This window comes from Pinus tabuliformis, chromosome 1_2 (genome assembly GCF_031772625.1).
Source record: "Pinus tabuliformis cultivar Carrire ecotype Pingquan chromosome 1_2, CPIR1, whole genome shotgun sequence".
Classification (NCBI taxonomy): domain Eukaryota; kingdom Viridiplantae; phylum Streptophyta; class Pinopsida; order Pinales; family Pinaceae; genus Pinus; species Pinus tabuliformis.
In genome coordinates, this window is record NC_142298.1 from 1,277,202,564 (window position 1) to 1,277,274,652 (window position 72,089).

Below are 72,089 nucleotides of genomic sequence, written 5' to 3' on the forward strand. Positions count from 1 at the left end.
CATCTTAATTTCGTGTTCAACGATACTCGAGTCGATGCCTGGCATTTCACTGTATGACCAAGCAAAGACATCTCTGAATTCGCAAAAAAGAGCGTTATATATTTCCAGTTCTGAAGGAGAACAACATTTGCCAACATAAATATTTTCTACAACATCTGTTTTAGTCGATATATTTATGGCTATAGTCTCTTCAATGTTGGATAAGTTTCGCTCGGAATCCACCGTATTTACAGTATTTGATAGGAATTCAAAAACTGAAGGATGATAAAGGTCATCTTGAGTATCTTCTTCATAATCCGGAAGAAGGGAACGATGGTGGCAATCACTCCATGGTGCCCCTTCAATCAACATTGATTGTACAATTGCTTTGTCGGTTCCATGCGCTCGCGACCAAGGATCTGAAGGGGTACCATATTCTCTAGACCTATCTACCCAAACGCTTGATGAGCGTTGATTCGGGTTTGCCTCCCATGCTAGAAACATTGATTGCTATAATATTTCTATTCGGCTTGGGGGCAAAACCATTGCATGATCCATGTTGATATCGTTTTCTGAGATCTTTGTGGAAGATATCATATTGCAGGTTCCTATCGACGCTACTTCCGCCAGATTGATTGGAGGTGGAAGAGCGAAAGTTCCCATTAGTATAGGATCTTTTAGTAGGCCTACTTCGATATTCTGAAGCGAATGGGGGCTTCCATGGATCATGGGAATGCTTCCTGTAACTTGAGAACCATTGGGGAGGAAGTTTTGTTGATCGACGATTGTAATCCCTCCTTGAAAGGGAAATGCAATCTTTCTAAAATAGGTCGACACAACAGCTGCCATGGCATATATCCATGGTCTTCCTAGTAGGATGTTGTAATCAAGATTCCCATCGATGACTTCAACATCTATTTCTACCATTTTTCCCCCTAGTTCAACTTTCAAGTTATTTAGGATACCATATGGGGTATATGTCCTTCCGTTGAATGCTTTTAATGTTGTCGAGGACCGCGACAAGGTTGGAGATCCTAAAGTTTTCCAGCAACTCATCAACATAATACATGTAGATGCCCCCTCATCAATAATTGTTCGATGAACAATTTTGTTGAGGGCTTTCACTTGAACAAGGAAAGCTAGTTGAGCTGGTAACTGAGGATCGTATCCTTTGTGGTCGAAGGATACAAGATTGGAATCCTTAGGATCTATCCCACCAATGGCTGATAACAAAGCCTGCCTTTGGGATGGGCAATTTTGCAGTACTTCAAGAGTCAACATAGCGGATGGCGATTGGGCCAAATCTTCCACTATATTATAATGTTGCGCTGCTCTAGCGCGGGGATTAAATGTCGACTTGTGTACTACTCCCTTCGGCGGTTTTATTGTTAATTCAGGAATGATGGGTGGTACAACTTCTGTTGAAGTTGTTGTCGAACTACTTGGTTGATCTTTATCCTTGTCGTTCGACAGCTGCGGATTCCCGTAATATTTGTTTCTTGTCGAAATCAAAGCATCATTCTGCTGTTTCGAAACCGACAAATTTAGCATTTGAGACGGGGAAGCATTTCCACTATCAACCAGATTTGTTCCTGGATTTGGAAACGGATCAGTTAGCACTGCCGAGGTTTTCGAACTTTTAAAGAATTTCTTAATCTCAGCTTTGTATGGACATTCTTTTGTCCAGTGATCCTCATCACATATTTGACACCCTGAAGGGGGTTTCCTATTTCTAGGAGGGTTTGAAGAAGGTTTTTCAGGAGATGACTCATCTTGTTTCTTCTTCTTCCCTTTTCCTTGTTTCTTCTTGCTTCCTGGTTGTTTGGTTTCTTTGCCCTTATCTGTTGATACGACATTTACTTCCGAAGCAAGAAGTTCGTCTTTTGCATTTTGATCTGAAATCTTACAGGCCTTCTTAGATGTAGCCTTTGTCGATTTCGTGTCTATTTTTCCAATCACGCCATCGCTGGCGTGAGAGTCATTGTTCGATTTAGGAGGAGGAGGAATTGAGAATTCCGGTCTAGGGGCGTCAGGTATTTTGTCGTAGAGTGTGCCGGACTGAGTATAGATCAAGTCCAGATATTGCGCACGAGCTATAACTTGCTCTTCCGTTACGACTCCCCCCTTTGCCACATCTTCCGTGATGGAAGGTAATAACGACTTGATAAACCATTCAGCTAATAGCTGACCGGGAACGTACATTTTTACTATCCTGCGACGACGTCGCCACTCATGTATATGATCAGATATGTGAGTGGCCGTTGTATGTTTGAAGTTGGTAAGGAGTTCTGTTCCCGTTTCATACCTTATCGGTAATTGAAAATGGGTTAAAAAGGTTGTGGCTAAGGTACTGAAGTTGTCGAACGAAGCTCTAGGCAATTCAATATACCATTTTGCCGCTGGACCTGTTAACGTCCTCTGAAAGAGGCGAAGTCTTATCGAATCATCATTTAGGGTGTTTGATGAACACCATAGATGAAATGTCATCACGTGATTCGATGGATCTTCGCCCAGATTTCCATTAAATTTAGGAATATCTGATGGAAGTTTATGCGGAATTGCTGGCCACCAAGGGGCGTAAGCAATTGGATCGTTTGTTAACCGGTGTAAATCAGGTAACTCTAAAGTTGCCACAAATGGTAACTGTTGATTCAGGTTAGGTGAAGCATACCCAGGATACGATGGAATCGCCTGAGCAGTTGGCCTTTGCATACTAGCATAATGCAGTTGATGCTGGTATGACTGATAAGGTTGGTGGACATGACCATTGTAAAATGGTTGATTTTGACCGTTTTGAATGTACGGCTGTCCACTGTTCGCAAAGATCTGCTACTCAGAACCTTGGTATACTTGTTGGAATTGTGGTTGTTGGTATTGCACCAGCCACGGTTGTGAAGCCATGTGCTGTTGTGCTATACTAACCGTTGGACCAAGGTGTGGGGTAATTGTACCCGTCTGGACCTGTGTCGCCCCACTAGTTGGCGATTGTGGTTGAGTCACAGGGTCAAGGGGCTGTTGCATTACAACCTGAGAAATCTGAGGTTGGCATACAACAGGCAGCGTTTGAACTTGTGACACTGTCACAATAGCTGGTGTAGTTGGGATGTTCGACATAGGTACACATTGTTGCATTGAATACACAACTCTTGGTTGTTGAGGTAGCATAGGTACCCAACCACTTGAGGTGATTCCAGTGTAACCTGAATATTGTTGTGAACTCCCGTATGGATATCCTCGAGGAGGTGGTAATGAAAGGGCATACTGCCCCCCATACGATGGTAATCCGGAACTCAAGGGTATTGTCTGCCCTTGGGGACTGGATTGCCCAAATTGACCTCCAAATGGATCAATTTGTTGAGACTCACCATAAGAGTTACCAGATATTATTCCGGTTGAACAAACAGGAATGGACCAGACTGTCGAAATAGCCCCTGAGTGGGCTCCTTCTAGCGATTGAGAGCTAGTTGGGACAGATGGTATGCCGGCGAACATTGTCGGAGTGACGGCAGGGAGTTCTGCTGTCACCGTGTCAGTCGACACAGTCCTAGATGTTGACGGTTGTTCAGACATTTGGAGTCTATCCAAAAGATTACCTAGCGATTCTACAGGAACTTCCACTGGTGGTAGACTAACTTCTGATGAAGAAGGATATAGAGTGACCCCAACTCCAAAGTGCGTTGGAGTACTTGTTTGAGGATCTTCTACAATTTCTTCAATCGCAATCAAACCAGGTGGAAGGGGAAGACCGTCAGGTTCGTAAAATATTTCTGGTGCCGAAGAAGGGGTGGAATCGACAGCGACAGATGTTTGAAGAGCAAGACTCTCCGAACCGGTTGTAGATGGAACTGGTTCAGTAACACAAGTGTTTACTCTCAGACTAGGATCAGTATCATTGTCCCTCTGTGGCTGTTGAACTTCTTTTGTAGAGGCAGGGTTTCCAGAAATGTTTGGAGTAACCGGAATCTCGGATGTTGTTGGAACACTTGTTCTAACTTTAATAGGAGATTTGGAACCGGTTAAACGAGTTCGCTTTGTCCGTACTGGTTTCGATTCCGGAGACAAAGAAGGTTGACTCGTAAGCCTCCGCGAATGACGGGGTTTCAATTGACTTTCTTCCACGATTGCGGATTAATCGATCAAAAAAAATACAAAAGGGGAAGTATGTTTCCGAATTAAATGAATTTTAGACGCTTTAGACACAACTTGTTTTTTCAATTTTAAAGAGTCGAGAAAAAACAAAAGATGACTCTAGTCTCCTTCGATTTTTAATGAGCCTAAAGTGACAAGTGCTCAGATGGACCTTTTCCGTTAAGGAGTCTGAAAAGGAACGAAAGGGACTGCTCTGGAGATCTAGGTAGAGGGTGTGCGAAACCAATCACAAAACTGCAGAATACGTTTTACGGTACGGCAGTCAATCTTCCCGAATGCTGTGTTTGGTGCATTGCGATCAGTAGGGCGGCCGACATGGCTTCCTATGAATAAAAGGTTTTAAGCCTATAGGGGTCTCCCAATATATACTCGACGGTACGTGGGAGCACAATCCGTACTGGCACTTATCGTCTCACAGCGGAGGAATCACCCAACCATCAATGAGGACAACAGTTACCAGGCTTTACGACGCCGGAACACGTCTCTAGCCTAGACCTCTATGTTGTGCGTTAAGTTCCAATGCGTTGTTAGATTCATTCAATTTATTTTAAGTTGATCTTTCTTAGAAGTTTGCCTTTTTGTATCACCACGAGATGTAGATGTAATTCCTAAATGCAATCTAAAGATGATAAGCAAGCTTTTATCTCTTTTCAACAATGAAAATCCTAGCTACAAGGGGAAAAGAAAGACACAATCTTTTCTCAAAGAGCAAAGAGCACACTGTAAATGCACTTTTCCTAAATCAAGCCATACAAACTATCAATATGCAAATGCACATATGCATGTATTTGTTTTCACTTTCTTAATATTGATGCCTAAAAAGAAAGTTGATGTACAAATCTGAATTTGCTTTTAAGTGAAAAACACAAACAAGCTTCTTTTCGAAATCAAAAGGTAGAGAAGATTACGACACTTTATGATTTTGAAATAACTACTCGTTTCGACACTAGAAAGAGACAAATTCAAACCAAAGGTGAAAGTAAAAGGTATAATCAACTGTCAACAGCAAACAACCTTTCTCCTAAGACCAAAATCGACACTTACGACAGATCTAAATCCAAGGACCACAGTATGACTATTCTACTTTTCAATGGAAAACTGTAAATGATGTAACGAACACACAAAGAACATCTACAGTATTTTTGTACAAAGGAGGCGGAATTAAGGCAAAGAAAAGGAGTTTTCAGACAGGTACACACACTGATAACAGGCTGCAAAAATCAGAGATAATTTGGACAAAATGAAGCAAAGAACCTCAGCTGCACAGGGCAAAGGCTGATCAGCGCACCTGTTGCACAGAGAAAATGAATTGTAGCGCAGGTAGCCCTCTCGGGACCTGCGTTGAAATGTAGAACCTCTTCACAGAGCCTGCGCTGGGGCAGAAATGAGACTTCTATCCGGGTTCTGGGTCACGGTTTGCAGTTTAATCTATGGATTTTGGCCGAGTAAAAGCAATCAGTAAGGTACAATCAGAGGGATGATTTAAAGGAGGACTAAGAGCTATCACAAAGGGTAATTAGAGCATTTGTGGATCAGCTGTTCAAATCATAAACAAATCCAGTGAGTGGATTGAAGTAGCAGCTACTTTGCATTTGATAATGGCAAATGCAGTTCAATTGCTACTTCTGTGTTTATGAAACAAACAACAAGAGAAACACAAATAAACTAACTAGACACGATCCCCAGTGGAGTCACCATTTTGTTGTTGGGAAAAGTATCTACTCAGAATGCCCCTATCCCACTCTAAGGTGTGACAGTGCCTTAGCAACAAACAAGGAAAACTACTTTCGTATTCTTCTTTATGAAATGTAAACGAAGAGGAATAGGATGAACTAACCTGTGTCTTGCGCTAGTCCGTTGATCCAATCTCTCTCCTCTTGACAGCTTCCAGCTACCTGCTCCCTTACTCGCCCAGCTTCACCAAGTTCCTGCAAGATCACATAAGAGGAAAACTACACAAAGGCATAGCTTTACATTCATAACTAGCTTAGGATCAGATTTAAGCTAAACATGCAAATATAACAAAAACATCATTGATACACAAGCATGTAGGAGAAACTCAAATAGTTTTATTGATATAACAAGAAGATCCAGGAGGAGATACAACCAAGCGAGTCCCGATCCAGCATCTACCTCCCAGCAAAGGAATCCCTTCTTCATCTCCAACAAAGCATAAATCACCCAATGCACTAATCTCAATCTCAAAACCAACAGCAATTCTGTGCAAAGTACAAAATTCCAGCCTCTGGATCTCTGGGATGAGGGATCCATATGATGTAAGCAGAGAGGATGAGTCAGCTTATGTTTTGACTTGTGGCTTCTCTCTGTCAGTTCTTGCTTCCACTTGGAGGCTGAGAGCCTCTTACTCATCCTTGGTCGAACTCAGTGAGGCAAGTGTCATTGAGGAAGATTCTGGAAGCTTCCATTGTCTGTCCACCTCGCGGAATGACACTGCCATTTGGCATTTCCCGCTCAGCGCACCCTGGTAGTGCATTTAGGTGCGTTGCAATGCACCTAGCTAGTGTACTTGGGTGCTATGCAACGCAGGTAGCTAGTGGAGCAGCTGAAATGATCCTGATTTGACTGATTCTGAGCAGTTTCTGGTGGAGAACTTCTGGGAGAAGCTGTAATTGGTTGACCTTGTTCCTCTAGGGGTAGGAACAACACTTTTAGGGACTTAGGATCCCTTGGTTTATGGACATTTCATGCTTAGAGCTGTAAGGCACAAAAATGTCTATAACAAATATGTCATTGGGTGGTTAGTTACAATCTTTCCCAGATCTACCCTTAGGCTTCGTCCATCAATCATGTGTCCAAGATATATTAACGATGTCCTCCCAAATTGGCGATCAATTAATTCTTTGTTAAGGTATTTAGTACTTGGGTCACATGTGAGAAGTCCATGTATCACTAAAAATTAGTATCTTATCTAGATATACTATTAGAAATGAGCTATGAAAGGGTCTAACACATCATTCATTAATATCATGAAAGTTGCAAGTGTATCACATAAACCAAAAGGCATTACTAACCAGTGGTACAAACCTTGTCTTGAACATTGTCTTCCACATGTCTTCAACTTTGATTATCACTTGAAGGTAACCTTATTTAAGGACCATTTCACTAAATAATTTAGCTTGTTATAATTTATCTAATAATTTATCATTCCAAAGTAGAGGATATTTATTTTTTATGGTCATTTTATTCAAGGCATGGTAGTTAATGAACATTATCCAACTGTCATCTTTCTTTGGCACCATAATGATGGGTGAACCACATGGTGATGTACTAGGGCTAATGAATCCCTACTCCAACAATGGGTGTAACTAATTTTTTTACTTCCTTTACTTCAATGATGGAATTCTTATACAGTCAAATGTTAGGAAATGATTACTTCGAAAACAACTAAATATTGTGCTCAACCCCTCCCTTGGGTGGTAGTCCTTGAGGTTCTTGAAACATTTCCTTATATATTTCAACCAATTGTTGTAATTTTTAGTTCTACTTGCCACTACATCCTTTCAAGAATGCCTTCATCTCTAGCTTGTTTCCTTCTCCTTGTTGCTTTCCTTTTCTCTGGAAATAATGAGACAAACTTCTTCATGATACCCATGTTTATTCTAATTTGATGATTAATGATTAAATATATTTTTTGTTCATCCTTGTGTGCATTTATGGCATATGCCTCTCCATCCTTGACTAGCCTATACTGATTTTATCTCCTCTTGAAGATGACAACAAAAGTTGGAATTCAATCTTGGGATTACTTTTCATTCTTCATGTTATGTCCCTATAATACTAGTGATTCCCCCATTACTATTGTCATAGAAGCCCACTATTGTTATTGTTGTGCCCCTATTGTCCCTATATCATTATTATTGTGCCCCATAGAAGCCCACTATTGTTATTGTTGTGCCCTTATATTATTATTAATAGGTCGACTTTGATTATATTGTGACCCCTTAGACTCCTATATATAGAAATAAGGGTTTTTCATTTGTATCATCCAAGAATTGTTCATTTTTGTAATGTAAAGGAGGTTTACCCCTTGAAGAGGCTGAACTCTAAGGTGTTTATCTCTCTTTTCTATCTTTTTGTGAGATGGTTTCATAACATTTGGTATCACAACTTTGGATTCTAGGGTTTTGCTGCTCCAAATAGGTCATCATGGAATTTTTAGTATAACTTTTTTTCTACGACATTTAAGAAGCTAAAAACAAAACCCATTTGAGCCAAAATCGTTCTGAACCTTGGATACGAATTTCAGGTTTTGTCTCGCTACATTTTTGGGGATATGATCTGAGGAAGTTAGGGCTTTTGTAGACTCCCGAATTACATTCCAAATAGGTGACCTTGGGGAAAATTGTCATAAATTTCTCTCTGAGCATCAGATTGAAATTTCGTTAGAAGCTACAGAAATATGACAAGCTTTAGTTTTCTGTGTATAATTTTCAGATTCGAAGGTCAAAACAGTGACACGTGTCACGTAGTAGAAGTTTGCTCTATTGAACAATTATATAATCATATCATCGTGGGATATTGGACATAACTCTTTCTCGGAGAATCCAATTTGATAAGGCTGGTGGCAATGGAAAGAGGACTTAGAGGGCTAACACAGAAATAAACTTTAGACCTTGGATATTCGTAATTACAAATATACAATAGATTCAATATCAAGCTTCTACAAAGCGAAAAAAATGTGTGTAGTATTTTTAAAATTTTGCATAAGTTTGGGTTGAAAAATTAGGTTGAAGTTCAAAGGGCATAGTGAAGCATAATTATCATTAATTGATGCCCCGACGAAAGAAAATGGAAACACGTAGTAAACAACTTGAAAACTCTAGCATGACTCATGAAGAAGAGGAAGAAATGCAACATGATATATCAAAATTACGAGACCAAGTGCAACAAATTTCATTATCACAAAAGGTAACCGAAGCTAAGATGAATGGCATGGAAGCCAATATGAAGGGCGTGCAAGTTAAGATGAATGGCGTGGAAGCTAAGATGAATGCCATGGATGCTAATATGGAAGATTTGAAGATATATTTGAATAAGTTGCTACAAGAAATGCTTACTAAGGTGAAAGGGTAGTAAAGGAAACTCATGATGAGAACAAAAGAAATGTTAATCATGATTTCATATACTATAATGTTGGATTGAAGACCCACCATGTTCCAAAGATCGATATGATTAAGTTTGATGGAAAGGATCCTGTAACATGGATACTACAGATGGAGCATTTTTTTGATCTCCATAATGTGCAAAACACACAAAAGGTACACATTGCAACTTTGTATTTGGAACCAAATCAGTTTGTATGGTCTCGATGGATTTGCTATCGTAAACAAATTGTCACTTGGGTAATGTTTATGGAACAAATGATAGCGCATTATGAGGATACAAAAAACAACACTTTTTTTAGCCAATTGATAAGCCTCAAGAAAAAGGGTTCAATGATGGAGCACATTGAGGACTTCCAAAAATTGAATATAAGGGTAAAAGATATTCTAGAGGAGCATAGGATTGATGTGTTCATAGGGACTTTAAAGGATAACATCCAACATGAGGTTTGCCTTTGGGAACCTGACTCATTGGAGAAGGCATTCAGGTTGGCAAGAAAAATGGAAAGAAAAATTATGGAAACAAGGAAGCCTACCACTCACAACTATAAGGATGGAAGTGTTGTTTCCCCTAGCCTTCCACAACCTACAAGGTTGACACCCCAACAATTGGAAGAAAAAAGAGAAAAAGGGCTTTGTTACAGTTGTGATAGCAAATACACTAAAGGTCATAAGTGTGTTGAGAAGAAATTATTTTACATAGATTGTGAAGAGGAGGAAGAAAATGAACAAGAAACGTCAAAAGAAGAGGATATACACCAGGAACAAACCCTAGAGAAAGAAGAAATGAATCCAACCATATCTTGTAATGCATTGGCTGGAATTACTACTCCTCAAACTATCAAGATAGAAGGACATATCAAGAAGAAAGAGGTAATAGTGTTGATTGAATCGGGCAGTAATCATAATTTTATTCACTGTAAAATAGCCAAGGAATTGAATTGCTTCCTATATCCATCACCAGAGTGTCAAGTGATGGTTGCAAGTGGAGGAACCATAAATTGCTCTGGAAAGTGCCATAATATCAAGCTATCCATGGGAATATGTATTGAATAGCCCAATGATTTCCATTCCAATGGGTGGTGGTTATGTTGTGCTAGGAGTCCAATGGCTACGATCCTTGGGTACAATAGCTTTTAATTTTCAAAAAATTTTCATGAAATTTTCTTTGGAAGGAAGGGAAGTTGAATTAAGAGGCATTGCAGGGAAATCAGGAAAGATAATTAGCTCTAATGGAATGAAAAAGCTTCTAAAGAAAGAACAACAAGGCGTAATTGCACAATTATGTTCGCTAGAGGTTCCCACATCAAAATCATCTATTTCTCCAGATCTCCAAAAAGTATTGGACAATCATTCCAAGGTATTTGAGACTACCAAAGGTCTCCCACCTATTCGTGATCATTATAATTCTATTCATTTGATTCCAGGAAGTGTTCCAAACATCAGGCCTTACAGATATCCCTATGCCAAAAAGAGTGAAATTGAACGTAAGGTTGCAGAAATGCTAGAGGCTAGTATAGTTCAACCTAGTCAAAGTTCTTTCTTTGCTCCAGTAGTATTGGTGCACAAGAAGGATGGATCATGGCGCATGTGTGAGGATTATAGGGAGCTCAACAAGCTCACTATTAAAGATAAATTTCTCATTCCCATCATTGATGAACTATTGGATGAATTGCATGGATCAATTTACTTCACCAAGTTGGATCTTTGTTCAAGATATCATCAAATCAGAATGAAGACTGAAGACATTCCGAAAACAACATTTAGAACTCATGAGGGTCATTATGAATTTTTGGTCATGCCTTTTGGCCTTACCAGTGCACCTTCTACATTTCAAGGTTTGATGAATTCCATTTTCAAACCCTTCCTTAGAAAATTTGTGTTAGTATTTTTTGATGATATACTAATCTACAACAAGTCTTGGAAGGATCATGTTGAACATGTTGACAGGGTACTACAACTATTGGAGGAGAAACAATTATATGCAAAAAGATCCAAATTTTTCTTTGGAGTACAAGAGGTGGAATATCTGGGTCATATTGTATCTCATGAAAGTGTTAAGGTAGACCCTAGAAAAATTAAAACCATTGAGGAATGGAAAATCCCCACATCCATAAAGCATCTGTGAGGATTTCTCGGGTTGACAGGGTATTATCGTAAGTTTGTTAAGAATTATAGAAGAATAGAAGAACCTTTAACAACATTATTGAAGAAAGATGCATTTTATGGACTCCAGAAGCAATGAAGGCCTTTGAACATATTGAAGAGGCAATGTCCCAAGCACCAGTCTTAGCTATGCTAGAGTTCACAAAAAACTTTATTGTGGAATGTGATGCCTCAGGAAATGGAATTGGTGCTGTTTTAATGCAAGAAGAAAGACCCATTGATTTCTAAAGTCGCCTAATCAAAGGAAAGTATTTACACAAAGTTATTTATGAGAAGGAAATGTTGGAAATACTACATGCACTTAAGAAATGGCAACCCTACCTAATGGGAAGACACTTCAAGGTAAAAAAGGATCATGACAGTCTTAAATACTCTTTAGGACAAAGATTATCTTCAGAAGAGAAACAAAAATGGGTCACAAAGATGTTGGGTTATGACTTTGAAATCATATACAAAAAAGGGAAGCAAAATGTTGTGGCACATGCACTCTCAATAAAGGATGAGGATGTGGAAGCATTTCTTTGTGCCATTTCTATTATCCAACCAGATTGGATAAACAAAGCAAGGGATGAATGGAAGAATGATGAAGAAATGTGGGCACTTATTCAAAAGCTACAACAAGATCCTAGTACGTCTGATACATTTAGCTGGAAAAATGATTCGTTATGGTACAAAGATCGCTTATACCTATGTCAGAATTCCCAACTCAAACACAATATTCTTATGGAAGTGCACACCTGTCCCCTAGGAGGGCACTCAAGATTTTTAAAAACTTACCACAGGGTTAAGAAGGAGTTTTATTGGGAGGGCATTAAATCTAATATTCAAAAGTTTGTGGCGGAATGTTTGGTTTTCCAACAAAATAAAGTTGAAACAATCAAGATCATAGGTCTATTACAACCTTTATCCATTCCAAGTCAACGTTGGGAGGAGGTTTCAATGGATTTCATCACAGGTTTACCCAAGTCCAAAGGAAAGAGTGTCATCATGGTGGTAGTTGACAAACTTACCAAGTATGCACACTTTTGTGCATTATCTCATCCATTTAAAGTCAATACAATTTCTATTGCATTTATGGAAACAATTCAAAAGCTACATGGAAACCCAAAGATTATTGTAAGTGATAGAGATCCCATTTTTACTGGAAATATTTGGACATAATTATTTTCTTGTCTTGGTACTTAGTTAGCTCATAGCTCATCTTATCATCCTCAATCTGATGGGAAAACTGAGAAAGTAAACAAATGCTTGGAAGGATATCTTCGTTGCTTTGTATGTGATAAACAGACACAATGGTTTAAATGTTTGCCTTTGGCTGAATGGTGGTATAACACTTCCTTCCATACTGCAGCAAAAATGACCCCATTTATGGCACTTTATGGATATCACCCACCATCCATCACATCATATTTAAGAGAAAATTCTAAGGTTCAAGTAGTGGAAGATCACATCGAGCATCAACAACAAGTTCTCCAACTCTTAAAGGATAACCTAACTTTGGCACAAAATAGAATGAAACAACATGCATATCAACATCACAATGAAAGAAGTTTTGATATAGGTGAATGGGTATTTCTACGACTACAACCATATAAAAAAATATCCCTCAAGCAAGCTAAGAAGGACAATAAATTATCACCAAAGTATTGTGGTCCGTACAAGGTGTTGCAAAATAATGGTACTATGGCATACAAATTGGAGCTTCCTACAGCTTCCCAAGTGCACCCAGTTTTCCATGTTTCATGCTTAAAGAAGGCTATTGGTGAAAAGCTCCTAGATCAAACAATATTGCCAAAAATTGACGAGGAAGGAAAAATCATATTGGAACCTAAAGCAGTCACAGAAACAAAAACTCGACAACTGCGAAATCGATCAATTTCAGAGTATCTTGTCAAGTGGAAGAACTTACCCGTTGAAGATTCCACATGGAACAATGAGAATTTTATACAAAAGCATCCAAAGCTACTCAAGCATTGAGGACAACATTGTAGAAATTTCTCTATAGATCAACTAGCTTTGATACCATGTAGAATTTCCTGCAAATTCTATACAAATATCGCTCTGAGACCTATGTATAAAATATGACTGTAGATTAACCTAATAATGCAATATAAACAAAGCAAAATACTATAATCTAATTTTACTATCAAACTTGCGGAAGCTTAAAGATTGAGCAAGATCGAGCTGAACACATATAACTAGAAGAAGAAGAATCAATGCACATGAAACACATAAAATACTCAGGGGAAAGCCTCAACTAAAATCCCCACTATCTATATTATCATACAAGGTGGAAATACATCAAAATTATACAAATCCTTAGCTCTCATAGCTAGCCAGCTCTAAGTACAATCCTCCTGGATACTCATAGGCAAACCTAGTTTCTCACAAGCCTTCTCCTCTACCCTCCAAGCTCCTATTTCCTTGCGCAGTTTCTCCTGGGTGATCCTCTGTAGAATTTCTCACTGTAGATCAACAGATTATGCAATATACTAAAGCAAAATACAATAACTACTTATACAACAAACTTTGCGGAAGCTTAATCGAATATGAGCAAGATCAAATAGAACACATATAACTGAGAATGAGAAAGCAATCACACATGAACACAAAAGAATACTCTGGGGAAAGCCTCAGCTAAAAACCTTGATCTCTGTATTATCATACAAGTGGAAATATGTCCGGATTACGCAAAGCATTAGCTCACAAGCTATCCTGCTCTCAGTACAATCCCTCTGCTGCTCATAGACAACCAAACGCTTCTCACAAACCTTCTCCTCTGCCCTCCAAACCTCCTATTTCCTTGCGCAGTTTTTCCTGGGTCCTCAAGCTACACCTGTGTGTAATTACCTCACACACTTCTCACTAACCTCTGAAATAACTGCGCAATCCTGGAGGAGTTAATTCCTTCTGCATGGATGAGTTTCCTTTATAGGAAAATTCCTCCAACTGATAGTAAACTGTCCCTTCCTTTGATCTCAACTGGGTCTTTGTTTGACTTGACATGCATGAGTTATTTATGAGAGAATATTCAGTTATCTGAAGTGTAGCAGTTACATGCACGCATGTATTAACTAACTAAACTCACAATTAGTTCAACAAACTATTTGAACTAATCTAACTAGACTTAACTTAGTTAACTAAGCTTACTAATTACAACTCAAATTACAACTCATCCTTATCTCTTTAACTAAGGGATAAATTCCTCAATCAATGGGATAATTGTTGCATGTCCTCACATAGACTTCATGTTTGATTTTCTCCAACTAATTAACTCAAGATGAATTAATTAATTATTAATCAAACAACTGCTAAGATCAAATTCAAATTTTACTTCTCAATTTTAGTTCAGGGACTAACTAAAAATGGAATCCATCCCGAAATTCTATTTATAGCAATGCTATTTTTAGCACTTCCATTTTTCATTCCTTGTTGCCATGTCCAACACTGGTACCCAAACTGCTATTTATATAAATGCCATTTTTAGCATTTCTTGTTGCCATTTTCAACACTCCCTCTCAACAAGAAAGGCATTCAACTCGAACCCGATCCTAAACCTTTGGAATGTTCTGCATGCAACACTTCTCCCAAGTGTTGTTGCTCCAGCAACTATAGAAACAAAAAAATCTCCCAACTGACCTCCCTGTTGGGCTAGAAACACCCTCTGATGCTGAAGCTCCCTCTGCCGCTGACAAGTGCTCCCTCTGTGACCTTTGAGCTGCTACAACACTCCATGAATCTCGCACCGTTGCACACCTCTCTGTGCCATCCTGCACTGATGCAACACTCCTGTGCCACTCGCATTGTTGCTAGCTACTAGCTCTGCACTGTCTTGGGATTCATGCACTGTAGCTCTCTTTGCTGCTCCATCTGCATTTGTCTCTACCCACTTAGCTAGTCTTGCTACTCCTCGTCGGGGCTCCCGTAGCAAGGTCTAATCAAAGAGGTTGGGTACCTCAATGATCCTTCCCCTATTACAACCTTCTTAGGACTGTCACTCCACATCGCCCCACCTTTGACTTGGAGGTATGGATGCATGTGATCCTTCTGCCCACTTGGCTGGAAATTTCCCCCTATTGGAGGTCTTTGCATGAGTGGATGCCTCCACTCAATCTCCTCTTGGCTTCTCTAGTTGTGGTTGCTCCACAACCTCCTGAAGCTGCTTCACCAATTGTGGCTCCTCCACAATTGTTTGAGACTTCTTCTGGCACTGCATGTTGAGAGGTAATGTACCCTCCCTCTCAACCACCAAGTCTCCATCAGTTGCCTTGCTCCTCAAGGATTTGCATGCATCTTGAACCTTAAAAGCATACAGGTTCTTGACTCGCGAACCGATCTGCGTCACCTGTCTAGTGGTGATGTGTTGAAGGAAAACCTTTCCCTTACTAAAGACTGCATCATAGCCTTTGTCTTCCAGCATTGCAATCGACACCAAATTTTTCCTCAGTCTTGGTACATACTTGACATCGGTCAAGGTAATGCGAGCTCCATTCTCCCTCTAAAAAAAAACCATGCCTACACCTGAGACATTATAATTTTCATCATTACCCATCGCTATGAGTATCTGGAGATATTTATCCTCCAAGGTACTGGATAAACTCTTGTCACCGGTCTTGTGGAATGAAGCTCCACTGTCTAGAAACCAACCACATCCCACCATGGATGAAACCATGCATGCGAAGAGGGTGAAATCCAACTCGAACTATGAGGCCAATGCCTCACCTTCAGATCCTTCCTTGGATCCCATCTTGGATTTCTTCAGTGGACAATTTATAGCAAAATGGCCCACCTCATGGCAATGAAAGCATCACACTTTAGATTTGTCAAAATTCTTCCCACCATGGGAAGAACTCGATTTGGGATGAGAATCCTTCTCCTTCCCTTTATTCACCTTACTTGCTAAGGCGCAATTTTCTTCATCCTCCTTGGATGAAGAAACATCTCTGGCGCTTCTTCTTATCTCCTCCTGCATCAGATCCGACCAAAGTCGTTCCCAATCTAGAAGTTTGTCTCTTCCATTTACCAATTCTTGGTAGCTATTCCAGCTCTTAGGAAGACCATGGAGAGCAAGACTCACCATGTCATCATTGGTTGTCATGAACCCTACACTTCCAAGCTCATCCCTACAGGTGGTGAGCTTTTTCAGATATGTAGAGATCGTGTCTCCCTTTTCACACTTGATTTTCTGAAGCTTGTCTTTCAGTGCCAGCTTCCTCTGATCGCTGCTATTCTGATATAGACCTTTCAATGTTTTCCACATCAAAAATGGTGTCTCCTTCCCATGGAGACTTGAGACTATGTGGTCTCGAACTCCCTCCAAAAGGATTCTCCTTGCTCTAGCCACACATTTCATCCATTCTGTCAATTCTGTAGTGTTAGCCACTGTTGGCTTGGGGACTTCTTGATCAATGAATTCCTTTAGACCGTTATCCTCTAATACTACTTCCATGCGATCCTTCCAGGCTATATAAGTCGAGCTTCCATCAAGGTCATACTCGAGTCTTAAACTGTTGAACGCCATTAGTGAAATTGAGATGTGATAAGAACTCGATTTCTATATTTAGGAACCTCAAACTTCGAACTTCTCCCTTCTTGTATACTGTTCTTCGCTTTGATCACCTTTGCTCTGATACCATGTAGAATTTCTCACTGTAGATCAACAGATTATGCAATATACTAAAGCAAAATACAAGATCTACTTCTACAACAAACTTTGCGGAAGCTTAATCGAATATGAGCAAGATCAAATAGAACACATATAACTGAGAATGAGAAAGCAATCACACATGAACACAGAAGAATACTTTGGGGAAAGCCTCAGCTAAAAACCCCGATCTCTGTATTATCATACAAGTGGAAATATCTTCGTTTTACACAGAGAATTAGCTCACAAGCTATCCTGCTCTTAGTACAATCCCTCTGCTGCTCAAAGATAGTCAAAGGCTTCTCACAAACCTTCTCCTCTACCCTGCAAGCCTCCTATTTCCTTGCGCAGTTTCTCTTGGGTCCTCAAGCTGCCACTTGTGTGTAATTACCTCACACATTACTCACTAACCTCTAAAATAACTATGCAATCCTAAAGAATTTAATTCCGTCTGCATGGAGGAGTTTCCTTTATAGGAAAATTCCTCCAATTGATAGTACATTGTCCCTTCCTTTGATCTCAACTGGGTCTTCGTCTGAAAAGACATGCATGAGTTATTTATAAGAGAATATTTAGTTATCTGAAGTGCAGTAGTTGCATGCATGTATTAACTAACTGAATTCACAATTAATTCAACAAACTATTTGAACTAATCTAACTGGACTTAACTCACTTAACTAAGCTAACTAATTACAACTCAAATTACAACTCATCCTTATCTCTTTAACTAAGGGATAAATTCCTCAATCAATGGAATAACTATTGCATGTCCTCACATAGACTTCATGTTTGATTTTCTCCAACTAATTAACTCAACGTGAATTAATTAATTATTAATCAAACAACTGCTAAGATCAAATTTGAATTTTACTTCTCAATTTTAGTTTAGGGACTAACTAAAACTGGAATCCATCCTGAAATGCTATTTATAGCAATGCTATTTTTAGCACTTCCATTTTTCATTCCTTGTTGCTATGTCCAACACTAGTACCCGAACTGCTATTTATAGAAATTCTATTTTTAGCATTTCTTGTTGCCATTTTCAACACTTGTTACCAAGTGGAACACTGATCTCTCACACTGATCTCACACCCTGTAAAATTGCGCAATCCTCAAGGAACCTTCCCTTGACTGTATGCATGAGTTTCCTTTATAGGAAATCACATGCAACTGATAGTACATTGTCCTTGACATTTAGCTCAATAGGGTCTTTCTCAGAATAGACATGCATGAGTTACTGATGAGGGAATCTTCAGTTATCTGGAGTACACTGGTTGAGTGCATGCATGCATCAACTGACTGATAACTCAACATTAGTTCCTCAAATAGTTTGGAACTAATTTAACAAGACTTAACTTAGTAAACTGAGCTAACTAATTACATCTCAAATATAACTCAATCTTATCTCCTTAATTAAGGGATAATCTCCTTAATTTAAGGGATAACTCTTGCATGACTTCAGAAATACTTCTAACTTGAATTTCTCCAACTAGTTAATCCATAATGAATGAATTAATTAATTCCAAGCAGCTGGTGAGACTAAATTCGAATTTTAATTCACAATTTTAATTCAAGGGAAAATTAAAATTGGAATTTCTGGATTCTATTTTTATCATTTCTTGTTTCTATTTTCAACACTCCCTCTCAACAAGAAAGGAATTCAACTCGATCCTGATCATGAACCTTTGGAATGTTATCCATGCAACACTTCTATCTAGTGTTGTTGCTCCAGCGACTCTAGAAACAAAAAAAATCCTACCTGAATCAGTATGATGCATCTGTCATCAAAGTCTCTGACTGCTATTGCCTTTGTCAACTAAAAACTTTGCGCTTCAGCTGACTCAGAATTTCTGCACTGTTTTTAATCCTTCTCTGCACTCTTCAATATCTGGCTACTCTAGCCTTTTTCATTTTTATCTCTGACTGCATCAATCCCACTGATTCCTCCTGCTATTATGTACTTTGGGATCTCGTAGCAAGGTACGATCCATGAGATAAAACCTCTCAATGGACCCTACCCAATTTCAGCCTTCTTGGGACTATCACTTCACATTGCCCCACCTCACACCTAGAGGTATGGCTTCATGTGATCCCTCTGCCCACTTCTCCAATTGTGGCTCCTCCACAATTGTCTTAGACTTCTTCTGGGACTACATGTTGAGAGGTAATTTACTTTCCCTCTCAACCACCAAGTCTCTAACATTTTCCTTGCTCCTCAAGGATTTGCATGCATCTTGAACCTCAAGAGCATACAGGTTCTTAACTCGTGAAGTGATCTACTTCACCTATCTCGTGGCGATGTGTCTAAGGAAAACCTTCCTTAATAAAAACAACATCGTAGCCTTTGTCCTCCAACATCACGACCGATACCAAGTTCTTCTTCAGTCTAGACACATACTTCAGATCGGTCAGGGTGATAGAGGCTCCATGCTCCCTCTGAAAAGCAACCGTGCCCACTCCTGAAACACTAAAATTTTCGTCGTCACCCATCTTTATGTGAATCTTGAGGTCTTTCTCCTCCAAGGTACTGAATAAACTTTTATTGTCGGTCATGTGGAATGAGGCTCCACTATCAAGATACCAACCACAACCCATCATCGATGACACCATGCATGTGATGAGGGTGAAGTCCATTTCGAACTAAGAGGCTAATGCTTCACCTTCTGATCCATCTGAGGATCCCTTCTGGGACTTCTTCAATGGGAAATTAGTCACATAATGACCCATCTCATGACAATTAAAGCATATCACTTTAGACTTGTCACCCTTCTTCCCTCCATGAGAAGAATTCGATTCAGAATGGGACGCCTTCCCCTTCTCTTTCCTTGCCTTACTCGCTAAGGCAATATTTTCTTCATCATCATCATTGGTTGAAGAACCATCTCGTGTGCTCCTCTTGATCTCCTCCTACATGAGATCTGACCACAGTCGTTCCCAATCCAACAGTTTCTCCCTTCCATTCACAGAGTCCTGGTAGCTATTCCAGCTCTTTGGAAGGCCAAGGAGAGCAAGGCTCACCATATCATCATCGACAATAGTTATTCCCACACTTCCAAGCTCATCTCTACAGGTGGTGAGCTTGTTTAGATATGTGGAAATAGTATCACCGTTCTCCATCTTGATTCTTTGAAGCTTATCCTTGAGCACCAATTTCCTCTGGTCGCTACTGTTCTGGTAGAGGTCCTTGAATGTCTTCCATATTGAATATGGAGTATCCTTCCCATGGAGACTCAAGACAATATGGTCTCGAACTCCCTCAAGGATGATCCATCTTTCCCTTGCCACACACTTCTTCCACTCAGCCAACTCTTGTGCATTAGTTGAACCTGGCTTTGGGATTTCTTGATCAATGAAATCCTTCAAGCCGTTGTCTTCTAATACAGCCTCCATGCGATCTTTCCATGCTTTGTAATTCGAGCTGCCTTCCAACGCATACTCGAGTCTCAAGCCATAAAACGCCATTGGCCAACCTTAAAGTATGATAAGAATTCAATTTGCACTTGCAACCCCGAACTTCAAACTTCAAATTCTCTTCTCCATATATTGTTCACAGCTCTGATAAACTTGGCTCCGATACCATGTAGAAATTTCTCTATAGATCAGCTAGCTTCGATACCATGTAGAATTTCCTACAAATTCTCTACAAATCTCGCTCTGAGACCTATGTAGAAAATATGACTATAGATTAACCTGATAATGAAATATAACCAAAGCAAAATATTATAATCTACTTCTACTATCAAACTTGTGGAAGCTTAAAGATTGAGCAAGATCGAGCTAAACACATATAACTAGAAGAAGAAGAATCAATGCACATGAAACACATAAAATACTTAGGGGAAAGTCTCAACTAAAAACCCCACTATCTGTATTATAATACAAGTTGGAAATACATCAGAATTATACAAAGCCTTAGCTCTCACAGCTAGCCATCTCTCAGTACAATCCTCCTAGATACTCACAGGCAAACCTGGCTTCTCACAAGCCTTCTCCTCTGCCCTCCAAGCTCCTATTTCCTTGCACAGTTTGTCCTGGGTGATCCTCTTGTTAGTAAGTGGAACAGTGATCTCTCACATTGATCTCACACCCTGTAAAACTGCAAAATCCTCAAGGAACCTTCCCTTGACTGCATGCATGAGTTTACTTTATAGGAAATCACATGTAACTGATAGTACACTGTCCTTGACATTTAGCTCAACTGGATATTTCTCAGAATAGACATGCACGAGTTACTGATGAGGGAATCTTCAGTTATATGGAGTACACTGGTTGAGTGCATGCATGCATCAACTGACTGATAATTCATAATTAGTTCCTCACAGAGTTTGGAACTAATTTAACTAGACTCAACTCAGTAAACTGAGCTAACTAATTACAACTCAAATATAACTCAATCTTATCTCCTTAATTAAGGGATAACTCTTGCATGAATTCAAAAAGACTTCTAACTTGAATTTCTCCAACTAGTTAATCCATAATGAATTAATTAATTAATTCCAAGTAGCTGGTGAGACTAAGTTTGAATTTTAATTCACATTTTTAATTCAAGGACAAATTAAAATTGGAATTTCTGGATTCTATTTTTATCATTTCTTGTTGCTATTTTCAACAAAGACTTTTTTGAAGGAGAGGGGCATGTTAGGTCCCTATAATACTAGTGATTCCCCATTACTATTGTCATTGCAGCCCTTATTGTTATTGTTTTTCCCCTATTGTCCCCATATTGTTATTATTGTGCCCCATAGAAGCCCACTATTGTTATTGTTGTGCCCTTATATTATTATTGTTAGGTCGACTTTGATTATATTGTGAGCCCTTAGACTCCTATACATAGAAAGGACGTTTTTACATTTGTATCATCCAAGAATTGTTCATTTGTGTATTGTAAAGGAGGTTGCCCCCTCGAAGAGGCTGAATTCTAAGGCATTTATCTCTCTCTTTTCTATCTTTTTGTGAGTTGGTTTCATAACACTTCACCTTTCGAAAGGTTATTTTGTACCATGTTGGTCTTTACTAGAGAATTATCCTCGATTATGAAGATTATGAAGAGTTTTGAATCATGTTGGATCATTATGGAACAAGTTGTATTAGTATTTTTTTAGATTATTCTTAGAGAAAAGATGTTAAGTTAATCTTGAATCGGTAAAATAGTTATAGTTGTTAAGTCAACAATGATGGTTTTGGGAACATGGTTTTGGTGATCCATGGAATTGAGCCTATGGATTACATGTAATGAAGCCTTTAAAAGGCTTGAGGATACTTCATTGTAATGTTCCAAGAGGTGAGTAGTGAAGGGTCACTTGGTTAGCTTGACTAGGTTTGGTCAAGGGAATAATAGATCTATTGCCTATTTTTTCTCATAAGGGTTTTCCAAGATAAATCACATGTGATTTATGTGTGCATGTTGCTATGATTTTTTATAATTATCTTTCTGTTAGATTTTCAATTCTTTCATTCTATACTATATAAATTTTTAGCTTCAGGGGACACCTTTATTCCTAAGGGTTTGGTTTCTTTGAGGCCTATGACAAGGTATGAACTGAGAGATAACAATGATAAAGGGTAGATTGTGGAAAGGAAATAAGAAATATGATGTGAAAGTGATAACTTGTGCTATTGAGCTCATGGGTTACATTTAATGAACCCTTTAAAATTGTCTAGGATACTCCATTGTAATGTGCTATGAAGTGAGTAGTAAAGCCTTATTTTTCCATATTTGGTCAAAGGAACAATAGATCTATTATTTGGTTTTTCCAATAAAGGTTTTCCATGACAAATCACATTGATCCAGGTGGATATTGGTGGCCACTCACCTATTCCACTTGGACCTCCACCATTGTTTCTTTCAGTTTTTTAGTTTCCTTATTTGTAGCACAATTTACTATTTTTGGAAGTTTTTTGGGTCCCAAGCTTCCAGAGCCGTTTTGAGGCCCTAAACGACATTTTTTGGGAAAACTAGGGCCAACATGGGTTATATACCAATTTTGACCATTCGAAAGTTGTAGTCCTTGGATAAATATTTCTAACGAGGTATTGTGTGCATCAAACGAAGATCGTTTGCCAAAGTTACGACCCCAAGAAGTAGATGTACCAATTTACCCAAATGGGGCCCATAGTTTGGCGCTTCATCTCTTAGTGTTAGGTTTTTGGATGTTTAGGGTTTTCCATTGTTTCTCAATAATTAATAGTCCTTTGAACCTCATTATAACATAGTTCAGAGGCATGTAGCTGTCACATCTCTTCTCAGAGATAAGCTACCATCGCCATAGCTAGTCTTATTTCCATTCTATTTGTAAGCATATTCCAGTATTTGTTATTAATGAAATGAAGTGTTATTTTTGCTGCATCTTTGTATTTATGGTTATATCTGTAATTTTTTGCATTCATGTTTAAATTCGGATCAGTGGTATCAGAGAGGTCTGCTCTTTCTCTGTTTTTCTTTGCATGTACCCAACGAGGTCGGCATATAAGGAGTTGGGGCTTGATCTGGTTGAACCTTTGCAAGGTCAATCTCGCAAACCCCGATGGCCACCCATGGGGGAAGAAAAGAAAGACAAGGGAGCAAGAGATCCTATCAAAATATTGCTTGAGGAGGTCCTCGAGAAACAAAGGAATACGATGATGGATAACTTTGCCCAGATCCTTCAATGGTTGCCCACCGATGGCGCATCCACATCTAACAGCCACTCTGGAGGCTACACTCATTTTAAGGTACAATTAAACTTTGACGTTCCCATATTTGAGGGCCAAATAGATGTAGACACCATAGATAAATGGTTAAGTTTTCTAGAATTATATTTTTCTGTTCATGATTTTTCTAGCCAGGAAAAGATTAATTTTGCTCTTCTCAAAGCTGCCCCCCCCATCAAGGATTGGTTGGAAATCTACTGTGAGCAGAAGGATGAAAGTACGACCTCACTGTTTTCAGCCGAACCCACTTGGAATTCATTTCGAGACGCCATCAAGGAGCAATACTACCTTGTTGGGAGCTATGAGGATAAATACATAAAGTGGACCACGCTACAGTAGGGAAGGGACCAAGATGTGCTAGAGTTTACCAATGTTTTTCATACCCTTTGCTCAAAGTTGGGTATCAAGGATTTTTAGAAACATTTGGTACTCAAGTACCACAGTTGCCTACATAGGTACATCCAGGACAAGATGGAGTTCCTAGATATCTCCTCGCGTGGCATGGTGTTCTGATACATTGTTAAGATCGAGAAAAACTTTAAATAGAAGAAGCGAGACTTTGGATCTATGAATATGAAGCAAGGGAAAGGTGACCTCAAACCATAAAACAAAGGACAAAGCCAAGGCGGGGTGGCCTAGGACAACCCACCAAAGCCACAAGCAAAGAACAACATTGCGAAGCTGAAGAAGGACACGAGAAAGTGGTGTGAGTTCCATAAGAGCTCCACTCACAACACAAGTGAGTGTCAGGCCAAGAAGTCACTGGTGGCTGAGCTGAAGGCTTCGGAATCAGATTCACCTTCTGAATCTGAGTCAGAACCCAACAAGGGGAATGACAAAGGGACGCAGATTATCAATGCAGATCCCAACACCACCATTGCCACAATGAAGATCCAGAAGGAGGAACCCGAAGATCCAGAGGAGGAGTGCCTCTTCCACTCCCATATGTGGGTAAAGGGTTCCATGCTTCAGTTCCTTGTCGACATCAGGATCCAAAAAAATCTCATTTCAACAGAGCTCATGAAGCGGCTAGGCTTACTGACCACAACACATCCACAACCGTACACCAAGGATGAGATCTTCGTGTGAGCTAGCAGTGGCGCCTTCCATACAGTATCAAGCCCTTCAGGGATGAGGTATTATGTGATGTTGCTCCCCTTGATGTTTGTGATGTATTATTAGGCCAACCATAATTGTGGAAGTGACATGTTGTGTATGAGTCAAGGCCTCATGCTATTAATATTACCTTGGGAAATAAGTTGTACATGATACCGGTGGTAGCACTTCCTACAGCCATCTCTTTGGTTACTGCAAACCAATGCAGTAAGCTCATTTCCAAAACTAGGAAATTTGTTTCCTGATGATACGCCCTCAGGGAAAGAAGAAGACGGTGGCCACGACCTCCAGACAGGGCCCCTCCGCATGACAAAAAATGGACAAGGTCGTGGAGGAGTATGAGGACATCTTTACCTCTCCTGCAGGGGTGCCTCTGCACCGTCAGGTCAAGCACTCCATCGATATGACCCCAGGTGTGCCATTTCCCAATGGACCAATCTATCGATGCTCCATTATGGAGAATGATGAAATCAAGAGGAAGATTCAGGAGTTGCTACATAAAGGTCACATCTAGTTGAGTTCATTGTCCTATGGGAGTGCGATCGTGTTGGTAGAGAAGAAGGATGGGACTTGGAGACTCTATATTAACTATCAGACGCTAAACAAGATCACTGTCCGGAATAGGTACCCGATCCCACGAATTGATGACCTTTTGGACCAACTCAAGGGGGAAAAATATTTCAGCAAGATCGACTTGAAGTCTGAATATCACTAGGTACCAATCAAACCCTTCGATGTGTGGAAGAATTCCTTCAAAGCCAAGGAGGGCCTTTTCGAATGGTTGGTTATGTATTTTGGGTTGACGAATGCTCCTGCAACCTTCATGAGGCTGATAGATGACATCTTGCGGCCATTCACCAACTCATTTGTAGTGGTATATATGGATGAAATCCTGATCTTCAGCCAAAGTTGGGAAGAGCGCTTCCACCACATCTGACAGGTTCTCCAAACATTGCGACAACACAAGCTGTGTGCCAATTTGGAGAAATGCACTTTTGGCATGAACTGAGTTTAGTATTTGGGATACATTATTGATGAACGGGGGGTGCATGTGGATTTAACCAAGATCCAGGTCATTCAGGATTGGCCAGCCCCAACCACTTTGGTAAAGCTCTTCAACTTTTTGGGTCTTACCAATTTCTACTGCAGGTTAGTGTTGGGGTTCTCTAATATCACTTAACCCTTGAGTCAAGTCACAAAGGGAGGAGTGAAAGTACAAATATTTTGGTATGAATCTCAACAAAAGGAATTCGCAGAGTTGAAACATCACCTCTACTCTGCACTAGAGATCACATTACCAGACTTCCAACAACCATTTGAGATCGAGACAGATGCCTCATTTGAGATTGAGACATATGCCTCTGACTATGCTATTGGGGCAGTCCTTACTCAACAGGGGCATCTAGCAGCATATCACAGTGAGACACTTTCAGACACAGTCCGGAAGTATCCCAATTATGAAAAAGAGATGTATTCCATTGTGTAGGCCTGCTGACAATGGAAGAATTACATTTTTGGGAAGGAAACGATCATCCACACAGACCACCGACCCCTATAGTTCATACATATGCAAGGGAAGTTGTAGAATGATCACCATCAGAAGTGGTCCACATACCTGCAACAGTTCCATTTGAATATCAAGTGTAAGAAGGGTAGCACCAATAATGTTGCACACTGCCTCAGTCGAACACTGATTATGGCATTAACCACCATGCTCAACTCTTGTGGGCACAAGAATATTGATTGGCCACTTCTCTACAAAAGCGACCAAGAATTCGACCACACATACTAGATGCTCTTGGAGGGTCAACAAGTTCTAGATTTTCACCTCCAGGATGCCCTGTTATGCCACCTAGAACTCCTTTGTGTTCCTTCAAGCAATCATGCCAAGATGATTTTGGAAGCGCACTACAGTAGGGTTGCTGGGCATTTTAGGGTTGAGAAAATGGTGACAGTACTGCAAAAGTATTTCTATTGGCCAAATATTCGATAGGATGTCAGGAAGTACATCATATCCTACATTGCCGCACCATTGCCAAACCAACCATCAAGACGCAAGGCTTATATACTCCGCTGCCTACCCCTAGTCAACCTTGGGAATCCATCTCCATGGATGACATGTTGGGCCTTCCTTCTACTAAGCATGGAAATGAATATGTTTTTGTGGTCATTGATAGATTCTCGAAGATGGCCATTATGGCAGCCTGCAAGAAGAATATCACAGCAGAAGCTAGTGCTAAACTCTTCTTTGAATGAGTGTGGGTACACTTTGGCATCCCAAAATCTATCATCTCAAATTGGGACAACATGTTCCTCAATACATTTTGGTCGAGTCTCTGGTCGATGCTGGACACCAAGCTCCCTAAGTCCACAGGATGATCATACACATTTTACACATGTAAAACTCAAAAAATCCATGCACATAGGATGAGAGCCTCCCCTATGTCCAACACAACAATAACTGGGCTCTCCATAAATCAAATAGCCACAACCCTTTTTAGGTGGGCATGGGATTCCAACCACTATGTCCCATTGATGTGGCCATGCCATTTGCATCTACTCAGGCAGATTCAGCTCATGTCCATTCTAAATTCGATAAGGCAAACAACTTCATTGAGCACGTCCAACACATCCATGAGTAGGTCCACGACATTTTGGAGCAATCAAATTCCAAGTACAAGCAGCGACATGATCAACATCGGGTGCCACACAAGTTTAAGGTGGGTGATAAAGTCTGGTTGCATTTGTAGAAGGAATGCCTTACCAAAGCTTATCGGAAACTCAAACCACTCCGATATGGTCCTTACACCATTACCAAGGCTATGGGAGATAATTCATTTGAGCTCAACATTCCCCCATTTTTTGGCCTGCACCCAGTGTTCAATGTGGACCTCCTTCGACCATACTTCCCCCCATTGTTGGGAACATTAGACATTGTAGAACAACTCACACCTACAGAGTTAAATCCAGACTATATGGAACAAGCCACAACTAATCAGATCATGGACACGCAAATCAAGAACACCCAACAACAAAGGATCCAACTATATTGAGTTGTCAAGGCAGGACAACTCCTTCACCAGCGCAAGTGGCTCACCAGGGACCAAGTTCAACAAAAGTTTCCTCATCTCATGGAGGAACTCAACGCAACGGGGAACATTGCTTCCGAAGGGAGGAGGAATGATCCAGTTGGATATTGGTGGCCACACTCCTATTCCACTTGCACCCCCACCATTGTTTCTTTCAGTTTCTTTATTTGTAGCAAAATTTACTATTTTTGGTAGTTTTTCAGGTCTTGAACTTCCAAAGCTGTCTTGAGGCCCTAAATGACGTTTTTTTGGGGAAAACCAGGGCCAACATGGGTGATAGACCTATGTTGGCCATTCAAAATTTGTAGTCCTTAGATAGATCTTTCTAACGAGGTATTGTGCACGTCAAACGAAGATCATATGCCAAAGTTACAACTCGAGAAGAGTATGTACCAATTTACCCAAACAGGGCCCATAGTTTGGCGCTTAATCTCCTAGGCTTAGGTTTTTGGATGTTTATGGTTTTCCATTGTTTCTCAATAATAAATAGGCCTTTGAGCCTCATTATAACACAGTTCAAAGGTATGTAGTCGCCACATATCTTCTCAAAGATAAGCTACCATCGTCCAAGCTAGTCTTATTTCCATTATGTTTGTAAGCATATTTCAATATTTTTTATTAATGAAATGAAGTGTTATTTCTGCTACATATCTGTATTTATGGTTATATTTGTAATTTGTTGTGTTCCTATTTAAACCTGAATCACACATATGATTTATGTGTAAATTATTAGACCTCTAGTTATAGGATAGGAAATAAAATCCTATTTGATACTCTCATTCATAATTGTTATATTATACGAACATGAAGTTTAGGGATGAAATATATCTAAACAATATTTAAGAATTATAGATCAAATCCAAAATAAATTTATAAATTATGATCTTAATATTAGAAGTGTACACCATAACCTATCCTCATATAATAAACCCTCACCCCCATTGAGTGCATGGGCTAATATTCTTGAATTTATTATTTGAGGTTGATGACACATTGTCTTTATGAAGATTCAATGTCAAATTTCTACCATGTTTTCAACTTCCAATAAACCAATCCTTTGATTCTATTGAATCAACAAATTCATAATGTTGACATGCTACTTGATATAATGGTTCTCTAATTCATTGATCTTAGAGGAGGCTCACAAAAGAGTCTTCTTATTAAAATGAATTAGCTCTTTGCAACTTCTCAAAATTATTTTGGATTCATTGATATCCATTTTATCCATGTTGGGATGATTTTCTATCCAATAGAAATGATCTCAATCCCTAATGAGGAAAACCTTTTGATTATGGTTTCTAAAGAGAAACCTTTTTGGGATATGTAGAGTAGGAAAGAACTTGAAACAGGGTTATGAACTACAAACTTATATACTTCTATGAAATTTCATTAAAATTTTTAGCCTAAGGATGAATTCCAAATAGAAATGAACGAAGGATAGATACAATTATTTGAATACAAGAAATAGTAAGGGAAACATAAACTAGAGAAGCCTCAAGATAGACCCATGTCTCATTCTCTACATTTATCCACAAGCTTGTTGAAGTGGCCTTCCCCAATTGTTGCCTAATGATTCTAGGCTTAAGAAGATACAAAATAAAGGAAAACAAAAATAGAAGGGATAAAATAAAAGAGATCCCATAAATGAAAATAAGTGACTTAAATGAGGGAAGGAGCTAGTATAATATGGCTAGACTCCATATAAAATTTATCAAACCAATAGAGTGATGTTCCTACCCCAAAAGGACAAATCTAGGTTTATGAAAGGAAAGGGAGAGTCAAGAATCATCAAATTGAGAAATGCATTATATAAGTTGGTGTTGATTCCCCAGAAGCTAGGAAATTTCCCTTATACCAAATCTTTATAGAGGTAGTTGAGCCCTGAACTTGCATAGACAATGTTGGTGGGATGTCAAAAGAGAATTAACATGGATACCAAGGTTGTTATCCCCACCAAAAAAAGGATGTGCTACTACCCAATTCTAACACCTACACACTCCATTATCCCATTAATGAAACACATAATATAATGGGATCCTTCAATAGCCACAACCAAAATTAATGAACACATGCTTAAGGTACTACAAAGGATCCTTCAATCTCCCAAACTAATGCAAATGAAATGATGAATTATCTTCTCACTCATGAGAGAATAAATTGATGTGGAACCATCAATTTGGACTTAGAGTTATAGGATATAACATGTAGTGCTAACCCCATTTTTTTAATAGTATTCCAATCTCAAGGTTTGAAGCTATGTTAGCTCACTTGTATCCCACATTGTTGAGGTGTCTTTTGACATGGAAATAGGAGGAATGTGGAAGGAAATTGGAATCCTTTTTAATCTGAATGATAATGTTTGTCAAGTTCTTGTGACATCTATGGAATCTCTAACAATTTTAAACAAGTTGACCCTTTCCTCCTTTGCGATCAATATCCCTTACATGGTGAGTAAGTTTTTTCCTAGTTATAGTAACTTATCATAATTCTAATGCAAAAGTGGAACTATTTTTCTCCCAAGATCAAGAATTACTCCCCTCACTCTTGCCACCCTAACATATTTAAAGAAATTTAAAATGTATATAGTAAGTATTTTAAAAGTAGCATTACATATTTTATTAGTTTATGTTAATGTCATATATATATGTGTTTGTGTGTTTTGCATTTTTTTATTGGGTTTTGGTAATGAAATTGTAAAATGTATAGCCCTTTAAAATATAATAAATCATGGGGCATTAGGGTTGCATGAGAAGATAATAGATAACTAGAAAGGGAAGTAGGTGCATGTACATGGGAAAGAAAGGAGACAAAAAGAGGATACAAGCCATCTTAGTTTCATCCCAACACATCATGGTTCTCCATCACTTGATTCCAAAGCTATTATCATTGCAAGAAGTCAAGAATCACACATTAAATTAGGCAATTATGGAAGTAATAAGGTTCAAATTTTGGTTTATTATAGATTAAGAATGTAGAATGAAGCTTAGAAGTTATAATAGCAATGTGGTAACCATTGGTTATTTAAATGGATGCTAGTATTTACAACCAACTAGAAAGGTATGCCAAAGAGGGGAGGGGTTGTAGTTGTTATTGATAATATAATGTTTCAATAATAGAGTTCAGGCTTCTGTAATCCATATCAAGTTAGGAGAGATTTTTCGGCGAAAATCACAAGGAATACCATTTGTCGACGCGTTTCGAACCAACTAGTGTGGTTCAACTTGTCCTGACGATGAACCACACTAGTTGGTTCAAAACGCGTCGACAAATGGTATTCCTTGTGATTTTCACCGAAAAATCTCTCCTAATATAATGTTTCATCTAACTTTGTACTTTTTAAGTGGAAAAATTGAAGGAATTCATTTTCAAGGCCCATTTTAAGGGTGAATTCTAGTCTGTTGACTCAGGATAAGAAACATGCAAGGATGATTTTAGGCATACATTGACACCTTTTGTAATAAAAACCCAGAATAATAGATATCAACTCCTTGAAGACATTCTACATATTAAAAGAATTCCAACACTAAGGAAATCACCTCAATCAATTATCCCCCCTACAAGCTGACCTATCCTATTGACCATCATGGCACTAAGTGGATGACACATCACCCATTACTCACATGTGGGGCTAGTCTTGTGTTTATTTTCAGGATATTCTATAGGATCCAAAACCATAATATTGATTAAGGATTGAAGCATGCAAAACCCCAACCCTAACTATAGATGGTTATGAGGCTATGTTAAATAATGCACCACTTATCAATAGTACATTGCATAGATCTTGGGCTAGACTGTATGATGCACAGACCGACATACTACTCTTTCATTTAGTGTTATGACTACAAGTAAGGATTTTTTCATTGTTTGGCTGCTTGATAAAGTAAACTAGTGAGAAATTGTCTTAGACTTTTTGGAGCCTACAATGATTGGCATATACATTAGAATGACATTGTCTAGAACCACTTGAAATGTTTTTATGATAGAATAAGTTGTCTAGTTAAATAACAACTCTTTTTGGTTTGGGATTGGAAGTGAATATTGGTGGAAAAATCCCTTACAAGGGATCCTATGATTGTGATGTTATGGTAGTTATTGTGTTTTTAAGCAAAGTTTGAGGATTTTATAAATATCACATAATTAATGAGAGTTAAGATATCTCTTTTTGCTTTGAATGCTTTGTATGTTTACTTTCTCTGGGATTGTAAGTGAAGATTGGTGGAAGAATCCCTTACAAGGTATACCATAATCGAGGTGTTTTTCTTATGTTTTGAAGCATTATAAGCTTTATGATTGCATAAATATCATGTAGTCAATCAAAGTCTAGGTAAAATTTGCATACCTTTTTTACTTGTATTTTGCAAATATGTCTTTGTTTCAACTACTTAAATGGTTATTGGAATATCTTAATTTGATAATCAACCTATAGTAAGTACACATAACATGTCCCATCCATCATTTCAATTGTGGCTTATTTTATAAAATTAATTTCCATTTTAATTACCCTATACTTACACCATATTTTCATATTTTATTACATTAAATGCTTTTTGTGCACTCATGGTCCAAAATTTTCTTTTAATATAAGAGGTCTTTTGTGCATTCTTGATTGAAATTTTCCCAAAAAATGATACCATTGAACCATGCTTTCTTAAATTGTATTCTTGTATTCTTGTCCAATAATTAAAGTTGCAAAATTACTAGTCATAAATAGTAAAAGTAAAATAAGGTAAACATTGCTTTGGGTAAATATGAGTTTGGTCTTTTACAAGTTACTAATAAAGCATAAAAACATGCTTAACAAATTTATGCATATAAGTACACATTGCACATATATAATTACATGTGGTTATTTCTCCTATATCAATTCTTTTTTGAAAATTTTGTATATGAAAATTTGACACCTTCATGTATCTAATTTACATCTTAAATTTTGCAATTAAAATTAATTAATCATAAAATTAAACCTTATTTATGGATCTTATCAACAAGAAAATGACATTTACATCAATGAGTAAAGTGCAACCATTTCAAATTACACATACACCATTCTACTCAATGAGTGCAACCTATAATCCCAATACACCCAAAAGAAAAAATGAGATAATTCCAACTTCTTTGCCATGAAACATAAAAACTATTTAATTAAAATATTGTAAAATTGAGATTCCTTTATGCCATAAAATGCAATTTATGATAATTATCTTTTCAATAATATGTAAATGTATTACTATATTTAAAGTTTTTATAGATTTCTAAAAAAAATTAAACTAATTATTTTTCTAGCTTAAAAAATTTCTCAAATATATCTCATATCTCATTGGACTTTTCTCACTCTTTTATTATTTTATATTAAAAATTTAGAATAATGACTCTATTACATTTACCACATTAAAAGGCCAAAAATGTCTTTATTACATTTAATTTAAATAAATAAAAAATCAATTAAAACAAAAAATTTGATTTAAAAAAATCTTTCAATTTTAATATTAAATTATTTTTATTTCTTTTAGCTATTTAGAATGTGCAGAGACATCACTACTATATAAAACAAAAACATTTTTAAATGATTTAAAAAACTATTTTTTCAATGCTATATAATTTTGATTTTTGAAATAGTAAAACAAAACCTTTTTAAATGACTAATTTTTCTGAAATAGTAAAACAAAATCTTTTTAAATGACTAATTTTTTTTATTTTATTTTTTAATTAAATTGAAAAACAAAATTCAATTTTATAAATTCAAGATTAAGATTCATAATATTACAAAAGTATGTGTTGTTTGCAATATAACCATATCAATAAGATACCATTCTGAAATACTTTTAGAATTTAGTGTAAATACAAAACAATGGATCCTTCGAAACTATTAAACCCATAAGAAGAAATGCTAGAGAATTAATTATTTTGCCACTATAAATAGGTTGAGAAAATGATTACTTATTTATTTAGATATATTTAACATAAAAGAATCATAGCTACAATAAAACATTAATAAATTAGTAATAACTTTAGCTTTTTAATTGTTAAATTAGTAACTAAGATAACAGATCTTCTTTTCCTCAGTAAAATTCTTGTTGAATTAAACAAGGTTCTCATAATGATGAACGGTTTCCTTTGATTCTAGCGAACCTGCAAACCTAAAAAGAAATTAACACTTCGAAATTTTGACAAAATACACCAGAAAATATCATTTATATCGTTTACATGAACGAAATCATGACACCTTCCAAATAATATAATGATAATTTCTTACTGGTGTTATCCCTTCGCTCTCTGTTGAAGTTGTAATTTCATTTGCGCGTCATCAAAACCACTGGTATCTTCCCCGCACCACCATTCGCAAAAGGTTGTTTCCGTAAGGAGGGCTCCGACACAATCAACACGAGACACGCGTCCAGTGTACAACCATGAAACCGCCCATTCCCCGGCCATTAAAAGTCGTTTGAGTTGTGTGAGGTTGGTGTGCTAATTGCGTCCGATCAAGTCAACGCATATGGATTCACTCCAATCTGTCAGAACGTTAATCTTACTTTTACCGCTGGATTTTAATTAATGCATTTAATGCTTAGTCATAGTTTTACGTAGAAACTTTTAATTTTATTGTTTTTTAAACTTACGGAGGTATGGGTAAGAAAAGCACGTAAGTTTTTTTATTTGGTTGCATATGTATCGTATATGAAATATGTTTTTTTTTGGTGTTGACCATTGTAATATATGAGCCCGGGGCAGCAAAAGAGAACAGAGAGGAGTGCACAGCAGTGCATAAGTTATGAATTGAACAGCGTGTGAAGCAAGGAGGAGATGAACGCACAGCAGTGCAAAATATAAAAACCTGAGTTTTGTTGGTTGCTCAGAAAAAAGGAAGAACGAATGAAGATTTGTATGGTGTGAGCAAAGAATTTTTTTTGTGAATGTAATGAAAAATTTTACTGCATATGTGAAATTATTTTTACAGCAGTATATGTAAAATGCTTTTTACAGCAGTAAAATGTGAATGAAGATCTTACACATCAGTGTAAAAATCATTTTGTAAAAGAGAGACAAAGTATTTTGTTTTGGTGAAAGTTTTTTTTGGTAAATCCCTCTGAGTGAAAGAGGAAGAAAATTGTATCAGGCCTTTTATGAATTAATACAAGTTTATTATGGGTGTGAAAAATCTCTGTTCTCAGAAATTTTATTAGCTTCCTTGTGTTAAAGATCCTGTGGAGAGAGAAACAGAGCATTGCCTCTGTGTTGAGTTTTATTTGTGTGTTTTTGGGATTTTACCAGAAAAATCCCCAACAGTGGTATCAGAGCAGGCTTAGGCTCTTTGAAGGTGTTCAAGAAGCTGAAGGGAGGAGTCTTTTGTTGCAGCAGTAAATCTTCTCCAGCAAAGTGAAGTCTCAGGCAAAAGATTTAGGTATTCCTCAAAGTTTTCTTTTTGTTACTGTGAAGCAGTCAGTGTTTTAAGATACACAGTCAAGAAATTGAAGCATAGTTGAGGATGCAAGGAATGGCTAGCACCAGCACTAGTATGGGTATGTTTAACACCCAGCTCCCACAGTTTAATGGGAAGAACTATGACTACTGGTCAATAACCATGAGAGCTTTATTTATCTCTCAAGATTTATGGGAATTAGTTGAATCTGGGTTTGCAGAACCAGCAGATGAAAATCAATTTAACAACTTAACTCAGGCAGAGAGAGATCTGCTGAAGAGCAATAGGAAGAAGGATGCAAAAGCCATTGTATTGTTGTATCAAGCAGTGGACCAGAGTGTATTTCCAAGGATAGCAGTAGCTAAGACATCCAATGAAGCATGGCAAACTCTCAAGACAACCTATCAAGGCATGGAGAGAGTGAAGACAAAAAAACTACAATTGCTGAGGAAGGATTTTGAGAATCTGAACATGAAGGAGTCAGACAACATTGACTCATTCTTCACACATGTGATTGGTCTGATCACACAGATGAGGACTCATGGAGAAACCATTGAAGAAAGGAGGATTGTGGAGAAAATATTGAGGGTCTTACCCTCAAAGTTTGATGCGATTGTCACCACCATTGAAGAGACAAAGGATCTCTCAAACTTTTCAGTTGATGAGCTACATGCATCACTGATAACACATGAGCAGAGGTTGAGTAGGAATGAAAACTCATCTCTAGAGCAAGCCTTCAAGACCCAGATGTCTTTTGGAAGAGGAAGAGGTCAAGGCAGAGGAAACAAGAGAGGAAGAGGCAGAAGCCAGAACAGAGGTGGAAGGAACAGCCCAGCAAATGCTCAAGGAAGAGGCAGCAATCAAAATCAGAACCAAGGCCAAGGTAGCAGCCAACAAAGAGGACAACAACATGCTCAAGGACAAAGGTATGAAAAATCCAATGTCCAATGCTATTATTGTAAAAAATATGGGCATTATGCCAGTGAATGTAGGAAGAAGCAGCATGATATGAGTAATAGACAAAATGCAAATGTCACTAGAGAAAACATCAGCCAAGATAATGTGTTGTTAGCTTGTAACATGGCTGAAACAAACAGTGAGGACATATGGTTTTTAGACTCAGGTTGCAGCAACCATATGACAGGAAACATAGCCCTCTTTTCTGCCCTAGATAAAAATATGAAATCAGAAGTCACACTAGGAACTGATAGCAAAATTTCTGTTATGGGAAAAGGAGAGGTAAAAATATTTACAAAGCAAGGAGAAAGGAAAACCATAGCAGATGTCTACTATGTCCCTGGAATGAGATGTAACCTCTTGAGTATTGGACAGCTTGTTCAAAAGGGTTACAATGTTTTCTTTGAAAATGATGTATGCACCATCATGGATATAGCACCCAGCAAAAGATGCATTGCTGAAGTGAAGATGACGAGGAACAGGATGATCCCTCTCAGGATAAGGGCAGATTTGAAAAACAAAGGAGAAATTGCAGCAGTCACCCAAGAGGCTTTCCAAAGCATGCCGAAGGATGAAAATTGGTTGTGGCACTTGAGATTTGGACATCTCAATTTTGGAGGTCTAAACTTGTTGAGCAGGAAAGGAATGGTAAGAGGATTACCATTGATAGAGAAACCGGACAGCCTTTGTGAAGGTTGCATTTTGGGAAAACAACACAGAGAAAGTTTTCCATCAGGGAAGAGCATAAGGGCAAAGGCACCCTTAGAGATCATTCACTCAGATTTATGTGGACCGATGCAAGCTCCATCATTAGCAGGCAGCCAATATTTCCTAACATTCATTGATGATTTTACAAGAAAAACTTGGGTATATTTCCTTAAAAACAAAAGTGAAGTGTTTGAGAAATTCCAAAATTTCAAGGCATTTGTGGAAAACCAAAGCGGGCTGCACATAAAAGTTTTGAGAACTGATAGAGGAGGTGAGTATATCTCCAAGGAATTCCTAAGATTTTGTAGAGAAAATGGAATTCACAAACAATTTACAGCTAGGTACACTCCGCAGCAAAATGGAGTTGTTGAGAGGAAGAACAGGACCATCATGGATATGGCGAGGAGCATGTTGAAGGCAAAGCATTTGCCAAATGATTATTGGGCTGAAGCTGTACATTGTGCAGTTTATATTTTGAACAGGTGTCCTACAAAAGCAGTGATGAACAAAGTGCCAGAAGAAGCATGGAGTGGGAGAAAGCAAGGAGTCACCCACATGAGAGTTTTTGGATGTGTGGCCTATGCACACATTCCAGATCAGCTAAGGAGGAAGTTGGACAACAAAGGGGAGAAATGTCTTTTCATTGGATACAGTGAGGAATCCAAAGCCTACAGGTTGTATATCCCATCCACCAAGAAGTTTTTTGTCAGCAGAGATGTTCAGTTCATTGAGGAGGAAGCTTGGGATGGAAGCATAGAGAAAACAGTGAATGTAAAAAACTGTTTGTCTCATGATGAAGATGATGAGGAGGTGGCTGAAATGCATCCCCAAACAGCAGTGCCAACACAAGGACAGCAAGGGACACCATTGAGGATAAATGAAAGTGCTTCTCCAAGCACACCACAAGGAGGAAATTCAAGTGCATCTTCAAGCACTTGCACACCGAATGAAAGAGGTAAGAAATTCAGAAACTTAAGTGATATTTATGATGAAGGAATGAATTCATTGTTTGCCTTGTATTGTCATGTTGATGATCCTATTCATTTCGAGGATGCAATTAAAGATAGGAAATGGATAGAAGCTATGGATGAGGAGATGAATGCCATAGAGAGAAACAAAACATGGGATTTGGTAGAGCTACCAAAAGGTAAAGAGGTCATAGGAGTTAAATGGGTTTACAAGACCAAGAGCAATGCTGAAGGTAAAATAGAAAGACATAAGGCAAGGCTGGTTGTCAAAGGGTACAAGCAGCAATATGGGAGAGACTATGAGGAGACTTTCGCACCGGTTGCAAGAATGGAAACCGTGAGAGCAGTGTTGTCCATAGCAGCACAAAACAAATGGAAAGTCTACCAAATGGACGTGAAGTCAGCATTCCTAAATGGAGTGTTAAAGGAAGAGGTTTATGTTGAACAACCTCTAGGCTATGAGAAGAAAGGTGAAGAGCACAAAGTGTGCAAATTGAAGAAAGCTCTTTATGGGCTGAAGCAAGCGCCAAGAGCATGGTACAACAGGATAGATTCCTATCTATTGGATAATGAATTTGACAAGTGTGAAGGAGAACCCACCGTCTACATCAAAGAAAAAGATGGTAAAATTTTAATTGTTGTCTTATATGTTGATGATGTTATTTTCACAGGAAATGATGATCAGCTCATTGAGAATTTTAAATCAGTCATGAAAGAGGAATTTGAAATGACTGACATGGGTTTCTTGAGATACTTCTTAGGCATAGAAGTAGATCAAAATGAAAAAGGAATTTTTATCTCACAAGCTAGATATGTAAATCAAGTGTTGGGCAGATTTAACATGCAAGAATGCAAAGCAGCAATCACTCCCACAGTAATGGGATTAAAACTCAGCAGAGAGGACATCAGCAAGGATTTTGATCCTAGTTTGTACAAGAGTATTGTTGGCAGCCTTATGTATTTAACAGCAACTAGGCCTGACATTATGTTTGCTGTTAGTTTAATTTCCAGATTCATGGAGAGGCCAAAGGAGGCACATTGGCAGGCAGCAAAAAGAATTTTAAGGTATGTCAAAGGTACCAAAATGTTTGGAATTTTATATAATGTCTCAAAAAGTTCAGATTTAATTGGATACCCTGATAGTGATTGGGCTGGAAGTGTAGATGATCGGAAAAGCACTTCCGGTTATGTTTTTCATATGGGTTCAGGAGCCATTTCATGGGCTTCTAAGAAGCAGTCCATTGTAGCATTATCTACAGCAGAGGCTGAATATGTGGCAGCTACAGTAGCAGCATGTCAAGCAATTTGGATGAGAAGAATGTTGAGGAGCTTAGGCTAAGAGCAGGCAAAAGCGACAGTGATTTTTTGTGACAATAGCTCAGCTATTGCATTGTCAAAGAATTCAGTGTTTCATAAGAGAACGAAACACATTGATACAAGGTTTCACTACATCAGAGAATTGGTGAGCAATGGAGAAATTGTTCTAGAACATTGCAGGAGTCAGGAACAGGTTGCAGACATTTTGACCAAGCCACTGGACCAGAAAAGCTTTGAATTTTTGAGGAAGTGTTTGGGTATGACTGAATGCCCAGCAGCTGAAATTAAAGGGGAGTGTTGAAGTTGTAATTTCATCTGCGCGTCATCAAAACCACCGGTATCTTCCCCGCACCACCATTCGCAAAAGGTTGTTTCCGTAAGGAGGGCTCCGACACAATCAGCACGAGACACGCGTCCAGTGTACAACCATGAAACTGCCCATTCCCTGTCCATTAAAAGTCGTTTGAGTTGTGTGAGGTTGGTGTGCGAATTGCGTCCGATCAGGTCAACGCATATGGATTCATTCCAATCTGTCAGAACGTTAATCTTACTTTTACCGCTGGATTTTAATTAATGCATTTAATGCTTAGTCATAGTTTTACGTAGAAACTTTTAATTTTATTGTTTTTTAAACTTACGGAGGTATGGGTAAGAAAAGAACGTAAGTTTTTTTATTTGGTTGCATATGTATCGTATATGAAATATGTTTTTTTTTGGTGTTGACCATTGTAATATGTGAGCCCGGGGCAGCAAAAGAGAACAGAGAGGAGTGCACAGCAGTGCATAAGTTATGAATTGAACAGCGTGTGAAGCAAGGAGGAGATGAACGCACAGCAGTGTGAAATATAAAAACCTGAGTTTTGTTAGTTGCTCAAAAAAAAGGAAGAACGAATGAAGATTTGTATGGTGTGAGCAAAGAATTTTTTTTGTGAATGTAATGAAAAATTTTACTGCATATGTGAAATTATTTTTACAGCAGTATATGTAAAATGATTTTTATAGCAGTAAAATGTAAATGAAGATTTTACACAGCAGTGTAAAAATCATTTTGTAAAAGAGAGACAGAGTATTTTGTTTTGGTGAAAGTTTTTTTTTGGTAAATCCCTCTGAGTGAAAGAGGAAGAAAATTGTATCAGGCCTTTTATGAATTAATACAAGTTTATTATGGGTGTGAAAAATCTCTGTTCTCAGAAATTTTATTAGCTTCCTTGTGTTAAAGATCCTGTGGAGAGAGAAACAGAGCATTGCTTCTGTGTTGAGTTTTATTTGTGTGTTTTTGGGATTTTACCAGAAAAATCCCCAACACTCTCCACTCTCCATATCCACAAGGGTTATATTGAATATATTGAATTTAAGCCGCATTCACAATCCTTGGCTTGTGTGAAATACAAGTGGAGTTTAAGCATGCCTCTAAATTCACATTTCCATTTTAATTTTCATTAATATATATGATAATGATGGATAGACTCATTTCATTTATTTATTCCATTGAAAGGTAATTGAACCTGTACAATTTACTCCTGGTTTCTACTGAAAGAGAAAAATATATAAAGAAAACAATGCTCAATGAACGGTAATTGAACCTGTACAATTTACTACCTGGTTTCTACTAAAAGAGGAAAATAGGTCACAAAAAACAATGTTCAATGGCATGTGGGCTCCGTCGATTTTGGACATGGAAATACTCCTTGGTTTTTACTCTGGAAGAGGAGAAGGCCTGTAGATTTCATTGGAGGATTCCAGTCCCCAAGCTACGTCTAAGCCGTAGCAGGCTCATGAGTATGAAACTCTTAAACCGATTGTATGAAGTGGAAGAACGCTCATTCACAAACCAAAGTCCTCTGCTAGTTGCTTTGTGCAAACTAGGCGCAAACGTACGTGGGATTCAAAGCCACATGCTCGCGTGAATGCTTATTCACAGATGAATGTGGGATTCAAAGCCTCCACTCCTTGCTCTGTGCGAACTGAGTTCAGAATCCAGATGGGTGTGGGATTCCAACCCACCTGCGCGTTGCACTGTGCGAACTGGGCATTTCTCTATGATAGTTGGGAAAGCTGTAGGGAAATGGGGTAGCTGGTGCGAAGGTGGAATAGTGGGAGAATGGAGGAGAAAGTAACAGTTTTTCAAACTAAGTCTTGAGCCACTCCTGCATAAGGATGAAGGTTGTGTGAAGGACACTGAAAAGACACACGGCGACAAAAGGTTCCTAATTGCAAAATTCTGGCGAGTTTTCCGATTCGGCAGGAGGATGGGTTTCTCCCTTTACATAAACGGATGTCAACTGAAACAGAGAGGGACCTGGCTAGCCACATCGACAAGCACAAAGAATGTGTAATCGATATAAGCTATACGCCCAAAAACGATGGTGAAAATGCTAATTAACACTCTTCTGGTTAAAAACGCTTTGGACGAGAAGAGTTTCTTCTAGTATTAAATTTGTAATCCTTTTAATGTCAACTTTCATGACCACTGGTGCTGATTGTTTTTCAAGAATATGAGAACTTGCATTCCATCTACCAGATTCAACACAAAGATTTATATCCGCGCCTTCACATGGAGGACAAAGCCAACGTCCTTGAAATTCCATAAATCTGCAATTTAACCTTTTAATCTCGCTACTCATCCGACGATGGAAGATTGATCGCTAGTTCTTAAGTTTATCAAGCTCGTCACAGAGAGGCAGATAAAAATCACGCTTTGAATTAAAAAGAAGGAATCGCAGCTCACAGGTGTGTACTGCACCTGGGAGACTGCACTCAAAACAAAGAGGAGACTCACTCTCAGGTTCACTCTACTTTACATCAAATGAATATTACAATATTAAATACATCACTGAAAAATAGGTAGTTGTAAACAACCTCCTAAACTCTAGGAACTAATTCTAAACTAAGGAGATATGTTACAACCATATAACCATTTCTCCATTATTTTTAACTCCCCCCTTAATGGAGAAAGGGTTATTTTGTACTCCTAACATCCCTCTAAATAACTCAAACTTTACTCACCCTAGAGGCTTAGTAAAAATATCAGCTAAATTATCACAAGTGTTACAATACTCCACACATATTTATTTTGACTGTATCTTTTCTCGAACAAAATGAAACTGAGTGTCAATATGTTTAGTATTTTTATGGAAAACTGGATTGTATGCAAGCTTTATTGTGCTCTGGTTGTCAGTTTTGATGCTGGTTGCTTCTTTCTGACTTTCGCCTGCATCGCTAAGCAATCTCCTCAACCAGATAGCTTCACATGTAGCTACACACAAGTCCTGGTACTCAGCTTCACATGATGATAATGCTACAGTACTTTGCTTTTTGCTACTCCACGAAATAACCCCGGATCCAATACTAAATGCGTAACCTGTGATGGATCTACGATCATCCAGGTCACCTTCCCAATCAGAATCTGAATAACCTACTAAAGTAACATCAGAAATGTCAGTGTATAAAATACCATAATTACAAGTACCACTAAGGTACCTCAACACACATTTTGCTGCAATCCAGTGACTCTCAAGTGGTCTGGACATAAACTGGCTCAGCACACTAACAGAATATGCCAGATCAGGTCTAGTTGTCGTGAGATATATCAAACTTCCCACTAGCTGTCTATACAAAGTGGCATCCACCTGTTTTGTGCCATCATCACTGCTTAACTTGAGATTCTGCTGCAATGGTGTTGCTACTGTTTTACACTGTTCCATTCTGAATCTTTCCAACAGGGTTCTGGCATACTTTCCTTGAGTTAGAAAAGTTTGACCAAAATCTTTCCACACCTCCAAACCTAGGCAATAATGAAGATCTCCAAGGTCTTTCATTTCAAATACCTGTGACATTTGCTGCTTGATTTCTTTGATCAAATTATTTGCATTTCCTGTTATAATCATGTCATCCACATACAAAGAAATCAAAATGATTTGCCTCTGTTTATTTATCTTGGTATACAGGTTTGGGTCGTTGAGGCTCCTATGAAAACCATGCTGTATAAAAAATGAATCAATTTTCTCATACCATGACCTGGGTGCTTGTTTCAAACCATAAAGTGCCTTATGCAATTTACACACTAAATGCTCCTGCCCCTTTTTCACAAAACCAGGAGGCTGTACTAAATAAATTTCTTCCTTTAATTCTCCATTCAGAAATGCAGACTTAACATCTAGCTGGTGTAGCTTCCATTTATGTTTTGTTGCTAAAGAGATTAGCATTCTGATTGTATTTAGTTTAGCTACAGGGGCAAAGGTGTCATTGAAATCTATGCCTTCTTGCTGTGAATAACCCTTTGCTACCAGTCTAGCTTTGTATTTTTCTACACTCCCATCTGCATTTATCTTAGGTTTATACAGCCACTTACAACCTATAGGGGTTTTTCCTTCAGGCAACTCAACTAAATCCCAAGTATGATTTCTATATATTGATTCAATTTCCTCATGCATTGCAGCCCTCCATTCATCTGATTTACTTGCTTCTTCATAACTTGAAGGTTCTACAATGTTTAAAATTTTGGACATTAAAGCATAGCCTTTCAATCTTTCAGGTAGTCTAGTCTTCCTACCTGATCTTCTAGGTAGAGGACTTACCTCAACTCTATCTATGTCAGCACTTTCCGCGCCTGCATCATCATTTATTACACTATCTGCTGCTACTTCTTCCTATTTCTGCTCCTGCTCCTACTCTTCATCTTCGTCATTGTTCATCTCTATCAGTAATGGAATGTGGCTGTCATTGCTAGAGTCTTCCTTTCCATCTTCAGTCTGTTCATGAAAAACAACATCTCTGCTTGCAAAAACTTTATGAGTCACAAGATTATATAACTTGTATGCCTTATACTCTGTGCCATATCCTACAAATATACATTTCAAGGCTTTGGGGTCTAACTTATTTCTATCTGCTTTAGGTATATGAGCATAAGCTTTAGATCCAAATATTCTTAGATGACTAACTGCTGGTTTGAGTCCAAACAATGCTTCAAAGGGGGTTTTGAAGCCTAGACTTTTAGTAGGACTCCTATTCTTTAAATAAACAGCAGTATTAATGGCTTCTGCCCAAAGACCATTTGATATACCTTTACCTTGAAGCATACTTCTCGCGCACTCCACAAGAGTTCTGTTCTTGCGTTCTGCTACTCCATTCTGCTGTGGAGTGTGTGGCACTGTAAATTGCTGCACAATACCATGCTGCTTGCAGAATTTCATGAACTCTCCTAACCTGTATTCTCCCCTTTGGTCCGAGCGGAGAATCTTTATCCTCTTTCCTGTTTGGTTCTCTATCATAGATTTGAACTCTTTAAAGTACCGAAAGGCTTGACTCTTTTTACTTAAAAAATACACCCATGAAAACCTAGTGCAGTCATCTGTAAACAACAGAAAATAATATGCACCTCCTAAGGACCTAGTTTGCATAGGTCCACAAATATTTGTATGCACTAGTTCTAGGATGTCTCTTTCCTTTTTGTTGACATGCAAAGGGAACTCTTCTATATGCATTTTCCCTAATGCACATCCATCACATTCCAGCTTGACATTATGAAAAACAGGGAGTCCTTCGACCATACCTTTCTTCTGAAGTAAGATGAGGTCTTGCAAATTGAGATGTCCAAATCTCTGATGCCAGAGATTTTCGATTGTTGATCCAGCTGCAACCATTACTTGTCGTGGCATACTCTTTGCATCCAATCTGTACAAATTCCCCACGCGCACTCCTGTTGCAACTGTTTCCATCTGGCTATCCTTAATAACACAACCATTCTTAAAGAATTGCACCTGCATATCCTGGTCTGTAATCATTGAGACAGAGATCAAATTTTTCTTAATTCCTGGAACATATAATACATTTTTAAGATGTTTAATGTTGCCACTAGGTAGCTTCACAGGAATATCTCCACATCCTTTGATCTCATACCCACTGTCATCTCCTAGATAAATTTTTGATCCACATGCAGATTCTTCAAGAAATTCAAAACAGTCCTTCTTACCGGTCATGTGTGAGGATGCGCCAGAGTCGACATACCATATGTCGTCCTCATCTCCCTTTGATGTTGAAAGAGCACAATCGACTGTGAATAGTCGAAGATCATGGCTGTGGTCCTCCTCTTCTCCAGCAAAACAGCCCTGATGTTTCCTCTGTTTGCCTTTTCTTTCATCCGCCTGCCTCTTATAGCATTCTTTAATCTGATGACCAGGTTTCCCACAATAAAAACATCTCTTAACATAATTATCAGTCATACCTCTGAATGGTCTCTTTTGAAAAGAGCTGGCCCCCTTCTGCTGCTGCTGCTGCGGTTGCTGGTGCTGATGTTGGTGCTGGTGCTGCTTTCCTCTGTACTGTCGCCTCTTCGCCATCAGAGCTAGGTCATTGCTCTGAGTTTTTAGATTCTGTCTTCGCTCCTCCTCCTGGAGCAGAATCCAGGGAAAATTTTAAGAACCCCCCCTAAATTTATAAATATAATAAATGGGCGAATCTCCATGGTATATAGGAAAAATGGAAGGCGATTTTATCAATAATATAATATGTATATATAATTTTTTGGCGAATCTCTCACCAGGCATGGCGAAAATTTTACTCAATTATAAAATCTTGTAAGATCTTGGCGAGTCCTTCACTAAATAATAAAACTTTGTAAAGTCCTATTGAATCTTAGCATAGGCTACATGCTCGTTTAATTCCCCCATTTAAATAGGCTACATTCTAGGTGAATACCATGGGTCAATACCATGTGCCGTTTTGGTAAATACCATGGGTCAATACCATGTGCCATTTTTATTTTTATTAATTCTAATATTAGGGTTAATAATGGTTTTTTGCATGGTATTAATAACAATCTAGTCCATGGTATTTGTCCCATAGTATTTTGGCCATAGGTTTCACCTAAATATAACCCATTTTTTGAGTGTTCGTAAATATAAGGTGACTTATGGAGTAAATATAAAAAAAAATGTTTTATTTGTTTACCATACCTCTCGTTTATTTATATTTTTATTAATTTACCATACCTCTTTTACAAATATGGTATTTGGCCCATAGGATTCACTTAAATAAAACCTCTTTCTTGAGTCTTCATAAATAGAACGAGCGTTATGGACTAAATATAAAAAGAGGTTTTATTTATTTACGATACGTCTAGTTTATTTATATTTTTATTTATTTATCATACCTTTTAAGTAAGTATAAAAAGACATTTTATTTATTTACCATACCTCCATTTTACTTATATTTTTATTTGTTTACACCCTTACATGTATATAAGGTGACTTATGGAGTAAATATAAAAAATGTTTTATTTATTTACCATACCTCTCATTTATTTATATTTTTATTAATTTACCATACCTCTTTTATAAATATGGTATTTGGCCCATAGGATTCACTTAAATAAAACCTATTCTTGAAAATGGGCGATTGGATTCACTTAAATAAAACCTATTCTTGAAAATGGGCGAATGGAAGGTTGTAAGTCCTAATTTCAAGGGCTAAATTTACCTTTTTTACCCTCTCCCTTAAAATAAGGTGGGCTATTTGAGGTGATTTGTAAAAATGTACTATGATACAAAATATTCGTCCACTAAAAATTTAAAACCCCTTAATTTCGCCAAAGGGCGAACATTCGCCCCTAAAATTATCCTTGGCAGAATCGCTGTCAGCTCATCAAATGAAGGGGCTTTCTCCCTCGCTGACAGTCCTGTGATGAATGTCTGATATTCATCCGTCATTCTGTTCAATGTGAGTGTAACTAGATCTGAGTCGGACACTTTTTCTCCAATAGCTCCTAGTTTGTCTCTCAGATCCTTGACTCTGGCCATGAATCCACCAACGGACTCATTCTCGTCCATCTTCAATGCAAACAACTTTCCCTTGAGTGCCAGAACATGATTTGTATTCTGAGTCTTGTACAAGTTCTTGATCGTTGTCCATATATCAGCGGCTGACTTGGAATCTCTGACATGAGGGATAATATTGTCCTTAACGGACATCTTCAGTATAACTTTTGCTTTCATTTCTCTTTTATCCCAGTCTTGTTCTTAGGTCGCTGTTCCAGATCTCGGCTCATTTCCTTCAACGATTGCCCAAGCATTTATGCTCTCCAGCAAAGTTTGCATTTTGAATTTCCAGTTGGAGAAATTCATTCCATCGAGTTTGCCAGACTCGTGGAGGTATGATTCTATACTGTTTTTCATTTTCGCCCAACTGAACACTCCAATCGGCCACCACCGGGCAAGTCCGATCTGCTTCCACTAAACAGATCAGGAACTTCACTGTGCCACCACCGGGCAAGTTCGATCTACTGCCACCGAACAGATCAGGGACTTCACTGTGCCACCACCGGGCAAAACCGATCTGCTACCACTGAACAGATCAACAAGCAAGCTCCAACACGCCACCACCGGGCAAAGACGATCTACTTCCACTGAACAGATCAAGGAGCTGCACTGTGCCACCACCGGGCAAAAAACCGATCTGCTTCCACCGAGCAGATCACAGAGCTCTGATTCGCCACCACCAGGCAGGTCCAATCTACTACCTCCGAGCGGATCACGGAACCCCAATTCGCCACCACTGGGCAGGTCTGATCCGAGCGGATCAAGGAACCTCAATTCGCCACCACCGGGCAAATCAAATCTGCTACCACCGAGCAGAAATCTCCACGTGCCACCACCGGGCAACTCCGATCTGCAACGAAAAATTGCAGATTTCTAGAGAGAAATAGGTTGGCTCTGTGGCGCTCTGAACAGCTACAAATCCGCGCCAATTGCTGAAAAGAAAAATTCACGGTGTCCATGGAAATTGGCGCGCTTAACAGCCACGGATCCGCGCCAATTTAGTTATAATTTTGCTGGCGCGCTTATCAGCCCCAAACCAACGCCAATTGGTGCGTCTGTTCTTTAAAAAATAGCGCCAATCTGTTTTGTTCTGGATTGGCACGACTGTCTTCAAAAAATCCGTGCCAATTGCTCAACCTTTTCTCCGGCTCAGAGATGATCAATCATCTGAGACCCTTCGCTCCAGGTGTTACTGCAGTTCCACCTGATCACACAGACACATTTACATGTACTCCTACCACTACAGAAATGTAACTAATGATACATCCCTAAAAAGATGAGGCTATCTCTACCCTGAGCTCTAATACCAAGATAAAAATCACACTTTGAATTAAAAAGGAGGAGTTGCAGCTCATAGGTGTGTACTGCACTTGGGAGACTACACTCAAAACAAAGAGGAGACTCACTCTCACGTTCACTCTACTTTACATCAAATGAATATTACAATATTAAATACATCACTGAAAAATAGGTAGTTGTAAACAACCTCCTAAACTCTAGGAACTAATCCTAAACTAAGGAGATACGTTACAACCATATAACCATTTCTCCATTATTTTTAATTGAGGCTTGAAATCCTTTATGAAACTCTCTTTTACAATATGTTCAGTGAACATTGAAATCACATCTTCTAACGCGAAACAAGAGAAAGTGTTTCTGCCATGTTTTTCTTTTGCTGCTCTTCGACTGAGACTCCCTTCCTTCAATCTCCTCTTTTGCTTCTCACTTTTCTCCCTACTCTTTTTCAAACAAACAAGAAGTCAGGGAACAATCTTACCTTCCTCATGGATTGATCAACGAGATGATTCCTTGTCGTGAACGTTATCATCATATCTTTGTGTGGAATCCAAAGTACAAGGAAAGGTCAAAGTACAAGGAAAGATTAAAGGAAAGGAAAACTTGAAAATCACACACTGTCTTTTGATATGGGGCTCCCCACATGGTTCACTCTGATGTAACATGTTAGGGTCCTATAATTCATAGGATCAGATGATGATTGGATATTATTTTTCTCTTGATGGAAATAATTGTAAATAATATTGTATTCTGTAAATGATTTACAAAAAATTAATGATGAAAAAAGGGATAAAAAAATGTATATGAGAAAAGAAAAATAAAAAAAAATAAAAAAAGAAAAGAATGAAAAACCCCAACAAAGAAAAATATATATGTAAGTGAGCAAGTCTAAATTCCACTAAAAAATAGAAATGCATAAAAAATACTCTAGAAAATTTTCAAATAAAGTGTGCATCTTGTTTAAATGCCACATAGAAATAGATTTCTTAAGTTTTATCATACTATTTAATCATGGTTAAACTGAGTTAAATAAGGTTGGCTAGGTTAGTGAATAAACCAACCATCCAATTTAATATTGGCTGAAATTAATTAGGTAGATTAGAGAAAAATGAACCAAAGTGTTTAATGTTGGTTAAATTTGATAAATAAGCATTAGAATAGAAGTTGCACAACCTTAGGAAAAAATAAAAATGGGCTTGCTAGATTAAATGTGCCCTTAGGGTTAATTAAATATGTTTTAGAATAATTAATCTTGCTTGTGATAAATTAATCGTGTCATTTAAACACGATTAACAATTTGTAAATGAGATACTGGCGCTAAAGTTTTGATTTATGATAAAGTCAAAAGGGACAAACTTAATTTGTCGGCTTGTGGTATAGCGGGCGCATAGTCCAATTGCCACGATCTACCCTTCCTAGATCAACAATGGGGGATCGATTTCGGACCCCCCAATCCAATATATTGTTATCGACAAGGGGGGGGGGGGGTCCGAAAAGCGGATTCACCTTTCCTGGCCCCATGCTACGTGGTGGGCACTCAATATTTCACACCACCCCGCTCAAAACCTCTTACCACCTACCCCCCCTCTGAAAACCGCTCCATCTCCCGCTAACGTTTATAAGCGCCCATCACCTTGGTGCCACCTGCAACGTTTTTGCTCCCCGCTCCACTCCTATCATGCCACACATCCTTCCCGCTCCCACATACCGTTTCTTTTCCTTTCTACCACATGTATCTTCCCTGTTTTGACACCAATTTTTCCTGTTACACCCTATTCTTTATACGATGACTGTTGGGACTCAGAAATGTCATATTTTCATCCACCTTTTTCTTCACTATTCCTTACATTTCATCATCCCATTAACCTTTTATCATATCATTTTCATAAATACATTTGGGTTTCACCTTCTTATTTTCCATTTTATTCATTTTTGTATTACAAGTGAATTTATGATTAAATATTAGAAAATATACATATTTTTATATATATCTCAAGAATATGTGAGTTTTGTGATGTGTAGGAAATATGTGAAGAATTAATTCCAGAGACTTCTCAAATATCTCCTCCACCATATTAAGGAGATAATTATGCAAGCCTATTCCTAAGGAAAAAATCATGGAGGATTTGGTTGGCATATCTTATCCATATCTCCTCCACCATATTAAGGAGATAATTATGCAAGCCTATTCCTAAGGAGAAAATCATGGAGGATTTGGTTAGCATATCTTATCCAAGATATGTGAGAGATTTGTGGAGGATTCAAAGGGATCATATCTTGTAATAATGGGAAAGTAGTTGAAAATGCTCGAGAGAATATTGGATATGTAATTATGAGATGGTTATTTTCCTCATGTATATAAGAGAGTGCTCTCTCTTCATTTTGATAATAATGAATAATGGAGAATGTTGTTTGTCATTCAAATTCTTCACATGTTGTATTGCTTTCCTGCTTTCCTAGTTAGTGTTTCAATGATTTTCTAGATTAATCTGATTTCAGTAATTTAGATTAGATTAGATTAGTTCCACTTCAGTCCTGCATATATAGTGCATGTGTCTAGTAAGTCTACGAACCTCAGATTGACAAATTAAATAGTTGGGCAAATACTACAACAGAATTAAACGATAATATTTTCACCCAACAATGACCATTTTCTCTCCACCTTGCACCAGATCACAATGGCCCGCTCCATAACGGTCAGACACAACGGGGATTTTTAGTTGCCTATAATAAACCTCCTAGTTGTTCAGTGCGACCCCCCTTCCCACTTCCCGTTTACTTCTAAGAACATGTACATTGGTTTAAAACTCCATATCCCCCACCGAATTGTCCTATCACTTACTGGAGATTCCAGATAGTTGTTTCCCGGCCAGGTACTTGTTACAGCAAGTGAATTATTCAACAAGCAACCAAATTTTCTGTAGAAATTTTGAATAATATAACACTTATTCACAGAGATTATCCTGATTATACACTATTTGCGGAATGCATGCATAATACATAACCTCCTCTACGTTGATCATCAATTTGCAGAATCAAAACAATCACATGCGCACATTGAAACATCAATCACACATATCAACAAAGTATGTACTGGGGAAAGCATACAGCTGAAAACCCCCAACTATCCGTATATTATAATGATAGAGAACATGTAACAATACATAGTACAATACTCCTCACAAGTACTCAGTACTATCTCCACTTGCTACACACATACTAGCTCAGATCTGAATCAAGTCACATGTTCAAATCTCCTCAGCTGTTTGCTTGCCTCTACTGCGCAATCCTCATTGGAAATCTCCATCATTGATTTTGCAAATCTCATGCACAACTATAGTCACAACTGATAGTAGTCTCCACCTCTAACACCTGTCTCCACTGAACTGTCCATGCACTGAGTTAACTGATGTATTCTTTAGTTGCTTTATGAGTTAATAATTAGTGAATTAATTAATAATTAATTCACATCACTCATCACTAGTGTATTTGGTAGTTAGACTAAATACAACTAGTTCAACTAAGTGAAACTGAACACAACTCCATCAACTCCTCAATCAACTCCACTAAACTCAATCACTTGAGTTCTAACTGAAGTCCATCATGCAATAGCTCAACTGACCCATAAGAAAAGCGTATTTCCTTATGGCAGTTGCATGTGCCACATTCGTAGCTCGAACTGAAGTGCTCCAAGAGGATAAGATAATGTTTATAGTCCAAATATTATTAAGAGCTAATAATATTCCACTGTTCTATGTTTAGACTGGCAGTATAAAAATAGACTCCGCCCATATGTCTAAAAATAAAAGTCCATATACTTTTACCAACATGACCAATCATCCACAAATAGCATCCTACAACTCATAGACCATGACCCATATGTCTAAAAATAGACATAGTCTAAAAATAGACTTTGCGCCAAAAATAGCCTACGGCCCCACTTAGTGAAGGTGACTCCTTTCCACTAAGCTCCATCATCTTGTTGCATTTTCAAAACTCCCTCTCAACAAGATATGGATTATCTGCAACCCCTATCCTGCCTCTGTGGTATTCGAATTTGCTGCTGGTGAGCGCCTTCGTCAAGATATCAGCATCCTGATCCTCAGTGGGAATGTATGAAAGTGACATGATTCTCCGCTGCACACAATCTCTGATATGATGGTACCTGATGTCGATGTGCTTGGATCTATCATGAAATACTGGATTAGCTGAGAGCTTAATGCAACTCTGGTTATCACAATAAATCACAGTGGGCTCCAAGTGTGACCCGAACAACCCGACCAGGATCTTCCTCATCCATATAGCCTCGCATGCAGCCAAACTTGCTGCCATATACTCGGTCTCTACTGAACTGAGTGCCACGAATCTCTGCTTCCTGCTGTACCAAGAAACTGTTGTCGACCCGATACTGAAGATCCCTCCAGATGTGCTCTTTCTGTCCGTTGGACTCCCTGCCCAATCTGCATCCGTGAAGCCACATAGCTTCACCTCATCCTCCTGTATGTACCACAATCCATATCCCGATGTGCATCTGAGATAACACAATACATGCTTTCCTGCCTTCCTGAAGAGCTTGGTTGGCTTAACCATAGCTTGTGAAAGTTGGTTAATAGCATAGCATATATCGGGTCGTGTATTGATCAGATACATAAGTGACCCTGCCAACTGTCGATAAACAGTGGCATCCACTACTTCTGTTGAAGTAGCATCCTCCTTCCTCCAACCTCCAGGAAGAGGAGTATCAACAAGCTTGCAGCAATGCATGTTGAACTTCTCCAGTATCTCCCGGGCATACTTACCCTGAGAAACAAATAGTCCATCACTGCGCTGCCAAATTTCCAATCCCAGGAAATAATGAAGGAGGCCCAAGTCCTTCATCTCAAACTCTCTGGCAAGATCATCCTTGTATGAAAGTATCAACAGCTCATCTCCCGTCAAAATCAAATCATCTACATAAAGTACAATGATAAGCAACTTACCCTCCACCACAATCTGGTATAGGTTAGGATCTGCCTCACTCTTGGAGAATCCAAGTCTGGTGAAATAACTGTCTATCCGTGTGAACCAAGCATGAGGTGCTTGTTTCAACCCATACAGTGCTCTCTTGAGCCTGCACACATGCGACTCGCTGCTGAAGATCTCGAAACCTTCGGGCTGCTTTATGTACACCTCCTCCTCAATGACTCCATTGAGGAACACAGTCTTCACATCCATCTGATGAATGTGCCACCCCATCTGCACTGAGAGAGCAAGAATCATCCGTATGGAAGAATACCATGCGACATGTGCAAAGGTCTCCTCATAATCGATCCCCTCTATCTGTGAGAAGCCTCAAGCAATAAATCTTGCCTTGTACTTCTCCACACTCCCGTCAGCTGCCTGCTTCACTTTGTAGATCCATCTCGAACCCACCACTGATTTCCCTTCAGGTCTTGGGACAATATCACATGCATTGTTTCTGACAATTGAATCATACTCTTCCACCATGGCATCTACCCATGCGGGATCCTCCACAGCTTCCTCGAAAGAGGATGGATCAGTCACGACACATTTTCTCATAAGAGCCATGTATCCAGTGTACCGATCAGGTGACTGTCTCTGTCTGCGCTGTCGTGTAGGTGGTCCTACAACCTTCTTTGCATCTTGAGCCAGTCACTCAGCTTCTGTAGTGTGCTTTCGCCCTTTGATGGTTGGCGCTACATGAGTGGTCTCTTCCACTCCATGAACTTCATCTTGTGGCTGATCCACGTCCTGAAGCTCATCCTTAGGAACTAATAGCTCCTCATCTGCATGCAAGTGTGGCTCCCTCTCAAGCGAACACTTCATGGCTTTCTCCTCCTGAAATTTGATATCCCGTCGCACAACAGTCTTGCGACTGTCTGGCAAACGCACACGATAGTTACGGGGCGTATCAGTGTACCCCACAAATATCCCAACCTCTGCGGTCAACTCCAGCTTCTTCCTGGCATCCTTCGTCACATGCATGTAAACAAGAGAACCAAAAATCCTCAAATGGGAAATATCAGGCCTCTTACCAGAATAAGCCTCCGCGGGTGTACTCATGCCAAGTATCTTGTGAGGACAACGGTTATGCACATATACTGCAGTATTGCATGCCTCCACCCACAAGTGAAGGGGTAGGCCCTGATCATTCGACATTGCCTGTGCAGCACCCACGATCGTTCTATTCTTTCGCTCAGCAACCCCGTTCTGCTGTGGGTTATGGGGAGCTATGAGCTCTCTTCGAATCTCTTCTGCGTTGCAAAAGTCATTGAACTCGCCAGAGATGAATTCACCACCATTGTCGCTCCTAAGAGCCTTCACCTTCTTCCTCGATTCCTTTTCAACGAGTGCTTTGAACTCACAAAACTTTGATATGTCTCGCTCTTCTTCTGCATGAAGAAGATCCAACACTTTCGAGAGAAATCATCAACAAAGATCACATAGTACTCTTGCTTTACTGTCGAAGCTACTGAGAAAGGTCCACACACGTCTGTGTGAATTCTCTCAAGGATCGTCGTGGCATGACTATCCTTCTCGTGAAAGGTGGCTTTCACAAATTTTCCCAAAGTACACCCCTTGCACGGATCTGACTGCGTAAGAGTGCATTTAGGAAGCCCAGTAGAAATTTGCTGCAGTATCTTCAAGGCTCCATGGTGAAGGTGGCCCAATCTCTTGTGCCACAGCTCGCCATCATCCCGGCTCACCAATCCTTCTGCCTTGCATGCCATTGCTGCGCAGCCATCTACATGCAATTGATAAAGGTTCCTGACTCGAACCCCTATCTTCCGGGTTTCTCCAGTTGTCTTACTGCGCAAGAAAGCCTTTCCCTCGCTGAAAACAAAATCATATCCCTTGTCTTCTAACATTGCCACAGAGATAAGATTCTTCTTCAATCCTAGAACATGCATCACTTCCTTCAATACGAAGGGTTTACCAGACTCCCTCTCAAAGGAAATGGTACCGATACTGGTCGCACTGTATCTACCATCATCGCCCATCTTGATGTGCACTCCAAGATCTTTCTCATCTAGATCAGAAAACAAATCTCGATCTCCTGTCATGTGAAAAGACGCACCACTATCCAAGAACCATACCGATCCCATCACACTTGATACCAAGCATGTGATCAGCGAAAAATCCAGCTCAAACTTCGAGGCTAAGGCCTCTCCCGCTGCAGATCCAGCAACTTGTTTATTTTTCTTCTTCTGCGGAAAATTTGTGGCATAATGTCCGTGCTGGTGACAGTGAAAGCACTTCACCTTGGACATGTCCTGCTTCTTGCCTTTCGCACTGGAATGAGAAGATTTCTTGTTCTTCCCCTTCTTTTCTTTGGCAGCCAAAGCGCAATTTTCTTCATCAGATGCCTTTGATGAAGATTCGCCCCTGGTATTCCGCCTGATCTCCTCTTACACAAGATCTGACCAAAGTCTCTCCCATCCTGGCAGTTTCTCTTGACCATTGACAGAGTCCTGATAGGAATGCCAACTCTTCAGAAGACCAAGAAGAGCCAAGCTCACCAAGTCCTCATCATCGACAGTCACCCCCACACTTCCCAACTCATCCTAGCATTGGGTGAACTTCGTGAGATACTTGGGTATGCTGTCTCCTTTCTCACACTTAATGTTTTTGAGTTTATCCTTGAGCACCAACTTCCTCTGGTTGCTCTTGCTTTGGAATAATTCTATCAACGCTTTCCACATCAAGTATGGAGAAGCCTTTCCATGCAGGCTGGATACAATGTGATCCTTCACGCCCTCCAACAGAATCCTTCGACTCTTTGCTGTCTTCTTTTGCCAAGCCTCAATGTGAGCAGCATTAGTAGGCTTTAGGACCTCAGCATCTATGAACTCCTTCAACCCATTGTCATCTAACAATGCCTCCATCCTATCTTTCCATGCAATATAATTCGAGCTGCCTTCAAGGGCATACTCCAATCACAATTCGTTGAAAGACATTTCAACTTTGATACCAAGAGAACACTGCTGCAAATTCGAATTCCACCAGCTCACAACTCAACTGCTTCTAATCTAAAATTCGTGAGAACAAAGTATTTCTCGTACAGAGATTGACTGTATGGGCATTCACAGGATATCTCACCTTCCAAAAGAAGGATGAATCCAGAGGCTACCTGGCCAGATTACAGACTCTGCCTGAAGAAATAAAATGTAATCACTTTATGAATAATAGATCTGATGATCAACTTTGCTATGATACCATGTAGAAATTTTGAATAATATAACACTTATTCACAGAGATTATCCTGATTATACACTATTTGCTGAATGCATGCATAATACATAACCTCCTCTAAGTTGATCATCAATTTGCAGAATCAAAACAATTGCATGCGCACATTGAAACATCAATCACACATATCAACAAAGTATGTACTGGGGAAAGCATATAGCTGAAAACCCCCAACTATCTGTATATTATAATTATAGAGAACATGTAACAATACATAGTACAATACTCCTCACAAGTACTATCTCCACTAGCTCAGATCTGAATCAAGTCACATGTTCAAATCTTCTCCGCTGTTTGCTTGCCTCTACTGCGCAATCCAAAGTGAGAATAATGAATGATCCGAACTCGTTTTCCTTGGTTTGTACTGCGCAATCCTCATTGGAAATATCCATCATTGATTGTGCAAATCTCATGCACAACTATAGTCACAACTGATAGTAGTCTCCACCTCTAACACCTGTCTCCACTGAACTGTCCATGCACTGAGTTAACTGATGTATTCTTTAGTTGTTTTATGAGTTAATAATTAGTGAATTAATTAATATTAATTCACATCTCTCATCACTAGTGTATTTGGTAGTTAGACTAAATACAACTAGTTCAATTAAGTCAAACTGAACACAACTCCATCAACTCCTCAATCAACTCCACTAAACTCAATCACTTGAGTTCTAACTGAAGTCCATCATGCAATAGCTCAACTGACCCATAAGAAAAGCGTATTTCCTTCTGGAAGTTGCATGTGCCACATCCGTAGCTCGAACTGAAGTGCTCCAAGAGGATAAGATAATGTTTATAGTCAAAATATTATTAAGAGCTAATAATATTCGACTGTTCTATGTTTAGACTGGCAGTGTAAAAATAGACTCCGCCCATATGTCTAAAAATAGAATTCCATATACTTTTACCAACATGACCAATCATCCACAAATAGCATCCTGCAACTCATAGACCATGATCCATATGTCTAAAAATAGACATAGTCTAAAAATAGACTTTGCGCCAAAAATAGCCTGCGGCCCCACTTTGTGAAGGTGACTCCTTTCCACTAAGCTCCATCATCTTGTTGCATTTTCAACACTCCCTCTCAACAATATATGGATTATCTGCAACCCCTATCTTGCCTCTGTGGTATTCAAATTTTCTCCTGGTGAGTGCCTTCGTCAAGATATCAACATCCTGATCCTCCGTGGGAATGTATGAAAGTAACATGATTCTCTGCTGCACACAATCTCTGATATGATGGTACCTGATGTCGATGTGCTTGGATCTATCATGAAATACTGGATTATCCAAGAGTTTAATGCAACTCTGGTTATCACAATAAATCATTGTAAGCTCCAAGTGTGACCCGAACAACCCGACTAGGATCTTCCTCATCCATATAGCCTCGCATGCAGCCAAACTTGCTGCCATATACTCGGCCTCTGCTGAACTGAGTGCCACAGATCTCTGCTTCCTGCTGTACCAAGAAACTATTGTCGACCCGATACTTAAGATCCCTCCAGATGTGCTCTTTCTGTCCGTTGGACTCTCTTCCCAATCTGCATCCATGAAGCCACATAGCTTCACCTCATCCTCCTGTATGTACCACAATCCATATCCCGATGTGCCTCTGAGATAACGCAATACATGCTTGCTTGCCTTCCAGAAGAGCTTGGTTGGCTTAACCATAGCTTGTGAAAGCTGGTTAACAGCATAGCATATATCGGGTTGTGTATTGACCAGATACATAAGCGACCCCACCAACTGTCGATAAATAGTGGCATCCACTACTTCTGTTTAAGTAGCATCCTCCTTCCTCCAACCTCCAGGAAGAGGAGTATCAATAGGCTTGCAGCCATGCATGTTGAACTTCTCCAGTATATCCCAGGCATACTTACCTTGAGAAACAAATAGTCCATCACTGCACTGCCAAATTTCCAATCCCAGGAAATAATGAAGGAGGCCCAAGTCCTTCATCTCAAACTCTCTAGCAAGATCATCCTTGTATGAAAGTATCAACAGCTCATCTCCCGTCAAAATCAAATCATCGACATAAAGTACAATGATAAGAAACTTACCCTCCACCACAATCTGGTATAGGTTAGAATCTGCCTCACTCTTGGAGAATCCAAGTCCAGTGAAATAACTGTCTATCCGTGTGTACCAAGCACGAGGTGCTTGTTTCAACCTCTACAGTGCTCTCTTGAGACTACACACATGCGACTCGCTCCTGAAGATCTCGAAACCTTTGGGCTGCTCTATGTACACCTCCTCCTCAATGACTCCGTTGAGCAACACAGTCTTCACATCCATCTGATGAATGTGCCACCCCATCTGCGCTGAGAGAGCAAGAATCATCCGTATGGAAGAATACCTTGCGACAGGTGCAAAGGTCTCCTCATAATCGATCCCCTCTATCTGTGAGAAGCCTCAGGCAATAAATCTTGCCTTGTACTTCTCCACACTCCCTTCAGCTGCCTGCTTCACTTTGTAGATCTATCTCGAACCCACCACTGATTTCCCTTCCGGTCTTGGGACAATATCCCATGCACTGTTTTTGACAATCGAATCATACTCTTCCACCATGGCATCTACCCATGCGGGATCCTCCACAGCTTCCTCGAAAGAGGATGGTTCAGTCACGACACATTTTCTCATAAGAGCCATGTATCCAGTGTACCGATCAGGTGACTGTCTCTGTCTGCGCTGTCCTGTAGATGGTCCTACAACCTTCTCTGCATCTTGAGCCAGTCACTCAGCTTCTGTAGAGCACTTTTGCCCTTTGATGGTTGGCGTTGCATGAGTGGTCTCTTCCACTCCATGAACTTCATCTTGTGGCTGATCCACGTCCTGAAGCTCATCCTTAGGAACTAATAGCTCCTCATCTGCATGCAAGTGTGGCTCCCTCTCAAGCGAACACTTCATGGCTTTCTCCTCCTGAAATTTGATATCCTGTCGCACAACAGTCTTGCGACTGCCTAGAAAATACACACGATAGTTATGGGGCGTATCAATGTACCCCAAAAATATCCCGACCTCTGCGGTCAACTCCAAATTATTCCTGGCATCCTTCGTCACATGGATGTAAACAAGAGAACCAAAAATCCTCAAATGGGAAATATCAGGCCTCTTACCAGAATAAGCCTCCTCGGGTGTACTCATGCCAAGTATCTTGTTAGGAAAATGGTTCTGCACATATAATGCAGTATTGCATGCCTCCACCCACAAGTGAAGGGGTAGGCCCTGATCATTCAACATTGCCTGTGCAGCACCCACGATCGTTCTGTTCTTTCGCTCAGCAACCCCGTTTTGCTATGGGTTATGGGGAGCTATGAGCTCTCTTCGAATCCCTTCTGCGCTGCAAAAGTCCTTGAACTTGCCAGAGATGAATTCACCACCATTATCGCTCCTAAGAGCCTTCACCCTCTTCCCCGATTCCTTTTCGACCACTGCTTTGAACTCACAGAACTTTGAGTATGTCTCGCTCTTTTTCTGCATGAAGAAGATCCATCACTTTCGAGAGAAATCATCAACAAAGATTACATAGTACTTGTGCTTTGCTGTCGAAGCTACTGAGAAAGGTCCACACATGTCTGTGTGAATTCTCTCAAGGATCGTCGTGGCGTGACTATCCTTCTCGTGAAAGGTGGCTTTCATAAATTTTCCCAAAGTACACCCCTTGCACTGATCTGATTGCATAAGAGTGCCTTTAGGAAGCCCAGTAGAAATTTGTTGCAGTATCTTCAAGGCTCCATGGTGAAGGTGGCCCAATCTCTTGTGCCACAACTCGCCATCATCCCGGCTCACCAATCCTTCTGCCTTGCATGCCATTGCTGCGCAGCCATCTACATGCAATTGATAAAGGTTCCTGACTTGAACCCCTATCTTTCGGGTTTCTCCAGTTGTCTTACTACGCCCGAAAGCCTTTCCCTCGTTGAAAACAACATCATATCCCTTGTCTTCTAACATCGCCACAGAGATAAGATTCTTCTTCAATCCTAGAACATGCATCACTTCCTTCAATACGAAGGGTTTACCAGACTCCCTCTCAAAGGAAATGGTACCGATACCGGTTGCACTATATCTACCATCATCGCCCATCTTGATGTGCACTCCAAGATCTTTCTCATCTAGATCAGAAAACAAATCTCGATCTCCTGTCATGTGAAAAGACACACCACTGTCCAAGAACCATACTGATCTGATCACACTTGATACCAAGCATGCGATCAGCGAAAAATCTAGCTCAAACTGTGAGGCTAAGGCCTCTCCCGCTGCAGATCCAACAGCTTGCTTATTTTTCTTCTTCTGCGAAAAATTTGTGGCATAATGTCCATGTTGGTGACAGTGAAAGCACTTCACCTTGGACATGTCCTGCTTCTTGCCTTTCGCACCGAAATGAGAAGCTTTCTTGTTCTTCCCCTTCTTTGCTTTGGTAGCCAAAGCGCAATTTTCTTCATCAGATGCTTTTGATGAAGATCCGTCCCTGGTATTATGCCTGATCTCCTCTTACACAAGATCTGACCAAAGTCTCTCCCATCCTGGCAGTTTCTCCTGACCATTGACAGATTCCTGATAGGAATGCCAACTCTTCGGAAGACCAAGAAGAGCCAAGCTCACCAAGTCCTCATCATTGATAGTCACCCCCACACTTCCCAGCTCATCCCCGTATTGGGTGAACTTCGTGAGATACTTGGGTATGCTATCTCCTTTCTCACACTTAATGTTTCTGAGTGTATCCTTGAGCGCCAACTTCCTCTGGTTGCTCTTGCTTTGGAATAATTCTGTCAACGCTTTCCACATTAAGTATGGAGAAGCCTTTCCATGCAGGCTCGATACAATGTGATCCTTCACGCCCTCCAACAGAATCCTTCGACACTTTGCTGTCTTCTTTTTCCAAGCCTCAACGTGAGCAGCATCAGTAGGCTTTGGGACCTCAACATCTATGAACTCCTTCAACCCATTGTCATCTAACACCGCCTCCATCCTGTCTTTCCATGAAATATAATTCGAGCTGCCTTCAAGGGCATACTCCAATCACAATTCATTGAAAGACATTTCAACTTTGACACCAAGAGAACACTGCTGCAAATTCGAATTCCACCAGCTCAAAACTCAACTGCTTCTGATCTAAAATTCGTGAGAAAAAAGTATTTCTCGTACAGAGATTGACTGTATGGGCATTCACAGGATATCTCACCTTCCAAAAGAAGGATGAATCCAGAGGCTACCTGGCTAGATTACAGACTCTGCCTGAAGAAATAAAATGTAATCACTTTCTGAATAATAAATCTGATGGTCAACTTCGCTCCGATACCATGTAGAAATTTTGAATAATATAACAAATATTCACATAGATTATCCTGATTATACACTATTTGCAAAATGCATGCATAATACATAACCTCCTCTACGTTGATCATCAATTTGCAGAATCAAAACATTCACATGCGCACATTGGAACATCAATCACACATATCAACAAAGTATGTACGGGGGAAAGCATATAGCTGAAAACCCCCAACTATCTGTATATTATAATTATAGAGAACATGTAACAATACATAGTACAATACTCCTCACAAGTACTCAATACTACCTCCACCTGCTACACACAAACTAGCTCAGATCTGAATCAAGTCACAGGTTCAAATCTCCTCAGCTGTTTGCTTGCCTCTACTGCGCAATCCAAAGTGAGAATAATGAATGATCCAAACTCGTTTTCGTTGGTTTGTACTGCGCAATCCTCATTGGAAATCTCCATCATTGATTGTGCAAATCTCATGCACAGCTATAGTCACAACTGATAGTAGTTTCCACCTCTAACACCTGTCTCCACTGAACTGTCCATGCACTGAGTTAACTGATGTATTCTTTAGTTGCTTTATGAGTTAATAATTAGTGAATTAATTAATAATTAATTCACATCACTCATCACTAGTGTATTTGGTAGTTAGACTAAATACAACTAGTTCAACTAAGTCAAACTGAACACAACTCCATCAACTCCTCAATCAACTCCACCAAACTCAATCACTTGAGTTCTAACTGAAGTCCATCATGCAATAGCTCAACTGACCCATAAGAAAAGCATATTTCCTTTTGGCAGTTGCATGTGCCACATCCGTAGCTCGATCTGAAGTGCTCCAAGAGGATAAGATAATGTTTATAGTCCAAATATTATTAAGAGCTAATAATATTCGACTGTTCTATGTTTAGACTGGCAGTCTAAAAATAGACTCCGCCCATATGTCTAAAAATAGAAGTCCATATATTTTAACCAACATGACCAATCATCCACAAATAACATCCTACAACTCATAGACCATGATCCATATGTCTAAAAATAGACATAGTCTAAAAATAGAATTTGCGCCAAAAATAGCCTGCGGGCCCACTTAGTGAAGGTGACTCCTTTCCACTAAGCTCCATCATCTTGTTGCATTTTCAACACTCCCTCTCAATAAGATATGGATTATCTGCAACCCCTATCCCGCCTCTGTGGTATTCGAATTTGCTACCAGTGAGCGCCTTCGTCAAGATATCAGCATCCTTATCCTCCGTGGGAATGTATGAAAGTAACATGATTCTCCGCTGCACACAATCTCTGATATGATGGTACCTGATGTTGATGTGCTTGGATCTATCATGAAATACTGGATTAGCCGAGATTTTAATGCAACTCTGGTTATCACAATAAATCACAGTAGGCTCCAAGTGTGACCCGAACAACCCGACCAGGATCTTCCTCATCCATATAGCCTCGCATGCAGCCAAACTTGCTGCCATATACTCAGCCTCTGCTGAACTGAGTGCCATGGATCTCTACTTCCTGCTATACCAAGAAATTGCTGTCGACCCGATACTGAAGATCCCTCCAGATGTGCTCTTTTTGTCCGTTGGACTCCCTGCCCAATCTGCATCCGTGAAGCCACATAGCTTCACCTCATCCTCCTGTATGTACCACAATCCATATCCCGATGTGCCTCTGAGATAACGCAATGCATGTTTGCCTGCCTTCCAGAAGAGCTTGGTTGGCTTAACCATAGATTGTGAAAGCTGGTTAACATAAGAGCATATATCGGGTCGTGTATTGACCAGATACATAAGCGACCCCACCAACGGTCGATAAACAATGGCATCCACTACTTCTGTTGAAGTAGCATCCTCCTTCCTCCAACCTCCAGGAAGAGGATTATCAACAAGCTTACAGCCATGCATGTTGAACTTCTCCAGTATCTCCCGAGCATACTTACCCTAAGAAACAAATATTCCATCACTGCGCTGCCAAATTTCCAATCCCAGGAAATAATGAAGGAGGCCCAAGTCCTTCATCTCAAATTCTCTAGCAAGATCATCCTTGTATGAAAGTATCAACAACTCATCTCCTGTCAAAATCAAATCATCTACATAAAGTACAATGATAAGCAACTTACCCTCCACCACAATCTGGTATAGGTTAGGATCTGCCTCACTCTTGGAGAATCCATGTCCGGTGAAATAACTGTCTATCCGTGTGAACCAAGCACAAGGTGCTTGTTTCAACCCATAGAGTGCTCTCTTGAGCCTGCACACATGCGACTCACTGCTGAAGATCTCGAAACCTTCGGGCTGCTCTATGTACACCTCCTCCTCAATGACTCCGTTGAGGAACGCAGTCTTCACATCCATCTGATGAATGTGCCACCCCATCTGCGCTGAGAGAGCAAGAATCATCCGTATGGAAGAATAACTTGTGACAGGTGCAAAGGTCTCCCCATAATCGATCCCTTCTATATGTGAGAAGCCTCAGGCAACAAATCTTGCCTTGTACTTCTCCACACTCCCGTCAGCTGCCTGCTTCACTTTGTAGATCCATCTCGAACCCACCACTGATTTCCCTTCCGGTCTTGGGACAATATCCCATGCACTGTTTCTGACAATCGAATCATACTCTTCCACCATGGCATCTACCCATGCGGGATCCTCCACAGCTTCGTTGAAAGAGGATGGCTCAGTCACGACACATTTTCTCATAAGAGACATGTATCCAGTGTACCGATTAGGTGACTGTCTCTGTCTGCGTTGTCCTGTAGGTGGTCCTACAACCTTCTCTGCATCTTGAGCCAGTTGCTCAGCTTCTGTAGAGCGCTTTCACCCTTTGATGGCTGGCACTGCATGAGTGGTCTCTTCCACTCCATGAAATTCATCTTGTGGCTGATCCACGTCCTGAAGCTCATCCTTAGGAACTAATAGCTCCTCATCTGCATGCAAGTGTGGCTCCCTCTCAAGCAAACACTTCATGGCTTTCTCCTCTTGAAATTTGATATCCCGTTGCACAACAGTCTTGCGACTGTCTGGAAAATACACACGATAGTTATGGGGTGTATCAGTGTACCCCACAAATATCCCAACCTCTGCGGTCAACTCCATCTTCTTCCTGGCATCCTTCGTCACATGCATGTAAACAGGAGAACCAAAAATCCTCAAATGGGAAATATCAGGCCTCTTACTAGAATAAGCCTCCTCGGGTGTACTCATGCCAAGTATCTTGTGAGGACAATGGTTCTGCACATATATTGCAGTATTGCATGCCTCCACCCACAAGTGAAGGGGTAGGCCCTGATCATTCAACATTGCCTGTGTAGCACCCACGATCGTTCTATTCTTTCGCTCAGCAACCCCGTTCTGCTGTGGGTTATGGGGAGCTATGAGCTCTCTTCGAATCCCTTCTGCACTGCAAAAGTCCTTGAACTCGCCAGAGATGAATTCACCACCATTGTCGCTCCTAAGAGCCTTCACCTTCTTCCCTGATTCCTTTTCGACCAGTGCTTTGAACTCACAGAACTTTGAGTATGTCTCACTCTTCTTCTGCATGAAGAAGATCCAAGACTTTCGAGAGAAATCATCAACAAAGATCACATAGTACTTGTGCTTTGCTGTCGAAGCTACTGAGAAAGGTCCACACACGTTTGTGTGAATTCTCTCAAGGATCATCGTGGTGCGACTATCCTTCTCGTGAAAGGTGGCTTTCATAAATTTTCCCAAAGTACACCCCTTGCACTGATCTGACTGTGTAAGAGTGCCTTTAGGAAGCCCAGTAGAAATTTGCTGCAGTATCTTCAAGGCTCCATGGTGAAGGTGGCCCAATCTCCTGTGTCACAGCTCGCCATCATCCCAGTTCACCAATACTTCTACCTTGCATGCCATTGCTGCACAGCCATCTACATGCAATTGATAAAGGTTCTTGACTTGAACCCCTATCTTCCGGGTTTCTCCAGTTGTCTTACTGCACAGGAAAGCCTTTCCCTCGCTGAAAACAACATCATATCCCTTGTTTTCTAACATCGCCACAGAGATAAGATTCTTCTTCAATCCTGGAACATGCATCACTTCCTTCAATACGAAGGGTTTACCAGACTCCCTCTCAAAGGAAATGGTACCGATACCGGTCGTACTGTATCTACCATCATCGCCCATCTTGATGTGCACTCCAAGATCTTTCTCATCTAGATCAGAAAACAAATCTTGATCTCCTGTCATGTAAAAAGACACACCACTGTCCAAGAACCATACCGATCCCATCACACTTGATACCAAGCATGCGATCAACGAAAAATTCAGCTCAAACTGCGAGGCTAAGGCCTCTCCCACTGCAGATCCAGCAACTTGCTTATTTTTCTTCTTCTGCAGAAAATTTGTGGCATAATGTCCGTGCTGGTGACAGTGAAAGCACTTCACCTTGGACATCTCTTGCTTCTTGCCTTTCGCACCGGAATGAGAAGCTTTCTTGTTCTTCCCCTTCTTTGCTTTGGCAGCCAAAGCGCAATTTTCTTCATCAGATGCCTTTGATGAAGATCCGTCCCTAGTATTCCGCCTGATCTCCTCTTACACAAGATCTGACCAAAGTCTCTCCCATCCTGGCAGTTTCTCTTGAACATTGACAGAGTCCTGATAGGAATGCCAACTCTTCGGAAGACCAAGAAGAGCCAAGCTCACCAAGTCCTCATCATCGAAAGTCACCCCCACACTTCCTAGCTCATCCCGGCATTGGGTGAACTTCGTGAGATAGTTGGGTATGCTGTCTCATTTCTCACACTTAATGTTTCTAAGTTTATCCTTGAGCGCCAACTTCCTCTGGTTGCTCTTGCTTTGGAATAATTCTGTCAACGCTTTCCACATCAAGTATGGAGAAGCCTTTCCATGCAGGCTGGATACAATGTGATCCTTCACGCCCTCCAACAGAATCCTTCGACACTTTGTTGTCTTCTTTTGCCAAGCCTCAACGTGAGCAGCATCAGTAGGCTTTGGGACCTCAGCATCTATGAATTCCTTCAACCCATTGTCATCTAACACTGCCTCCATCCTGTTTTTCCATGCAATATAATTCGAGTTGCCTTCAAGGGCATACTCCAATCACAATTCGTTGAAAGACATTTCAACTTTGACACCAAGAGGACACTGCTGCAAATTCGAATTCCACCAACTCAAAACTCAACTGCTTCTGATCTAAAATTCATGAGAACAAAGTATTTCTCGTACAGAGATTGAATGTATGGGCATTCACCGGATATCTCACCTTCCAAAAGAAGGATGAATCTAGAGGCTACCTGGCCAGATTACAGACTCTGCCTGAAGAAATAAAATGTAATCACTTTCTGAATAATAGATCTGATGATCAACTTCGCTCCGATACCATGTAGAAATTTTGAATAATATAACACTTATTCACAGAGATTATCCTGATTATAGAATATTTGCGGAATGCATGCATAATACATAACCTCCTCTACGTTGATCATCAATTTGCAGAATCAAAACAATTGCATGCGCACATTGAAGCATCAATCACACATATCAACACAGTATGTACTGGGGATAGCATACAGCTGAAAACCCCCAACTATCTGTATATTATAATGATAGAGAACATGTAACAATACATAGTACAATACTCCTCACAAGTACTCAGTACTATCTCCACCTGCTACACACAAACTAGCTCAGATCTGAATCAAGTCACAGGTTCAAATCTCCTCCACTGTTTGCCTGCCTCTACTGCGCAATCCAAAGTGAGAATAATGAATGATCCAAACTCATTTTCCTTGGTTTATACTGCGCAATCCTCATTGGCAATCTCCATCATTGATTGTGCAAATCTCATGCACAGCTATAGTCACAACTGATAGTAGTCTCCACCTCTAACACCTGTCTCCATTGAACTGTCCATGCACTGAGTTAACTGATGTATTCTTTAGTTGCTTTATGAGTTAATAATTAGTGAATTAATTAATAATTAATTCACATCAGTCATCACTAGTGTATTTTGCAGTTAGACTAAATACAACTAGTTCAACTAAGTCAAACTGAACACAACTCCATCAACTCCTCAATCAACTCCACCAAACTCAATCACTTGAGTTCTAACTGAAGTCCATCATGCAATAGCTCAACTGACCCATAAGAAAAGTGTATTTCCTTCTGGCAGTTGCATGTGCCACATCCGTAGCTCGAACTGAAGTGCTCCAAGAGGATAAGATAATGTTTATAGTCCAAATATTATTAAGAGCTAATAATATTCGACTGTTCTGTGTTTAGACTAGCAGTCTAAAAATAGACTCCACCCATATGTCTAAAAATAGAAGTCCATCTATTTTTACCAACATGACCAATCATCCACAAATAGCATCCTACAACTCATAGACCATGATCCATATGTCTAAAAATAGACTTTACGCAAAAAATAGCCTGCGGGCCCACTTAGTGAAGGTGACTCCTTTCCACTAAGCTCCATCATCTTGTTGCATTTTCAACATTTTCCCGAGTAAGTACCACTAGTTCTTCACTTATTTTCCTAATAAATTAAAAAAATGACACCAAATGGAAAGTCAAAACGAACCAGTGAAAACCCAATGACCCCTACTTCCTTTGATCTAAACCATTTACCCCTGGTTGACCAACAATATAAAATCACAGAGACCAATTGTGAGTTCGACTTATTCAAATTGCATAATTGGCTCAAGTAAACCTTTTTGGATTAGAGTGATGAAATCAACCTCTGGGAGTCCCTCTTGCCACAATTCATGTATTCCCAAACTCACCCTTTCCCAGATTTTGTTTTATGGTGTCAATCTAGCTATATCCCCAGCCAAAGAGCCATTATGGCCTAGAATGGAGACATTATGTTTACTATAACCTCAAAGTCAATTAACCAGATGCTTCAAGTCCCCCAGAATGATTCTTTGAGCACTTTCTCTGTATATTCCCTCATGGAACTCTACAAAAAGCTAACTTTCCCTCGAAGATCATGAATATTTGAAAATTTCTTGCCAGAAGATGTCTAGCTTCCAATGAAGAATCCACCATATTTAGCCTCCATGTTTCCAGAAAAAAAAACCAATCAAATTGTCTCATTAGTATCTTGTCTCCTAGGGTATCAATCATATCAATGGGTGGATGAACCTATCCTATGTTTTCTGTCCATCTTTTCCACAGAAGAAAAACCTTATGTAATGTTTAATTTCAGTCAATTCCTTGCAAACAAAATCCATGAGCAATTTCTCAAGATTACCATAGAATGAATGTTTAAAAATGCATCAGTGCTAGTTTATATGTTTCTATTTTACCAGGCAGAAAGATTCCCAATTTCTTTGCAGAAACTAGACGAAAAAGGCATATGCATAATCAATCATCTGTTGGACCTCTTTGGTGCGGAAGAATTCAAATAATTTCATTCTGAGTGACTTCATGGACCAGTTCATTTATACAGTTGCATGCCTTCTTAACAGTGATGTGGAACCTATAATAGGTTCCGAGATAGAAAGAACCTTACACCTCAGTGAACAAGTTAAAATAGAAGACTGGTACTTGTACCAGAACTATACAAAAATTAGAGTGTATGGCTGTGAGCTGCCACCATACAAACTTACAAAATATGTTACTATGAGAATTTTCTCATTGGGATATATAAGGGAAATGATCAATATGGATGAATTCCACTTTGTTTCAGCTAAAAAGAAGGCACAATCCAAGATTAAGACATAGGTGGGGCCATTCATACGTAACATCAGAACAACAGGTAATGAGGTAGATGAACTTCTCAGACAAATGAACTTTCAATTAAGATTTACTTGGTCATATGACCCCTTCGACATCATTTCCAGTTTAAGAGGAACAAAAAACCAATCCTTACACTCACACTCCCAGGCCAGAAATTAAAAAATTCATGAATCGGGGTCAGTGGGAGGAGAACACTCTGCAAGAGGCTGAAGAATAGGTTCTAACCACAACCACTTCACAGAATCCAATAACTTAGGAGAAGCATGATAAAAGGCCAACAGAAGAAGAGTCTCCTACAGTAACAGAAATTGGAGCCAAGGAATTGATAATATATAAAAAGAAGCAGAAAACTAATTCAAAACAAATTTTCATGTAGGATGATGAAGAACAAGCTACTATAGTTTCGATAGGTCCACATGTTTCAACGAGACTAGAAATGTTTTTTACAGGTACAAGACAAGAAGATATTTTTGTAGGCTCTCCATCTTCCTCAAGCTCACAAGTTCCTCCAGATTCAACACAGACAACAGAGTTGGATCAAGGCCAAACAAAGCCAAATATTTTTTCTAAGTACAAAGCAATCAAGTAGAAAAATGAGATGCTAAAGGCCAACACATATACTCAATTATGGAAAAAAATTGCTTCTTCCCAACATAGGCTTCTGTCAGTCTTTGATGCTGAAAAGGGAAGAATGTAAATGGCTTTTCTACAGGCACAGCTCCCATTCCCAAAATCGCCAGCAGACTACAAGAAGACAATTTTATCCTTTGACACTGATTAGATCCATCTAATTGATCAGATAGATATGCACAAACAGATTGTAGAGATGTTATTCTCCACATTGACTAATACTGCCATGAAAGCTTCAAAATTGCAGGCCTCCATCAACAACATACAGTCACAGTTGAAGCTAGAGAAGATCTCATCTCTGGCAAAGGATAATAGAATTAAATCACTAGAGGTCTTAGTCATTAAGCTAGGTTATGACCCTAGTTATGTAAAGGAAATAGAGGAGATTTTGAGAAAAAAGAATGTAGATATAGCATCTCTGAGGAAGTAGCTCAAGATGCCATCTACAGAGGATCCACAGACAAAGGAAATGGGAGAACTGGAAAATCAAAAGGAAGACATGTTCAGGATAATAATTGAACAGAATGTCCACATCAGAAAAATAGACGTGGAACTAGAAAAAATGCTCAAGGAGAAAGTGAAGTACTCATAGTTGGCTTTATTTCCACTGACTACAGTGCCTATTTCAGTTGCAGGAACAACATACGTTTCTACATCAGCAACAACACCAACACCAACCATAGATTCTTCCAACGAATTGATTAAAGCCATGCAGGAGATGTCCCTTCAGGGAAAAGAATTTGAGAAGTTAAAAGATCAGATAAAGAATTTATAGGAACAAAAATTGAAGATAGATAACTCCTATGTAGCAGAATTACAAAAATATCATAGGCTTGCTCAAAGAATAGAGTTTTTAGAGAGTGAGTCAGTAATGGATCAAACTTTAGCACAAGCCAAAGAAAACATATGGGTGGATATCAATCAGGCCATAAAATAAATTTGGCCATCAATTCAGATCATCTTTGAACATGAAGAATTGATGCAAAGATAAAAAACAGTGATAAAGGAGGTAAGAGAAATGTTGGGAGACAAACTAAGTGAAGCAACAACCTTAATCAAAGTTTTGAATTCTAAAACTAAGGAAGAACTGGAGGAGCTTCAGATTGCAGACATAATATAAACCATTTTGGAGATAAAGAAAGTTTTACAGAAGAGGAACCTTAAGATACAACTGGAGAATAAGTGTCAGAATTTGGAAACTATTGTTCAGAGGTTTCATACCAATTTCAATTTACTAAATCAAATAGGGCTACCAGGGTTGGTGGCAATGGACGATAGATTGATCAGTTTGAGTGACTACAACCACAAATTTTTTACTATTGCCCAAGATAAGTCTAAGTTTGCAGGGGTAAAAGGAAGTATTACAGGAAAATATTTCCTAGAGGCTTTAGAGTTTGATTTGATCATTAAACATGAGATCAAACACATTTTCATCAACAAGCCTACATTTGAAAAATACACTAAAGTTGATGAAACATATAGAAAGATAATAAAACTTTCTATCCATAGTGAAGATTGATGGGATCACTTGTGTGAATTACTTGAGTGAAACATTTTTCATCTCAGACAACAAGGCACCACCTTTTTGGGATCATTCATCAACAACCATCCTTGACAATAGTGCCAACAGCTCTAGCAGTTCAAAATTCCTAAATTTGTGTAATATTTGTGTAATCAGTTTTAGATATTTTAGGATTCTACCCTGATCTTTTGGAATCAAGATATTTTGTAATTTTTTCTATAAGTACTTCAT